At 26.0% G+C, this 61,583-nt stretch overlaps 3 protein-coding genes and 1 long non-coding RNA gene across 4 annotated transcripts; 2 read left to right on the top strand and 2 right to left on the bottom strand.

Moving 5' to 3' along the window:
- Nucleotides 1-9,862: 9,862 nt before the first annotated feature.
- On the top strand, nt 9,863-10,762 carry LOC145836645 (progestin and adipoQ receptor family member 3-like). Its single transcript, XM_082944431.1, has one exon. It carries the CDS (start codon nt 9,863-9,865, stop codon nt 10,760-10,762), a length of 900 nt encoding a protein of 299 aa, XP_082800557.1.
- A 537-nt stretch (nt 10,763-11,299) lies between these two features.
- On the bottom strand, nt 11,300-22,477 carry LOC145835554 (uncharacterized). Its single transcript, XM_082943201.1, has 16 exons — nt 22,311-22,477; nt 21,400-21,587; nt 19,411-19,530; nt 18,980-19,150; nt 17,353-17,911; nt 16,965-17,200; nt 16,511-16,757; nt 15,974-16,214; nt 15,485-15,627; nt 15,013-15,082; nt 14,492-14,775; nt 14,305-14,434; nt 13,686-13,853; nt 12,830-12,991; nt 12,233-12,463; nt 11,300-11,963 (listed from the first exon to the last, which is right to left on the bottom strand). The coding sequence occupies exons 1-16, from the start codon at nt 22,388-22,390 to the stop codon at nt 11,826-11,828; spliced, it is 3,168 nt and encodes a 1,055-aa protein (XP_082799327.1). The 5' UTR covers nt 22,391-22,477; the 3' UTR covers nt 11,300-11,825.
- A 962-nt stretch (nt 22,478-23,439) lies between these two features.
- LOC145837149 (uncharacterized) lies at nt 23,440-25,292 on the top strand. Its single transcript, XR_014369921.1, has 2 exons — nt 23,440-23,555; nt 25,015-25,292. It is a non-coding gene; the product is annotated as an uncharacterized LOC145837149 (long non-coding RNA).
- Nucleotides 25,293-28,656: 3,364 nt separating this feature from the next.
- On the bottom strand, nt 28,657-53,215 carry LOC145837283 (islet cell autoantigen 1-like). The gene is made up of 13 exons (XM_082945088.1): nt 53,142-53,215; nt 49,786-49,972; nt 48,236-48,308; nt 47,916-48,039; nt 46,249-46,447; nt 43,604-43,669; nt 37,153-37,311; nt 35,117-35,181; nt 34,984-35,048; nt 31,958-32,059; nt 30,944-31,174; nt 30,232-30,375; nt 28,657-29,633 (listed from the first exon to the last, which is right to left on the bottom strand). The coding sequence occupies exons 1-13, from the start codon at nt 53,150-53,152 to the stop codon at nt 29,515-29,517; spliced, it is 1,545 nt and encodes a 514-aa protein (XP_082801214.1). The 5' UTR covers nt 53,153-53,215; the 3' UTR covers nt 28,657-29,514.
- Between the last annotated feature and the right edge of the window lie 8,368 nt (nt 53,216-61,583).

Genomic DNA, 61,583 nt, shown 5'->3' on the forward strand with positions numbered 1-61,583 from the left:
TTTTTGCAATGATTAGTAGCCAGTATATATTTAGAACTAGCACTTCCTTAATTTCATGTAAGTAGTTTATGTTATGATTTGTTATTTAATTTTGTATTTTTACTTAGTTTAACTAATTTAGATTTAATATCTACAAATATTATACAGTTTTATAATAGTCGGATATAACATTACGTATTTTATCTATTATTCACCTTTAACCTATAAAAATATATAGCAATTATTTTTATTTTTAATAGACACATGTATTCACCTACTTTAGCTTCTACTCTTTCCTTACAGAATTCATTTGTTTACAGAGCTCCGTTGAAGTGTGTTAATCCGTTAATACACAGAACATGTTGTAACGATACGTTATTTAATTACAATTTTCTATTTTTTAATTGAAAACACTTTGTTGTTGGGCAAGCTATAAACAACAACAAATGAGATGTTGACAAGTTATAGTACAAGAAGTTTGAAATTGTTGCTATAACAACTGTCATCACTCAAAGAAATCACTATTGTGAGCTTGGGTCATTGTTAGAGACAGTAGTCTGAGTTCTGAGGAAAGAATTGGAGTGGAGTTGATTGTTGTCCAGTAGATCCACCTTTTCCTGTGTGCTAGTGACTAAACTTATTGACTTTTTTTATAACCAAGTTACTTAAATTGTCTTTAGACAAATTTAACGGTTTTCTTGATTTTTGTTAATATTGTTTAAAATTTTATAACAGTTTATAAAATTTTATTGATTTTTTCAAACCTGAGTTTTTTATTGTAATTTTAGTCTAATTTTAACTACTTTATTTATTTTAAATTTTTTATATTTTGTTACAAATTGGTTTACTTTTAAGTTTTTAGTATATAAATTTATCCCAACTGCTTTGTATTTTATATTATTAAATAGTTTTTGTTAAAGTAAATTTAAACTATGTCACGGGTCAGTCCAAATCTAGAGTGTCTTCCAGACACTATGATTCAAACTCGGGCAAAGAGTGCTCACATTCAGAGCCAAAGACCTCTTGGCCATGAGTCAACCATTAACCCCCCTACCCTTCTAAACAAACCCTTGAAAATTGCCGTGCCAACCTCCTCTGGTTTCAATGTGTTAGTGTGATAAAAAAAGAATACTGTATAGTTTCTTATTATGATGTTAGTTTTTATATATACAAAACATATTACAGGTGAATTATATATTTTATTTGAAAATTATTTAAGCTGTGCAAATTTTTTTTTAAATATTCAGTTAAATGTAACAAAAAACATTTCATTTATCTTAAATTTATTTTAGTACTTTCGTAGTAAGGCTCATCAGAAATTGTATCTATTGAAATTGAAATAAAATAATACTGTAGTTTAAAGTTTTAAAATATAAAATGACGTAATAATCGAATATTAGAAATTGACTAAATGCTTATGCTGTACATATTTGGTATACTAATAAAACTCGTTAGATTAAAAACAATCTAAAATAAACCAGCGATAAAATTTAAAACTACACTTTAGATTAAAATTTAACAAGAAACTGATTACTTTCGCCACAAAATGATTTGGCAAAACTCTTAGTAAAAACACTTGCACCAGTTTCAGACAAATTTTCAAAATACTTTGTTAAAGTTTTTTTTCAATTTATAGAAAAAATTAATCTAATTCCTCATTCCTAAGTAGCTATATGATTTCATATGATATCAAAACCTTGTTCACTAATATTCCAGTAGTGGAGGTTATTGAAATTTGCGTAAAGGTATTGTATCATTCAGATTTAAAACACTCTCAGATGCCGGAGTTCGTGTGCAAAGAAATGTTACACATGGCTGTTTTGTGTGTTGAGTTTAGTTTTGATGGTAAAATGTACAAACAGATAGATGGGGTTGCAATGGGTTAACCTTTAGGCCCTATCTTGGTTAATATTTTTGTTGTTTACCTAGAAAGTAAGCTGTTTTTGAAAAGTAGAAGCCCTCTTATTTATCTTCGATACGTAGATGACACTTTTGTCAAGTTTGAAAATAGACAAGAAAGTTCCAGTTTTATATATGACCTAAATAATCTTCAAAAAAACCTTAATTTTACAAAAGAAGAAGAACACAACAAATCACTAAACTTTTTAGATGTTTGTGTCCAACGATCAGTTGAGGGGAACTTTTAACAAAAATCCATCGTAAATTAAATTCGGAAGCATTATATGTTCCGTGTGCATCTTTTGGTCCAGTCAAGCAGAAGTTAGGAGTTTTAACGGGTATGGTGAAGCGTTTCACCAGACTTTGTTCTCCTTGCTTTCTTGAAGGCGAGTTGAAAACACTTCAAAATACTTTCCGTTACCTTGGTTATCCAGGTAACTTAGTTTTGAAAGTTATAACAAGAGCTAGAAATTCAACAGCTTTAAAAATGATTGACCCTCAGAAATTTCCAGTGTACTTAAAACTTCCTTACCTTGGAAATATTTTTGAGAGGTTTTCTAAGAAAATTTCTAAGGAAATAAACCAGGTTTTCAGCTCTGTTCATTTAAGAACAATTTTGTACACTGATCGACCTCTAAGTGAAATTTACAAAGATGCTTCTCCCACCCAAGAAAAAAAGTAACATCATCTATAAATTTAGTTGTAACTGTGGTAGTGACTACGTGGGAAAAACATCTCAAAGGTTTCATGTAAGAATCGATCAGCATGTTCCGAAAGTCTTGAAAAGCTGTTTTTTTTTTTTGATGGCCGTTCGGAGAAACCAATGAAAAATACTTCTCGGCGATTGGGCAACATTCGTTGGACAATCCTGAGTGTGCTAAAAATTATAAAAAGGAAAAATTTTCAGTTTTAGTGAGGGGAGAACTATTTTCAACTGCATATTCTGGAAGCCTTATATATTCAATCTTTTTGGCCCAAGTTTATGTAAGCAGAAAAAGTTCGTATACCAAACTAGACTTTTTAAATCATTATATTAAGTAATTTTAAAATATTTAGTTTCTTGTTAAATTTTAATCTAAAATGTAGTTTTAATTTTTATCGCTGGTTTATTTTAGATTGTTTTTAATCTAACGAGTTTTATTCGTATACCAAATGTATACAGCATAAGCATTTAGTTAATTTTTAACATTCGATTATTACGTCATTTTATATTTTAAAACTTTAAACTACAGTATGATTTTATTTCAATTTCTATTCATTCTAACTTTGTAAGATACAATTTCTGATGAGCCTTACTACGAAAGTATTAAAATAGATTTTTAAAAAATGAAATGTTTTTTGTTATATTTTAAAATAAGTTATGCGCCGGGAAAAAGCTTTTCAATTAAATGCCAAGTTATAACATTTTCTACTTAAAACAACAAATTGGTCATAAATTTTTAATAAATAATAAATGATAATTTAGAAAAGGTTGTTACTTTATTAAAATATCCATATTCTTCATTTTTAAAGAAAGTACGTCATAGTCATTGTAAAAAATAATGTGAAAAGTAAAACACCAAAAACAGCTTTTTATATTTTGTTTGTTTTGACGCGATCTACATCAAAATGAAGCTTCTGGCTTTGATTCTTTTCCACTTGCTCTTCCAAGCTTGCTGGGGGCAAATGCTGAGAGGCCGGCCGGCGGGACCGGGAGCTTTTCCGTTCGCGGTTCAAGTCCACATTCAGAATTGCGTCGGCGACAGCTGCTGGTGCGGCGGGAGCATCGTCGGGCTTCGCTGGGTGATCACTGCCTCCCACTGCTGGCGGGAGACGTTAATATTGCGCGGCAAACGCCGAGAGACGTGCACAGGGTGGAAATCGAACCGGAAAATGTGCAAGTCTACGCGTACCCGGGCTACGACAACAACCAGACCCTCGACGCCGCGCTGCTGTTTATCACCACTTCTTTCGATTTTAGCCCTCGCGTCAATGCAATCCAGTTCGGGTCGGCGAATGTTCTAAACTCAAGTCGGGAATGCACGGTCATGGGCTGGGGTAGCACCGAGGATGGGGACTCGAAGACCCAACGTTCGCAGTCGCCCGTTTTGCTTTACGGGAAGCTGAGCGGCGCGGTTGCGGCTAGCACGGTGATCTTCTTCAGACTGAAAAAGAGCGGCGACAGTCCGTACCTGATGCATGGAGACTCGGGCGGTCCGTTGGTTTGTCACGACAGTTCGGACGGAAAGCAAAAGTTACTCGGGTGGGCGACGGAAGGAAGAAAGAGTCAGAACTTGTTTTGGTACGCCAGGTTGGAATATTACAAGGAATGGATCGCGAAAAAGATGCTAGAGGTTGAGGAGCTGAATCCGTTGAGAAGGAGAAACGTCGGAAAGCTTTCGAGTGCCAGGGTCGGTATTTTGTAGTTCGGTTTTTGTGCAAGTGGACACTACAACTTGTAAAGAATAAGTTGATTAGAGTTTGAAGTAAACATTTTATTGAACCCTTGTTTTTTTTAGTGTAGTGTTTGTGGAACAAAATTTCAAATTATCACGGAGTTAGACAAAAGCTAATAATAAAGTATATCAGTGGTATAAATTATTTTATATCTTAATTATTGTAAATAAATTTAATTAAACCTGGACAAATTTAATATAATAGTTTTCTGTGCATATATTTTGATCAAACTAATTTGAAAACTTAAATGAAAAACTGGAAACTGTTCGTTTGAAATTTTGACAAAAATCCAAAGTGAACTAATATTTTTTTAGTTTAAATTTTTTAACTTTAAAACAGACAGAGGTCGGCAAATTGCAACCCGCGAAAGTAAAATTCGGCCCGCAAACGAAAATTTTGAAACAACATCAGATATTCTGATATAATTATATAGATTTAAAAAAATGTCACAATTATAATTGACTGGAGATTTCAAACTTACACTAGGTATTCTAGGGCAAAAAAAATTACACGTATAAAAGTAAAAAAATACCAGGTTTTAATTAAAAGTACAACTGCGGCCCGCAAATGACAAATTTATTTTAGGTTAATTAAAGAAATATTTATTACCTTGCGGATTCTAAAAAATAAAAAACTTTCTCATTGACTAAAATACATTTTTAAGGATTATAAGCAACTAGATTTAAACTAGATTTTTTATTAGATCTAAAATATTGCACTTTTAAAACAGTTTCTTGAAATTGAATTCTTTTCAATTTTGCCTACTAGTTTAATTTCTTTATTTAAACCCTTAAGAACTGTTCTTACAGTGAATTACTACAAATAAAATGAAAACACTAGTTGATTTATTCGTGCATAAACATTTTGTATACTTATTTTTAAGTGTTGAACACCGTAGTTGCCAGATCTCTATGGTCAGAAAAAGGTCACATAGTTACTCAAGTATAAAATTAAGCTATAACAAACCAAGGTTTATTTAGTATGCATTACTCTATATATATTTTCTTTAAAGCTAGCAACTCTTTTGAGCACTGTAGTTCATTAAGCCTAGCATTTATTTGTCTTAATAAAAAATGTTTTTAACTGTAAAAGTTTGTACATTTATTTTTTCATTGTTTAGTAGTTTAGTACTTCCAACTTTTTTTTTATAAATACAACAATTTATTTTATTGTATTATAATTTATTAATTTATTGAATAATTTATTTCGACTATGAAATTATTTTAAAATTCATTTCACAACACAACTTATTAAAAGCTAAAACGACCTTAATTTTTATACGCACAAATAACATTATAAAATTGTTCACAATGTTACTTTGATTAACCTTTAGATTTTTACTTTATATAACATTATTACATTCATTCAAAAAATTCTTCCTAGTAAAGTTAAGTTAAAGTGTTAGATAAATACAAAGATTCAAGATTTTTAAAAGTAAAGTATCTATAAAATGGTTAGTCCTAGCCACAAATTTTGTAATGTGTATTCTGAAAGTTTTTAGCTAAGCTGAGTCTTAATTTTAAACAGGTTTTTTTAATTAGAGTAGGGTTAGCAATAGGGTTTTTTAAATATCTAAATAGTTATAGTTTGTTGAACGACAAAAAAGTGCTCACAATGTTTTATCCTAGAACCTGGAGCACGAAGAACCTTTAGGTTATCGAGTCGCACACGACGGATACATTTTAACGTTTTCTCCAAGACAATAAACTAATTTTATTAAATAAAGTAAGTGTTTACTGTTTTTTTATAGCATTTAGTTGATACAATAAAATATAATACCAAAAACCAAAACCTTAAAAAATACAGATAGCACAAAACATTTTTAATAACTAACATTTTGTTTTTATTATCATCAGTATACTTTAGCTTATAATGTTTATACTTATGCTATAAAGATTGACAAAAATTTTCAACAAAATTGATGGTAGAATTTTAATTAGATCACTAAGCGTTTTCTCACAGAACAAAAAAAGGATTTTTTCTTAATTATTCTACACCAGTTATATGTTTAACAGGAAATATTTATTTCTGATTGTCTACACAATGAGGAAAGCGAATAAAAAAACACTGAAAAAAAATTAATATATAACTTTGAAGTTATAGGAGACATTTTCGATGATCGGGAATGCTTTATTGATAAGATATATTTCGTTTGAAGCAGCATAATAGATGAAGATAAACGCACAGCAGCTTGTAACTACTTTGATGTAAAAAACTACACATGGGGGAATTAGCAAGCATTAAAAAAGCAAGATCAAAAGCAGCTCGCACAGTATTTGAAGAATTTCGTGGATGTAATGGTCATGATTATGTATATTGTTTATTGAGTGATAAAAAAAGCACTCAAAAAGTTTGGTCTAAGGAACTGGTGTACAAAGGATGCTTTCGGTCATCGAGTCGTACACCACATGCATAAAAAATTTCTTACGAGCTACTAAACATAGTTTTTTTAATCATATTAATAGTTAGACCTTTACTCACAAAACAATCAATTAAACGAAATGAAAAAAAAAACTAAACAAAAATTAACTGAATTTTGTGTTTTAAATTGTACTTAAAAACTTGTCCAATAACATAACAACTAAAAAAAATATCTATAACTTTAAATTAACTTATAAGAGGAGATAAGCAATACTAATAACAAACATGTGAATAGGAGATAAGCAATACTAATAACAAACATGTGAATACTTGAATGATAGGTTATAAAATCTTTAGAGAAGGTAAAAATGTAGTACGCTGAAATAAATTTACATAAAGTTTTATCAGTATTTTGTGCTAAAAGTGTATTTTATTTATTTATTATTTAATAGTTTCACTTGAACAGTAAAAAGAACTTTACAATTGAATAGATAAACAAACTATTGTATAACTTTTTAATCATTTTTAAGAAGAGAATTTTACCAGAACTGAACTTAACTCGTATAAATGAAAGTATAAAAAAAAAAATTAACATTTATGAACTTAATAAGAAAAAATTAATAAATAAATTAACGACAATAATGAGAAATTATAATAACAACAACAAGTTTCCTTCTATTTTATAATATTCTTTTTTATATTTTGAATACTTGTCTAAGTTAAATTGTAACGATAGAAAGCAAACAATAAATGCAAACATTTTCTTTTTTTTGATTTCCTTATAAAATGATATTTTTAAACATAAGTTTACTAGAAACAGTTATCTTAGCTTACTATTTAAATCCTTAATTTTATGTTAAAATATATAGATATATATTTTTTTTTTTTAAATTGGAATGCAAAAAAAAAATAAGTTTGTAAGTATTCTGAACTTAATTCAAAACAGTTATCTTAAAAAATACTTTAAGAATAACCAGATAGAAAATGCTGCAATCTAGACTAAACTAAACAAATCGACTTTTGGACAAAAAATAAATTTTGGTATTATATGACAAATATTATTAACTTCTTAAGAAAAGTAAGTTGACGAGTAGCAATGATCACTAATGACCTTGATAATGACTATTAAATAGTTAATTTAGTTTCACCCTGGAACTTTCCAAATTTACTCATATTTTTTAAACATAACGAAGGCTTAGTCCATAACTTGCTTCCCTGGTAGGAAAGCGATTTATGACCTATTTTGCTGTTGGATCTAAATGAAAAAAATTGTTTTGTTTCTGAAGACCTCGTATGATAATTATTTGAATACTGTTGAGGCATATGACAAAATAGCTGATGAATGGTCATACTTGCCAAGTATGATAGAAAGTGTATATAGTCATAGTTTAAATGCTATAAAGAACAAACTGTTTGCGATAAAATCAGATAAAAAAAATTGAATTGTACGATTCTAAATCGAGTATATTTGTAGTTATAAACAAACACACAACGTTTAATTTTTTACAAATGTTCTTGGTCAACTCATGCAGTAGGTATCGGGGAAAATGTTTTTATTTTCTGGTTTGAATCATCTAAAGTTTTATGTTACAATGCAGACAAAAATCAACGGTTTGTTTCAAGTTAAATTTACATTATTTTTTAGTTTTTGTTAAAAACACTATCTATTCTTGTAAACAAAAATAAAATTTGGAACGCATATTAAGTAACAACTAGTTTGAGAACATTATAAAGTTCCTAAATAAAAAAATTAATGGTTGCAAAGGATTCTAAGTTCATAACATGTATACAATATTTTCATTTAAGAACGGTTTGCATAAATTAAACTATGCTATGGTAGAAACTGTCTCAAAAATATTCATAAAATACTTGTATCTAATATTTAGTTGGGACACCATATAAAAGGACATTTATCTTTTGTTGCATTACTTAATAATTAGGGAAATAAAGTATAGCTTTTAAACAAAATAGTTGTGTCAGTTTAAAACTTTAAAATATTTAATTAAATATATATGATTTCATAAAAATTTTTCTATGATTCAAATATTAAAAAAATCAACCAAAACTACATCTTTAAAAAAAATATACATTTGTTAGCAAACATGTCTTAGTCATTGATACAACGCATAGGTACATACTTATGAATAATAATTATTTTAAATGTGTACTAATAGAAGCTAAACTATTTAACAATTTTATTTTTCACTTTTAGCTACAGTCGGTAATTAAAAAGGAGGTACTTCATTTTTATTGTCAAATTTAGTTGCAGTTTTAAACTTTACGTATTTTTCGAAAAGTATAGAAAACAGAAAAAGTTGTACCAATAAAAATTAAACTAGTCCTTTTATTTGGATATAATAACATACAAAAAGTGGTAAAAAATTTTCATTTAGTTTTAATCATAATTAAAATACCTTTATGTGTTTTCGTTAAAAATCTCAAAGTTTTTAGTTATTAAAAGTAAATTTAAATTAAAATATATGTTTTTAACATTAATAAACTCTAAAGTTATATAAAATTAGCTTTTATTTCATACTTAAGCGGTATATTTTCAATGCTTAATAAATTGAGTGCTTAAGGAGACAGTTTTCGCTAAAACAATTTTATATTAGAAATTAAGCGAAATATTAAGAATGAAAAATTTAAACAACAAAAAAATGTTTTGATTTAGTAAGAAATGCAAGGCTTCTTTTTGATACGTTTCTTGTTTAGCTTATAATCACCTAATATTTTTAGAGTATTAACATTAGTTTATACTTAAACTCTACGCTGCATGACTTTTAATTTTTTATAAGTATTATTTAATTTAAAAACTAGAAAACATAAAAGCTAAACAGTTTTTTTTTAATCATGCTTAGTGTTTTTCATTAATATAGTTTCTAAGAGTATTGTAGAGCGATAATAAGACATTTACTATTTAGTTTACTCAGCTACCAGTATTCATTAAATTACAGCATTCGTTTGATGAAGAAAAAAGATTTTAATATATAACTTATTGCATTAGAATAACTTATTTAAATGCCATAGTTTATTAGAGTTTTGGTTTTCGTATTCATCTGAACTTAATCAGTAAAGTTTAAATTGTAACGATATGCTCAACATTATTTTTTTACAACAACAGATTTTGAAATAGTAAACCATTTCCAACACACAACTTTGAAGTTCATCAAATAAAAACAGTTGTTAAATGCCACAAGTAAAATCTCAAAATGGGAAAAGTTTTGAAAAAAGTCACGAGGCTGTACGAGTACGCAAAGTGAAAACAAAGAGACTCTACAAGTACAGTGAAGTTAAATGGTACCAGCAGTCCAACCCGCACATTCTCACCGGCTACTTGAGGGACCAGACCACATGCGAGTGCCTCTACAACTTTTCCCGTCCTTCAAACCAGCTCGTCAACATTTGGACGCACGTCATCGCAACAATCTACGTCATAATCGAAATGGCTGACGACGTCCTTTACGAAGTGCCTTTGAGAGGCGGGGACGATCTCGACCGGGTCGTTTTCGCCGCATTTTATTTATTTTTTGTCATTTGCCTACTGTCGTCGGTCGCGCACCACTCGTTCAACAGCCATCAGAGCGAAAAAGTTGCGGTAAAATGCTTTACGGTCGACTGGTCGAGCTGCTGCGTGGTTGGCTGCTTCTGCTACGCGCTCAACGCGTTCTGCTTGTTCAGGCGGCAGCCGTTCTGGCTCACCTTTTACATGACAGGTTTCGCAGTGGGGGGTTTTTCTTTCACACAATTTAACATGACCAGTTCTTCGACTGAAGACTTGACGCTGAGGCTCAAGCTGACGTTTCTAGTGGTGATTTTGTGCTCACTGCCTCTGGTACATTGCTTGTGTTTGGCAGATACGGAGCTGTCACAGCTGATAAAAAACAGTTACGCAAACAACTTGTTGTGGCAAGTTTTATCTTGCGTCATCTACATAGCTCACTTTCCTGAAAGGATCTGGCCGCTGAAGTTTGACTTTTGCGGAAACTCCCACAACTTATGGCATGTTCTGTGCGTTATGAGTATTTTACAGTGGAAGTACTCGGCTTTGGAGTTTTTAAGTTGCAATAACAAGTTTTACGGGATGTAATATTTTTTTGAACATACGTTGTAATATTATAAAAGTTCCATTCTAAAGAATCATACTGAATAAGTTGTTGTAAGCTGTTAGTTTTTGTGTGCTGTATACTGGTGTATCTATAATATGCAACAAGTAACTCAGTTATACCTGGTTTCATTACTTTTCATTGTACTTTTTTTCTACTTATACAATTTCTATTGTAAAACTCAATTCACATTCTTATCATTTTATCTACTTCATTTTTTATTATTTTGGTTCGAAGATAATAATATGTTGCAAAGGAAATTATTTTCTTATTTCATGGTCAAATAAATATTTTAAATAAAACTCTTTTTAAGCAATTACTATTTTTTAAAATAAAATTTTGAAAACCATATCGTCGCAAAAGATATAACTTTTACTTTTATAAATAGCTAAAAATAGATCTTGTTTATTTAAAAACCTAATAAAATATATTTGCAAACTTAATACTTAGTGTTTTTGTGTTATTAACAAGGCACAACTTGATAAACAGAAAAAAAAAATTTATTAAAGCTTTTTCAATTATACAGTTTATTCACTTGATTACAGTTGTTTTGACAAATTGAATAAGTTAGAAATGATATCTAGTTGATGATTGCTGTTGTATCTTGTAATAAAAAACAAAAGAAAAGTTGTTAAATTTTACTAACTTTATTTTAATTAAAAACTTTACAATCTATACAAGTTCATCTGTCGAAAAATTTCAATTTAAAACTTAAACAACTAAAATGCAGTGAAAAACATCTATTTTTATAGATAGAAATAATTTAAACTGTAGAAATAACTTTATTTAATAATTTTTGATAACTTTGTCACAGCTTTTTTGTATGTTATGGTAAAACTCAAACTTTTTGTTGTGAACAACCAAAATTTGTAAAAATATTTAAACAAGACCTGCAACTTTTAAATGCATAAAATATCGCTAAACGACAATTTTAAACATGTAATTTAAAAGTAGAGTTTATAAAAACTTGATGATGGTAAATTTTTTATTTTTTTCAAAAATAGTAAACAATAAAAAATCAAAGGTAAAAACACAGTTCTACTTTTGTCACGAGAACGTTAGATCAAGTTTGTCCCAAAATTCCTTCCAGTCTTTTTCGTTTTTAGTATTAGGTTGAGGCAGTCCTGTTATTGCTGATAAAATTGGCTGAAGTCTTTCCATTGTCGGCTTGTTTTCGGTGGCGCCCTAAACACAATTAAAAAATTTTCATATCAATCAGACTTATGAATCATATGAAAGCAAAAAAGTTTCAAAATATTTTTTTGTTGGTGTTTAGACAGCTTTTTACATAAGCTAACAACTTAAATAAACACTCAATACTTTCAAATACTTTATAGATAAAATTAACTCAGACAGTTGTTATAAATATAAGATTTTGAGTATTTCAAATAGTAATCTAAACAGATTTATTTCAATTTTTAAACAATTCAAGCAATCAACAAGCGAAGAGGAACCTTCAGCAGCACGGGTACGACAAATTTCATCCCCCTCCGCTGGTGCATCGTGGCCAGCGACATTTGAACTTGGTACTTGCACCACGCGCTCAAACCGTACTCACGTGACAGAAGACATATGACACGTGACGATGACGTCACCATGCGGACAAGGTTTGCCGTCATGGCGACTCCCGCTTCAGCGTCGCGCTCGTAGAAACAAATTCTTCTACCACGTTTTTCTTCTAGCTCCTGAAACGCATTAGTTTTGTCTTCAAATCATTAAAATAGAATCTGATTTAAGAATGTTTCACTAAAATTTTAAAAGAAAAACCTTCAAGTTTTTAATAAGAATTACATGTTTCTTAACTAAATAACTACAACTAAGAATACTTCGGTAAAGTCTGAAAAAAATAACTGTAGTTAAAGTCAAGCTTTTATTTAATTTTACTTATAAGAATTGGCCAACTTATTCTAAATCTAGCATGGACAATAATATTTTTAAAACAATAGGTATACTATATACCAAAATTATGTATAGTTTTTTGAATGTGTACTTGAAAAAATTAACAAAACCAAATCATTTCAAAAATTCACTTCTTGAAACAATTATATTACCTTTAAAAGCATATCCATGAAATCGAAGTCATTTTTGTGAAATGACACAAAAGCATCAAATTTGTAGTTAGTTGTGTTGATTTGTTCTTTCAACTTACTTTCATCAGACAAAATACTTTTAAATGCATTTATTATACTCTCACGTTCTTTTCTCAATCGACGCTATAATTTAAAAGTACTAAATAATTAAATTAAAACACTTAAAAAGTATGTTTAGCCAGTATTTATTTCGGGCATCATCAACAATGTTGAGATGTTTGGCGCCATCAATAATAAAAAACGAACTTCACCATACGACCAACAACAACTGCATCGAGACAACCTACGAGCGGAATCGTCCTTATTAGGACTCATCTTGCAGGCATAGTCGCGAGAAACCGCTGTTTAGATCTAACCTGGCGTGGCTTAAGTGCATACGCTTTTGGCAATCTAGACAGCAGTTTCTCGCAACTAAGCCTACCTGGTGAGTCCTAATTAGGACGAAACCGGTTGTCTCGGATGCTGTTGTTGTTGGTCGTGTGGTGAAGTTCATTATTTATTAAGGAAGGATATTTTAACGTATAATTAAAACTTTAAAGTTTATTAAGAAAGTATATATTGTCAAATCTTAACATAAACTAAAAACTTAAACTTGTTTAGACTTTATAACCTTTAATCGAAATTCTACCTTTTTGAAATAATAATAATTATTTTTTGTGCAAAGTTAAGGGTTAGAGCTGCTTATGAAACATCAAAAAAAAAATTTGCAACATTTTTTTAAAAGCTGATTTTTAAACAAAGTTTGAGTGACATTTAATTTTTCCACTTAAAATTTAATAATTTATCAAATACTTTAACAGTTTTCAGATGTACTTACCCTGTGTAGCATTTTGTTAGTCGTGTAACCAACAACTGCGGTAACAAAAACAACAGTGATTGTGATCGACAAAAGAACTTTCCAATTAAAAACGAAACATATTTCTTGTGAGGTTAAACTCAAAATAAGTTTTCCGGCCAAGTCTGGAGGACTGCTGCATCTTAAGTACTAAGTAAGAAAAAATAATATTATTAAAAATATTATAAATACTGTGTTCTCGCTTAACATGTCCCTCGCTAATTCGGTAAGTTTCAGTAGAAAAGTAAATTAGATTAATTTAGCTGAAATCAATATTTTCACTTTAAAATTTTAGTTACCGTAGTGAAAACAGTGCGTTAATTATATATCCAGGTTGATTTTACACTTTATCATATTTTTTTTCTTAATTTTTGGTCTGTTTTAGTTTTTTGTTTTTTTTTTTTTAATATAAATAAATTCATTCAAATTAAGTTTCACTATGCTTATATTAAATGCAACCAATAATATAAAAGAGGTAGATAATTTAAAAAAACAATGTTTTTTTTATTAGGCCAAAGGCAAATCTGGCCATAATTACAAAAAATATATTGCCAAAATCGCTGAATTAGCGAGGATGCACTGTAAAAGACTAGTTACTTACCTTAAATTCTTTCGTAAGATTATTGGTTAATGTCCAATGATAAAAGTCAGAATTTGTGCAGTCGCAAACAAATGGGTTTTCATTTAGTTTCGTGTTTGGTAAAACCCTAAACCAAGCGTACGGAATTCTCCTGAAAAAGTATATTTAACTAAGAACAGTTTTTATGCTAAAAAATTTACTCGCTTACTTTATCTTGTTATCTGACAAATCTATCGTTTTTATGTTTGGAAAAATATTTTTAATGTCTTTATTAGGCAGAGTTTCTATCTCATTTTTAGACAAATCTATTGTCTCAATTGTTTCAGGGAAGTTTTCGAAGTTGAACTCTTTTAACCCAGTTCCAGAAAGGTTTAGGGCAGTGAACTTGTAGTTTTTCAGAGTAATGTTGTTTAATATCTTAAAATTTATTTCTTGATTGCTCAGATCTAGTTTGTTCCAGTATTCAGTAGTTGGAAGTTTTAGTAATGAATCCTAAAAACAAATAAGTTATATAAAAAAGTTTGTACACAGTCATCTGATTAAAAATATTATTAACACCAATACTACTATTATATAGTTGTTATTGTTACAACTTTTAACTAAAGTTGTTAACATACTCATTATAGTTTACCATAAACAAAAATGTAGATAAATACATCTTGATTGATTAAATTGTCACTAAGAATTTTAATGGGTAGAAAAGAATTTTGTTATTCTACTTAAACTTACTGACGAATTGCATTTAATTATAGCTTCGTATTTTGTCCAGCTACATCCTATAGGTATGCAAGTAAAATTACTGTAAAATTTATATTTATAAACGATCATATAAAAAAATAACATATTTACATTTACATATTTTACATATACAAATAACATATTTACATTTAATTATTAAAAAATTTAAAATAATATATTTTGTCCGTAATTCATAAAGTTGGGCTTTAACGTTAGTATTTTTTGATTTTTTTAATAACGCTTCAAACTTAGTTGTATATTAAACTAGTTCTTGTTGTTTTTTTTGTGCATTTACTTACAAAAGTTTTAAAGGAATGTAATGTATAAGTACAAGGTATTTTTAGTGCAGATATTTTAGTTTACAAGTATATATTTAATGCGTTTGAAAATATAAATACCTTAAATTTGTATCTTTCAAAGTTAAAAAATGATTATTTGAAGCTTTTTAATCAAAATAATTTACCGTAAATTTAAGTCTCCACCTAACAAGCTTTTTGTTGTGTGTTTGTCATTACAAAAAACAGGAAATAAACTCGCAGTTACTTTTTTCAACGTTCGATGCTGATTAAACCATTCAAAAAGTGATAATGTGTCACAGCCACAAGTCTTAAAATACACTTCATTAATAAAGTTGTTATTGATACAATAATAAGGCATGATAAACACTAAAAAGAAATTGTTAAAGTTCTGTAACCTTGCAACCTATTTTTTTAAAAGAAGAACGTTTTAAATTCTATAATTGTCACCATATTAAGATTAAAGCTTTAAAATGTGAATCAGTATTTTAAACTTTTGCTTATTCTTTAAATAAACTTTTGTGAAGCATTTTGAAGTCTTTAAGTAAATTTAAAGTTTAATTTAGCTAAGATTAATGTACGTTTTTAGTTTTATAAAAAAACTTTTAAATTAAACTATAAAAAAAAATTAGTATTGAATAACTACTTAAACTAACAAGCTTTAAATTCTGCAGATCGATTATTTTCAGTGCAGTAAAGTACTGAAAATGAAAATCGTAAATGTGCTTGACCGGGTTGCCACTCAAGTAAAGTTCTTGCAGATTAACAAGCTGTTTAAAGTTGATGACATTTCTACTTGTTATCCTACTGATGTTGTTGTTCCTTATTTTGAATATTCTAGTTGATTTCGGCAGATCGTGCGGTATTTCGCTTAAGTTGTTGTCGTCAAAGTTTATTCTGGAAATTTCAAAAAAAAATTTTTAATTTTTCATTCAAAACACTAACAATTTAGAATTTAATAAAACAACGTTTAAATTCTTCAGTCGGTGACTTCGACTTAATCGATAAAGTTTTAATAAAGTCTTTAAAAAAGGTTCTAATCTTAGTTTTATTCTATTATTAAGCGTAAATTAATTAGAGTCTAAAATTTAAATTTGCTAATTTCAAAGCAAACTGGTTAACTTACTATGAAATAGTTTTTCTTTAAGTCAGTGAAACGTTTGTTATAAAGTTTGAACAAAAATAAAACTAACAAAAAAGGTCTAATGTTTAGAGTATACAAATGTACTGGAATCTCATCAACATGTTGACCGTTATTTATTTCAACAACACTAAGTTGCTCTGGAGGATATTTTTCTAAATATTTTAGTTCTTCACTAAAGTCACGGTTTAAGTTTAAGTTTTCGCATTTCAGTTGTACTTTTGTATAATTGCAGTTGAAGCTTTGAAAAACTATGTTAATATTCACGTGAACTTTGGTGTTTGTTAATGTTTCGTTATCTGTTATATTTTATTGATAATCACGGTGCTCACAACAATTTAAAAAAACTTTTGTACACTTTTAAGTGGAAATGTTGTCAAAATATTTATACAACAAATAATCTACTACTTTTTCGTTCAATAGTAATTTAAATAAAATTAAACTTTGAAGCATAATGTTGTTTTAGTAGTTATCTATTACATAAAGTTTATCTAAAATCAACAAACTTAGATTGTTACCCTTGCATTTTACTTTATAATTTTCAAGCGAGTCTATATGCCTGTTGACATTTTCCACAAACTGGAAATACTTTTCCGTGCAAACGAACTGATTGTTGAAAAATGTGAACATCAGAGCGTTCTTGCAGCAGTTGAAGTCTTTTCTTTCGACAAATTTTATCAAGTTGTTGTCGTAGTAGACTCTTTCCAGAGTTTCCGGAAGCTGTTTCACCATGAACTTCAAACTAAATAATTTGAAAGTGTTTTTTTATGGTCTACTTTATTTATGTTACAACCATTTAGTTATTTAGGAAAATTGATAATTAAATTTTACATTATCACCATCTAAGTTCATTAAACTAAGCTTATACATTTTTGCATCTACCTTAAAACTCACCGATTGTTGCTTAGATCAAGAACTTTTAGTTTTTTGTTTCCATCGAACACTATGTACACCACATATTCAATTTTGTTGTTGAAAAAATTTGCCACTTCCACGTTGTAGGGAAGGCTGAAAGAGAGGTGCTCCAGCATGTTGTTGTCCAAATATAGTTGCGTCAGTTTTCCCATCTCAGTAGTGTTAAAAGAGTCAGCTTTTATGTCTTTTATCACGTTATAACTCAACACAAGTTTTTCTAGCTTTTTTGGAAGGTCCATTGGAACTTCAGTTAAAAAGTTGTGCCTAAAGTTGACGACCTGAAGGTTTTGCAAGCGGCTAAGATCCGCGGTACTTACTACGCCACAACTCTGAAGGCAAAAATATCTCAACTGTGACGGGAGGTCATTTGCAGACACGTGACTCATGTTTACTGAGTTATTTACAACGGATAAAACTTCAATTGAACGTGGAGCTATTTCAAGAACTGATTTGGATGCGTTTCTAAAGTTTGAATTTTCTACGTAGAGCAGTTTTAAGTTGTCTGGCCAGGAAGTAGAAACATCGTCTTCGTTATTATCTTTAAATGTATGCTATTATACATATAGCACACTAATACGCAATCAAATAATAATAATAAAACCGGCTCATTTATTTCTAGTCAAAATCGATTAAATTTACAAAAACAAAACGGAGCAAAAAAAGTTAAACATACAATTATCAATTAGATTAAAGCTAACTAGTTTATGAAAACTATTTTAAACTTTTGTTTTTTACTAATAAACAATGAACTTTACCGCAAGATCAACAACAACAGCATCCGAGACAATCCTACGACCGGTTTCGTCCTTATTAGGACTCATCAGGCAGGAATAGTCGCGAGAAACCGCTATTGTGATCTTAAACAAGCGGGCTTAAGTACGAAGTACTTTGTTCAGTACTTCTTACTTAAGCCCGCTTGTTTAAGATCACAATAGCGGTTTCTCGCGACTATTCCTGCCTGATGAGTCCTAATAAGGACGAAACCGGTCGTAGGATTGTCTCGGATGCTGTTGTTGTTGATCTTGCGGTAAAGTTCATTGTTTATTATCGATGGCATAAAACATCTCAACTTCGTTGATGATGGCCGAAATAAATACTGGGTTTTTTACTAAAAAATGCATGAAGTTTAAGTAAAACCTACCAGAACATAATTTTAAAACATTTAAAACAAAATATTCGAAGATATAGTTTGTATAAAATTAAATAAACACAATAATATAAACTCTTAAAGATTTATTAAACTTGTTTTAAAAAATAAATTAAAAGTATTTAAACTCTACGAACTTCTTATTTATAAAAAATATTAAAAAAAAAATTTTTTAACTAAGTAATTGTTAGCAAAAATTTCAACTTTCTTTAAATTTTTTTAATGTTTTTTAGCTCTTGATAGGCGGAAGTTATGCAGCTATTTGAAAACTTTACTAAATAAGAATAAATGCAATCTCTATTTTTAATCTTCAGTGGAAAAGTTTGTATTGTTATTCTGCTGTTTTAGATGATTAATACTAGAGAAAAAGTCTAAAAACATTACAAAATTTTTAAATTCCTTGATAATAATGTTGAACATTTGTAAAGTTATTAACAAAAATATTTGACAAAATTCAACCTAAAAGACCATTTTTTATTATAAGGTGTGCAACATTTGAGGGAAATTTGTGCAGAACTTTTTTCAAATTAGTTGCTTTTCTTACTATTATCGTCTTCAACGATATTGAGCTCTTTGATTCGTCAATTAAACGTATGTTTTCATCTTCTACTATTAGTTTCGTACAAAGACCTGTAATTTTATAGTCTCTCAGCTCTCTTTTAAAACCTTGTTGTCTAAAAAGATCTAAATCGTCTAATTATTGTTTCTGAAAATATTTTTTGTTTTTACAGCTTTTTTGTAGTATACTTTAAAAACCAAAAAAAAAGAATTATTCTTTATGTCAGTTTAACAAAATTGTAAAAATTGTTTTTTAATACATTCAGTATCTTGTGTTTTAGTTGCGTGAAGTAAAGATATTTAAAAAATATTTAATTATTTAAATAACTAACTAGGAAGCAAACTGAGGTTTATTTTTGTAATGTTCGAGTTTTTTACAATCACAGTGTTGATCCATTTCATTGCTTTCAATGGTTTAGAAGTTTTATCTGACAGATTAAAAGTTTTTGCACCTGTTTGAAAACTTTGTTATATGAGTTCTTTGAGCAAAATAAATACTATTTTATTAAGTTTTTTACTTAACAGTTTATTTTTATCTATGACTATATGTAAAAGTAAGACGTTTAGTTAAATTTTAATATAATGTTTATTGAACGAAAAAAAAACGCTCAAATATTTGGTCCAAGGACCTGGTGTACGAAAAAACCTTTTGGTTATCGAGTCATACACCAGGATATAGTTTAAAGTCATATAAGTATTAATTTATATGACTTATAGTATATGACTTAGTGTCATTATAAGTAAAAACTTAAAGTTTTTTATTACTTAAGATCTGAAACTTTTATTTAGTAACGGGTCAGGTATAACAGAGAATAAAAAAAGTGTATAAAGATAAAAAATACTTGCAAGCAAAGTTGGTGTAAAATAATTACTAAATAACTACTACCATTTACTTTCAACAAAATAAAATTTTATACTTTCAGACATTTTTTTGAAGTAGTTAATTTGTATTGCAACAATTTGCTTAGCTAAATAATACGCCGAAACCTAGTAGTTTCTGCTTGAAACTGACCGACGGACAGTAGTATAATCCAATTTTTTTTTAATGCTATTTTTCTAATATCATTAAATAACTAACATATTTTTTTATTCCAAAAACTTAAAAAATAAGTTCTTAATTTTTTTGGTTTAAGTTTAGAACTTTTAATAGCTAATAGCTTGCTTCCTTTCTTTGTATAATTTGTTTTATAAGTTTAATAAATTTTCACTCAAAAAATTCCTGTTAGTGTTAATTTATTGTCCAGGGGTCTTCATGGTGTGTACCTAGGCACAGTAGTAAGCGTAGAAGTTGTTCTACTGTTCGCAGTAAGTTTAGTACGGTAATAAAAAAAATTAATGAAGTGAATTTTGTCTTTTTTTCATTACAAAAAGACAATTGTAACAAACGTTAAAGATCTTAGCACATTATTTATATAATAAGACACTCAAAAAATTCAAAAAAAACAGTTGTTTACAAAAACATTTTTATTTTTTAAAATCGAGAGTGCACGTAGTTTATTTTTTCAGTTAAATACTGTGCACAGCTTTTGAAAAGTCTCAAGACCACTGCTATATTCCTTTGAAAGGTTTTTCAAAGTGGGAAAAATTGCTTTTTGGGGGCTTTTTTGGCTATCAGAGGATAATAACTAGTAAGGGGGCATAAAAGTACACATGTAATTAGCTAGTAAAGGGGCTATTTGTATTTGTAATAATAAAAGCTTTTTTTTTTAAGTGAGCAATTAGGTGATTTTTTTTACTTACATTAGATATTCTAAGTTTCAAATTAAAATTAAAAAAGGTCTAATGTACATTTTTTTATGTACGTGGAATTGGAGCTTGTGCTAGATACTAAAAGTAAATAAAAAAAATTACAACTGTGGATCGAGAGTTTTTTAATATTTGAACATTAAAGAGTATTTTAGTATTTGAAAATGTTTTTTTATCACTAAATTTCTAGTATACACGTTAGTACATTAGTTACAGCTTTACAGAAACTTGTTTAATGACTAAGTATTTGTTTATCAAAAAAGTATTCTTATATTGTTGATAAAACAGTTGTTGTAGCTATGATACAAATAAGCTCTTTTTTTAGTTTTGTTTCAGATGTAACAAAACCTTTTTATATTATTATCAAAATTCTAAATCACTTTTTCAATTAAAACTATCTTAACAGTAAAATATTTAAAAATAGAATTTGTTGAATTTCAAGTAGTTTGAAAAACTTTAACCAATTTAAATACCAGTTTTTACATAAAAATAGAAATTTACAGGTTCGTAATTTTTTAGAGCACAAAACTTTAGACCGCTTTAAAAATCTTTTTAAAACTTTAAAAACTATTAACTTTTTAGTATCAATGTCGCATTGTAACTAAAATCGAAGTTTATCAGTTTCTGATTTCCTTCACATGTGACCTCAATTTCTCCCGCCTTCGCCTGTTCACGTAAAGCTTCATCTATGACGTCATAAACGTAGTACCTGTTGTACGTGCCGTGCGTGTTTGCTTCATATTTATTTTGCACCAGCTCAAATCTGTTCAAAAGGAACTGTTTTACTTATGCACAAGTAAACTTAAATTTAGAAATAAATCTTATTTTTAATGTAAGAATAAAATACAAGCACACTATACTTCTTATAAGTTGGTGGATTTCAATTACAGATTTAAGGCTTAAAAACTCTTGGTATAACTTTTTTAAATGATATACCTAAGTTTTTAGAATAAAATCGTTTTAAAAATATATATATATATTGTTTATTGAACGACAAAAAAATACGCTCAAAAGATTTAGTCCAAGGACCTGGTGTACACAAAACCTTTCAGTTATCGAGTCATACACCAAAACAGTTTAACCTCATGCCCAGGACAACTAAAACGTTAAAGTACAACTAATAATATAGTATAACTAATACATTAGAGAAGATAAATTGACAAAATAAATTGGTTTTATAAGTACTGAATCAAAAGATAAGTAAATTCTAAAATATTATTAAGTATACTATTATTTAAGAGAATTACTAATAAAATGATTTTATAAAATCATCTTATTAATTTGTAATAATTGTTTACAAGTCATTTGTCCTAAAGCAATATATTAATGCATAAAATTGTTTTAACAGTTATAAACTTCTAAAAAGATTGTAAACTTTTATTTATTATTGAACAAAATACTGCTTATTAAATATTTATTTAATTAATCTACATACTACAAGTAAAACCAATTTTTTAAACTTATAAGAATATTAAAGTTAACAAACTTGCACTTTTCTTTATTGGCTGTACTTTTTGTATTTATTTGTCCGACAAAAATTATAAAAATTAAACTCAAACAAAGCATAAAAACTTTTCAGCCTTTTTTAATTAAACAGAAAACCTATCATAGTACAAACTAAAACAGTGGTGTTTGCTAAAAATTAACTTTACAACTTTTAAACATAAGGAAACAAAATTGCGTTTAAACATTTGCACTGATATGTACGAAAAATTAAGAGAAATACACTCGAGAGAAAAAAAGATTAACTACCTTTTTTTTGAATTTTTCTTTGTTATTTCAATTAATGCTGCAAAAATGTTTTAAAATCATTTGTTGAGAATTGTTTGAAGTAAAAAATGTTTTTTTTTAACTACAACAAAAGAAACAACTTTAGTAGTAAAACTGTAAGAAAAAATTGTTCTAGGTTTCATATATTTATAAATGAACTTCAGTACACATTATTAAAGTTCAAACCTAGAATATATTTTTTTTACCTTTTGATTAATTATACAGCTTATTATTCGTAAAAACTTCTAATTTACTTTATGATTTTTTTTTATTAGACTTTTATTTAGACGGGTAGTGCGTACTTTTTGACGACATAGTATAATATGAAATTTAGTTGTTTGTTTTCTTTCTTACAACTAGCCACCAAATAGTTAAGCCAAATAAAGAAGTCTTTTTATTTTAAATAACATTTAATACATAATTTTAATCGGCAAATTTTTTTAATAGATTTTAAAATGATTTATTTTTTCTATAAAAAGTTCCTACATAATTAATACATACATTACAGCTAAGATTTCTATTAAACATTTAATTTAGAAAGTAATACTTTTATTATAATTTTCCATTAGTTAAAAAATGTTTAATTTTTTTTTTTTTTTGAAAGAAAAACGTTTCAGAACTGTTTTTGTAAGAAAGTTTATATCAATAGAAACATTTATACTATAAGTGCACAATGATAAGATGCTCATTATTTATTTTTAACTTTAGTTTTTTGTTGCTGTTGTTTCTTTTTATATGTTTATTTTGACTTTAACTAGTTGTTAACTAGTTTGTTGTAACTAGTTTTTGTGGTTAACTAGTTTTATATTATGTCACATTAAAATTAGCCTTTCTTTTGCAGATATTCTGAAAGTTTTTGAATAAAAAAAAGTTTAGAAATTTTAGAAAAAGTTAGAGAAATTTATAAAAAAGGATTGAAAGCGTCAGAAAATGACTCTATGGAACAAGTCTAAGGATAAAGGTAAAGTTGCACCACCAAAGCCAACTGTTTACGTATTTGAAATTAATAATTACATAATGATTATGTGTACTATGTATATTTTAAAGGTACAAGGAAATACGAAATAGAGTTTTAATATGTGAGTTGAGCATAAACTACATACATAAATAAATACTTATTTATAAATACATTAATTAAAAAAATACAAAAGACTTCTAATATTCTTTCAATAAACATGTTTTGTTTTTATGATGAAAGTTTTTGTTTTTAGGAATTGAATTCTTGAAGTATTTTTTTTGCTTTCATTTATAAATTTTGATGGCTTTTTACATGTTTGTATTAGGTTTAATGTCGCTAATTGAAGACCAAAATTTCCTAGGTACGCACTGCCGGTTGTGTATGCACTTTTGTGTTGTGTTCAAAGTGTGTACCTAGTTAAAATTTTACTGTAATTGATATGTGTCTCGTTAACCGAAATGTCTTTCTAAACACCAGGTCCTTTGATCGAAATATTTGAGCTTTGATTTTTTATCGTGTTCAATTAACTAATTAAACAAATTTATTAGCCATTTAATTAAGAAATCAAAATAAAAACTATAGCAATTGATTACACATTAGATATTACGTTTTAATATTTTTGATGTTTTTATAATGTCCTTTAAAAATTTGCTTTAAGAATTAAACTTAATTTACTTTATGTTCAAGTTTCTTTCGTTAATTTGATTGATTATTTCAAATGTTTTAGTTATATTTATTAAAATCATAGAAAATAGAAAAATCATTATAAGTAATTAATGACTCTAGCATAAAGCTTTAGTAGTAAAAATAAATGATAAAGAAAGATACATTCTAATTATATAAAATTCTAATTAAAAATTTAAAATTGTCACTATATTAATAAAAACGTCAGTATTTAGTGAGCTATTAGAATCAAAACTAAAAAAATTAAACAGTTTTGTCTAATACTTTTATGATTATTTTATAAGAAAAGACTAGGGAAATCTGTCATAATATAATCTAATTTTAATTGCTATATAATTGAAATTAATAAAAGTTTGCTTCACAAAAATTTAATATCTAGAAGCAACTAAGTATAGTAAAAACTTATTATTAGTATTTAATAAATTTGAAATAAAATTGTACTTTCTACTTCTAAAATAATAAATAATCATAGTTTGTCACTTGTTTAGATTTTTAAAAATTAAAACTTTAAGCAACTTAGTAAAAAGCTTCCTTTTAAAATAGGCTTTTTTTTAAGTTCGAATTCTATATGATATCACGATAAAACTTTATTTTTAGTTATGTTTTTTAAGTGGTTGTTAGGATTGCAACAGCGAAATTTAAAACTTTCTTAACCTTTAAACTCAACATTGATTATTTTAAAATTAAGCAAAAAAGAACGATCAAGTCTATCAACGTGTGTAAAGGTTCTAATTAAACATTGTTTTAAGTGAACTTTTAAAGATTTCCGCATTTTTAGGGGGTGCACTGGAAACCAGTCAAAACACGCCCATGTTACTAATACACTGACTAGCTTATATCAACAAAAAACTGGATACCAAAAGTTATTTACACGGTTATTGTCGTGCTTTAAATTCAAAATACTAGTATTTTGTATTTATTTTTATACCTTTGTATGTATTTATTTAATTTTGCCACAACATTTAGTTGGTTAAAGTCTTATTTTACATTTTGTTTATTATTACACCACGAGACGATATTCGTGAATTTTTTTTTAATAAACTTTTGAATTGAATTGTTGACGAGTCGATTTTTTTCTTTTTAAACGTCTAGAGTTTCTTAAAAATCACACTAAACATTTTTAAGTTTCTTATAAAATGACTCAAGATTTGAGCAAACCACCAGGTACAAACGGATGCAAAATCTTGTAAAATGTACAAAAATTTTAAAGAAAAATCAAAAGATAAATGTTTAAGTCGCACATTACTTGATGATGTTTTTCTTAACTGGATCAGAAAAGTCATTACGATTGATTCATTTATAATCATTTTACTTTTTTGTTTTCATAACACACCAATACTTGTTTTGTATTTTTTCGTACTCTTTATGACTTTATCTAAAATATAATTTTCTTAACTCATAATTTGTATACTTCATTCTACGTTTCGTAATAACGGCGGAAAATTAAAGCTAATTTTTTCTGGCCTTATATATTTTTTTACATAAAAAAAAACATTTACGTAACAAGTAAATTGAAAAAGTATTTTTTAAATAAAAATATAGTAAATATTAAATGTCAATACGCTGTTGTGCTAATCAAATTATTTATTTTGTTATCATTTTGAAATGGTAAAATACTAAAAAACTCTTTTTACGAGAAAGCCAAAAATATAGAAGCCCGCAAAGATATATGCATGGTTGCCACAGATCAAGCTGAGAAAAAATTCCTGACTTTTCCTGACTTTTAACTAAAATTTTCCTGACTTTTCTAAATCTAAACTCTTAAGTTAAACTTATTTTAAAATACATAATCAAACACTTGAAACTATATAAATCTTCCAATCTTATTTCTATACAGGTTAAAACAACAGTTTTTTTTTTGATGAATTCAATCATCTAACTTCCATTACATCACTTCAACCATCTGTGTATGATTAATGTATTTGCAATAAACAGCTCTATCAGCAAAATACTTGCATTTTCTAACTTGATACAGTTCTAGTTTGTATGCACACATATAATATTTAACTCTTCTTCTGGATGTAATAGTTTCTCATTTCATACTGTTTTCAAGCAGAGCCTTGTTAATACTTAATCTAGTTCGACCTCAGCCTGGTCATTGAGCAACACAAATAATGGTTGCAACAACTTTCCAAGAGAAGATTTGGCAGGAAACTTTAATGTTTCAAAATAGAAATGGTACAAGCAATCTTCCTTATGCTTGAAGCTCTTGAACTTTAATGCATTTATTGGACAATTTACCAAAGTTCTAAATTGTTCAATGCTAGTATCACCTTCAAAGTTGGAGCACATTTTTTACTATGTTTAGGAGTGCACAATGCTGGCAAAACGCTTAACAACAATTTTGACTCCTAATTTTTCAAGGCTATGCGGATTTAGGCATGACATATTTTGTATAAATGTACTTCCAATAGCCATTCTGCTCTGGAGATTTTCAACCGTTTTTTATAACTAACAATCTAAATTTTTTGTTGAAATTTACGACCTTTTGTTCTTTAACTAGGTCTTTTTTCCTCAAATTTGCAAGCAAATTGGTTGCAGCACAACCAAGATCAAGGGTAGGTTTTAGGGAAGCTTGATCATTTAATTCAACCTTGAATAACTGGTTAAGCTGAGGTTCGTAACTGTCACGTCTTTCATAATAATGCACAGCAATTCAATTACCAAGAACGAAATATTCTCATGCATAAAAGCAACAAGAGGCTGGGTACTCTGGTACAATGTCAAAAAAGGCTGCATAAGAGATATCACATAACTAAAGAAATGCAAGAAAATTTTGTGTATATATCACAGTTTCACTATGGAAGTGTTCTTGTCATAGATTATCAGTACTAAAGAGCATAAAAAAACTGCTTGTTCAAGTAGGGTAGCTGTTCAATATGTAAAAAGAAAATTTTTGCAGTTTTACAAAGGATATTTTATTAATTTATACCAGATGAAGGTATTGGAAACTAAATAATTTTGTAAATTTCTAGGAAAACTTTACAATTTTAGTCTGACCTAAAAGATTTTTAATTCATTTTTTACTATTTGAAGGCTTTGGAAAATAAGGAGTTTTGTAAATTAATCTGACAAAATCTGACCTTTTTTTTTTTTAATTTAATCAAATTTCCTGACTTTTTTTAAAAACTCCTATTTTTTCCTGAATTTTGTCTTTTTTTTTTAGTTTTTCTTGACTTTTCCTGATTTCCTGACCGTGTGGCAACCCTGTATATGTCTGGTAAATCAATCTGGTATAGTTGCTCAAGATTATGTTCAAAAACTAATTTTTTCAATCAATGAACCAGCTTTTTTTAATCAAGTTTCATTTAATTATTACGTGAAAATTAATTACGTAAAATAAACAAATAACAAAATATATTGGTAGTGTAACAAAACAGCAACTGTTTAGGTTTAATCTATTTGTATCCGGCCGGATCTCAACTTAAATAAATATTCTGGATTAGTTTTTACTGATTTCAAAAGTATTGGTCATTAATAAATCTGAGTTTAATTATCCAGTTTAGCTTAACTAATACATATAATTAAATTTTATCTAAACTAATGAAATTTAAGAATACTTCGTTTAGAAAATTAGCTAGTACCTTCTAAGTTTGTATTAAAAATTTCAGTTAGAACATTTGTAAAAGAAAAATTATCCATAACATTATTTCTAAAAATTAACCTTTTAATCTAAACTAGGACAGGGAGTTTTTTTCTAGTCAACGGGCCAGATTAATTAAAAAAATATTGCGGGCTAGACTTGTCGAAAAAAGTCTTGGCGGGCGTAATAAATTTGATAAGTTTTTCTCAACAAACTACAAAACTCTTTTTAAGTCAAATTAAAATGAAATGATCGTTTAATAAGCACTAATGTGTAATAAAATTAAAGTACACTTAATTTTATATTTTAGAAAACTTATATCGGTCCGTAAATTGCCCGATCCTAATATAAACTGTAATCTTTTCTAACCTCTTTATATCGAATTCATGATTTTATATTACCTAGAATAGAAACTGAATTTTTTTTGTGAAATTTTTGAAAAAACTTCGCAATTATTTCTATCTTTCAAACTCAATTTAAAATATTTTAGTAAATAAAATATTTTAACAATCTATAAGTTTTTATAATCTCAAAAAAACTCGTAATTTGGGAAAAAATCAGAGATATTAAAAATCATTGCAAAAAATTAATTTATAATTAAAGTTTTTGAATTTAAAACTAAATAGATAAGGTTCTGAAAAAAGTATTAATTTAGTTTTGATAAATTTTGTTCAAAAATAATACATTTGATATAAAATTTAGTACACATATAAAACTTTTATAAAACATTGTTTTGTAAGTTTTATATAATTTGTTACGTTTAAATATATTTATTTTTTTTATTAACATTGCATCAAACAGGTTTATTGATTTACAACAAAAATAATGCACATTAAATACGTATAGAATCCGTGTAAAAAATATACACACTAACAAACTTTTGATAGTATGTTGTGATCATAAAACTATGAACAGAAAACAGTTACAAACTTTTGAACAAAAATGCATGCATAACAGAACATTTAAAATGCTTCTAGACTTTTACAATCTAATAATGGAATGTACATACTTACTGCTTCATTCATAAACAAAAAATAGTTTTTAAGTAATGTTTTCTGTGCGAATAGAAGATTTATTATTTGAACATCAAACTATTTAGTTTTAAGTAACTTAAATTACTGCATTTATAAAATTACACTACATTAGGAATACTACAATGAATTTTCAAGTAAAAAAAGTATAAGCAGTTCTTTAATACCTACAGTAATATTGCATTAAGTTAAAATTAATTAAACAAAATTGTGCAAGGTTAAAAAGTTTAAAAGGTGGTTAAGAGTACTGTTTGTGCAAAGCAAACTATAAGTTCGAAAAATAAAGTCCTTATACTTAAATAGAGGAGTTCAAAAAGCGCTTTTAAGATAAGAACTTTAACTTAAACACACATTCTGTAAAAACGTTAAACTACAAAAACATAAACTTACTCGTTTATTAAACTCAGATTCAAATAGAAAATAAATTCGTACATAAAAAAGCATACCTTTCAAGACAGTTTCAAATAAAAGAGTACCAAATATTTTATTTAATAAATTAGAATAATTAAAAGTATTTTGATTATAATTTATAAAGAAAGAACATTTGTTGATAAATTTAAGAAACACAATTTTAACCAAAAACTCAAGTATTCACAAATATTTACACACAAACTATTAAGAAAATGTATTTTAAACTTTTCATCACCATAAGAAATGAGTAGATTTAACAAGCACCATTATCCTTGTTTTCATCTTCATTCTTCATATCAAGTTGATCCGGGTTCTGAAGGGGGTCCAGCTCTGCGAACAAATCGTACCAAGATGACTTGTTCGCTGACGATTCTAGAACAAAATTGAATACTTTTTTACTACAAAACCAAAGTAAACTAAATGGCGAAACCATACTTTATCAAAAAGTAAAATAAATGTTTTGAAGAAAAGATAGGTTTAACAACAGTAAAATGAAGAACATTAATTAACCTAGCCTATATAAAAATACTTAATAAATGAGTTTACAGACAGTGTAACAGAAATTGTTGGTTAAAATTTATCTTAGGTATCAGTTCAAGTCTAAAAATAAAACTGGAAAGTGTTTAAAGATTTGAACAAATTGAAATGTTAACAGTAACATTTTTCATATAAGTTGTAATGGTCTGAGAAACTTAACTATTATTTAGCCACAAGTTTGTTATCAATTGTTAATTTGTTTTGCAGCATAGCTCTTATAAAAAAAAATTATTTAAATCTACCGATTCTAAAACTTATAAATAGGAAAAACTAAGCAAGTAAAAGCTTAAATAACACAGAAATATAACGTACTTAGATTTTTAGGTAAGAAAGGAAGAAAAACAAAACTGAGATTATTCCAAACTCGCAATTTTTAAAAAAATTGTAACTGCAGTTGTTAAACAAAGAAGATTTAACGTTTTTCACAACTAACTGTTTTTGTTAGATTTCATAGAGCTTGGTTCCATTGAACCAGTAATGTTAGTGCTGTCATTATAACTAGGTGGCAGCATTCCATTAAGCATTTGTTGTTGGTCTCTAAGCGGCGACATGTTCATCAAAATGTCCTGGTTGTTACCTATATAAGTATATTGTAGTTTTTTAAACTTAAGTTTAATAATTAAACAAAGAACTTATTCATTTTAATAAGATTATGATTGTTAAAAAAATACTAAGAACTCTTGTTAGAAGATTCCAAATACGGGACGTTAATTAGTACAATAACAAAAGTTATGTGACTTGCTTCCAATCTTGGTTTATGAATTTAATACTTTTTTTGAAAATAAAAACATATAGTATCATAAATACTTATACAGTCTGCACAAGCTAAACCACAACTAGCTAAACAAAGTATTTATCAATTTGAATAGACCATGGTTGTTTAGTAACACTTTTAACAACCGTCTTAGAAATATATTTTTAAATTTTCAAAAACAAACAAAATTTTACTGCCTAAAACTAGTACATACAACAACAAAAACGAATATTGTGTACAATTATTTTCATCATACTGACTTTCTTGAAATAAAACAGCTTACATACATTTACAATTAAAAAGTATAAATACTATTCAGTTTGCTTTCACTTAAGATTGTGTAAAGTAATATATTCAACAGTTTTTAGTCTAACTAATATGTTTTAATAACCTGTAGCTACTACACCGGATTGAGCTTCCACGTCATGTCTGTTGAAATCCATGAGGTCAAGCAACTGAGAAGGCATATAACCCTCTTTAGTAGGCGCTTCACCTTCACCGCATGTTGCTTGCTCAACTGCCGACTCATCACCCATCAAATTCACCTCACCTGACCCATCACCTGCCTTGTCATCTTTCATTTCACCAAAAACTGCATCCCACTGCTTGTCGAAGTCTCCACCTTAATTGTTATCAATTTTTGCAAAAAATTATAAATTTTCAAACTGACTATGCTTTATTTTGTTTTGGATTTAGACGATATTAGAAATAAGCTACTCGTTTATCAAACTTATTTAGCTGAAATTTCTGACTTAAATAAGTACAAATTGGATTCGTCTTATTTTTAGTCATATCTAACACCAAAAAACTTAATAGTTAATAGTTTATTATAAAAACTTGATAAAACCGTTAAGAATAATTGTACCAAGTAACAAAACTATCTACTTAAGTTTATAAATCTATACTTTATAAGCTCATTGATATTGTTTAGAATATAAAACTTTCAGAAGCAGTAAAAAGCGAAAAACAAATAAACGCACATATGTTAAATTTAAACAGAGTGTCACTTTTATACAACAAACGATTTAAGGCCGCAGTTTATTTTTTACAGCTAACAAAAACCCTTGATTTTCACCCCAATTGCAAAAAAATAAACCCTAAAGAATTTAACAATTATCCAGTCTTGCACAAGAGTCAAAAAAATCTAACATAACATTTAGATTTTAAGCATTAATACTTTATTTTAAAATCAGATTCGAAAATTTGAAAAAAAAAACTTTTTATACTTGTATAATGTAAAAATTAATTTTTAATAAAAGTAATAAAACTCTAAATAATAAGGATGTAAATCAGTTTAGATATAAAATTAGTTATGAAATTTAACGATTGTTACCGTAATTTAAACTTATAAGTTAAAACGAATTAAACTAATTCCGTATAAATCTGTTTTTGTCACGAAACTTACCAAAGTTATCATTACTAGTGTCCATTAAACCGTCAAATACATTAGTGGCATCAGTAGCTCCTCCTTCTAAAGCAGCTTTATCAATAACTTCATCTTCATCATCTATTTATAAACATTTTTCACTACAACACACAAAATATTTAGAAATATTACAATAACAAAGGTTACAATAAAATATTACAATAACAATTTAACAATTCTTTATATTTAAAAATAAGTAGACAAATTTTCTGTAGTGTGTGTGTTTTACTTAATAATTTTTTAAGCAATAACACTAACAAAAAACTTTAAAGGTTTAAATTTTTAACTTTTTAAAATGTAATTAGAATAAGTATAGGTAAGTTTTTTGAAAAGTATTTTACAAAATGAAAATGACTATAAACTAAAAAATGTAAGAAAATAAATAAAGGAGTGCATTTATTTAAGTAATCATTAGAAATAAACCAAAAGTTAATTTTGGTAGGACTGAAGAAACAACAAATGTTATCTTTATATTCAAGTAAAATTACAATTAAAAGGAAAATGTAGTACACCTACGCCATAAACTTTATTAAACGTGTTTTAAATGTTGGCATTTGATGATTGTTTTACTCAGGATTAGCAAAAAAATGTATTTAAACTCAAATTGAAATGCAATAAAATATGTTGGCTATTTAAAACAAAATTACTTAAAAAACTTTATAACGAAAATTGCTAATCATGAAACTAATCACAGTTTCGTTATTTAATTTGTTTCAAATAAAAAAATTAAAAGATAAACAAAATAAGACAAACAAAAAGCTATAAAATATATGTCAGTCTATACCCGAAACGTCAAAATCTATCAAGAAATTTCCAAACTTCTTATCAGTTTCTGGTAAAAACACTGGTTACCTTATTTATTACCAACGAATAGTAACGCAGGTCAAAACAACTTTGGTACTTTTTTAGCTTCTAAGTTAAAACTGTTCATTTTTAATAGAAGTTATTACAAGTTAATAGAAGATGTATATTCCTAAAAAGCTTTTTTACTAATAAATATTTATGTCAATTCAAATTTTTTAACTTCATTAAGGGCATAGGGGGGGGGGGGGGGGGGTAAACACCCTTTTTTGGTTTTTGATCTTATTTTATATAGTTTTTACTAAGCTACAAGATGCTTTTTACAGATTTAAAAAATTCAAAATAATTTTTGAGATATAGCCGGTCAAAGTCGGAGCCAACAATAGGTTCCTTATGGGAGGCGCAAACTAAAACAGCAAAAATAGACTATTTTACTAAAAATCTATCTTCTCCTACGTTTTTTGAGATAACTACCTCAAACTTTTAGGAAATGTTCCTTGATATATTTAGAAAATTCTGTCGGAAGGAATTTTGAAAAAAATGAAAAATAAAAATTTTATATAAAAAATAAACGAAAAAAAAACAGTTTTTTTTTGTTTTTTTGTTATAAATTTTTTATTTTTTTATTTTTTAAAATTCTGTTCTGACAGAATTTTCTAAATACTGCAAGGAACATTTTCTGAAAATTTGAGTTAGTTATCTCAAAAAACGTAGGAGGAGATAGATTTTTAGTGATTTCTAGTTATTTGCTGTTTTAGTTTGCGCCTCCCATAAGGATCCTATTGTTGCCTCCGACTTTGACCGGCTATATCTCAAAAAATATTTTGAACTTTTTAAATCTGTAAAAAGCATATTGTAGCTTAGTAAAAACTATATAAAATAAGATCAAAAACCAAAAAAGGGTGTTTACCCCCCCCCCCCCCCCCCTATGCCCTTAACTAAACAATGTTTCAATCGTTTGAACTAAATCAAACGAGATCATCAGTTGAATAGAATATGTACTTGTTTTATATAAACATGCAAGAAGACATTTAATAATTTGAATTGATCATTCTACTTATCATTAAGTCGAGAACTTTTATTGTGACCTATAAAGTAAAAAGTGCGCATAAATATTTTTATAGCAAAGATAAAAAAACAGACGTAATTCCTTAGCTACATGACTTCTATGATAAAAACACGAACTATCTTATAGAATGAAAAATCGTAAACCAAGTGCATCATTATAAACATGTTAGATAGTTCTACATCTTGTTACTTTCCAAACACTTCAAAATTACTAAAGAATACTAACATGGCAACTTTACTCTAACTTTTTATTAACTTATATAGCATAGTTTTACTACTTAAACTAGTTTTGATGTTAAACATTTTTTTAATGTACTAAGGATATTTTTTAGAAGGTAGGTGACTAATTTTATCAGAACTCTATTTTGATTTATAAGAAGTTGACCTTAGATGTAAACTTCAAGTCTATGTTAAATTTTGATAAAAATTCTCTTTTCCGTCCTATTATTGATTTTAGTGCAAAATTTTTTGTAACCGAACTTAAAACATTATTATTAATTATACAACTATCTATATTATTATTCTCAATTTATCAATATTCCAAATAATTTGTTTATTAGATGCTTTAAGTATAAAAAGTAACTATGTATTTACACTCTTTTTGAAATTTCAAAAACTGTATGGCGAAATGCACGTCTAAAATTTATCAAGTTATTATTTTGAATTATTTACTAAGCTTTAAAAGTTAAAAAACTAGTATATATCAAAGACAACCTTTTTAACACGATAATGTATTTCTGAAACATAAAAATTGTACTAAATTAGTCACCTACCTATGTTTAGGCAACTAGATAAGTTTTTAACGAATTAATGAAAACTTTAAAAAGTTCTAGTACTACCAAATCAAAATAATTGTAAAATATCTATTGATACAATAAAATAGTAAAGATCAAAAAAGTATGTATCAAATTTTTATTGCATCCAGCTTTAATTTTTAAGTTAAATCTATGTATGGACTTTGAATTTTGATTTACAAGTTAATAAAAAATGGTAAAACTTTATTTAAATTATCAGTTTATGATTTTAGAGACTTAATTTTGTTTAAATACTGTTTAGCATCGATGTTAAATACTATAGCTTAAACAAAAAAGTAGTTATAGTTTTTAATTAAAAAAAAAAATTTAGTTCTTCCATACCTTTATTTTGTAAATTTAACTCATCTAGCCTTTGACTGTCAACTTTTTCGTCTAAGCAAATAAGCCTGTTAGAAAATTAAAGTTCATTTCAAATTATAAAACAAAAGTATAAATCTAAAGATCAAATACAAACTTATCATCAGAATTTTCATTGTTATTTTCTGCTTCTTCGTTGTTATCTTTCAGTGGATTTAAGTCCTGAAACAAAAAACATAACTTTAGTAAATAATAAACGCCTTCTACATATACTACAGAATAGTTCAACTAGTCTTACTAGACCTTAAACACGTTTTTTAAATCTTTATTTTCTTTAAAATACTCTAATGTTTAAAAGATTTTTGTTCAATATTTAGAGTATTTAGAAAAAAAATCTAAAAGTTTTTAAAAGTTGCATAATACTATTTCATTTAATTTTATATGTCATTTAACAAAAAGTATAAAAATTATATCAGTTTTAAAATAATAAGTGTTGAATTTTTTTATATAATAACTTTTAAAGTTTAAAATGATTTCAAACACTTATACAAGCCATATTCGCTTAAACTTTATATTTTTTAACTTCGAAGATTATATAAATATTCTTTAAAATTTGGCACAAAAATCTTTAAAAAATATTTTATAAGTAGAGAAAAACTACTAAATAGTAAAAATTAATACAAATTAAGATGAACTACTACATAACAAGTACACTTATTAATCATAGTTTATTGATTATTAATTACAAATGATTTGTATCTCATACACCAATAAAAAACGTTCTTAAAAAATTCATAAATATCTTTCTTTTCATTTAAAAAACTATCTCCCTTAACTAGATTTAGAGACAGGGTTGCCACTCTTTGAGCCAAAAAATCTTCCCTGAGTGACCAAAAATTTCCCTGAGTAACCTTAAATTTCCCTGAGTTTCCATGAGTACTTTTCAAATCTTAAAAAAAAAATTTCTCTTCTAACACAAATTATAAATACCTCATTCTCATTTTTCTTCTTTAATTATAAAAGGAAGGTTGTATGTGTATGCTTCTGCATTAAATTTATGAAAAAAACTGTTTTCAAAAACTCAATCTTAAAAGGTTTAAACCATTTAAAAATTAAAAACTAAATTTTTGCACAACTTTGTGTAAACTTGTTAGTTAACTTTCTACATAAAAGAATAAAGTTTAATTTGTTTGACATTTTAAATGACAAAATTTAATTATACTATAATAATAATTTCACATGAAGAACTCACTTAAATGCATACATAATAATTTCATTATGACTTGTATGTCTTTCCAAGCAACTGTTCTGAATGCAGTAAATAAAACTTAAAAGCTTAACATTATTGTAAAAAAACCTGCAAAAAGAAAGTTTAAAGAAATAGCTAAAGAAATATCTCATATCAAAGTACAACTTAATACCTAACAACTGATACAAAATAATCTAAAATTAAAATTTTTTTATGTCTTTTAGATGTTCATACACAATCTATTTTAAATAACTGAAAACATAATTTTGATTTTAAAATAATTTCACATTACCTAATAAAAAATTCTTAATACTGTTTTTTTAAGTATGCAATTTCTAAATTTTCTGAATAGTTAACAACAACTTTCATTTCTCTAAACTGTTTGATTTTACTTAAGTAAATATAAATTTAAAATTTGAAAAAACTATAATGTTAATACTAAGAATATTGAACAACTAGCCGCAAGGCTAAAAAAATTCAAAATAACCACTTAAATAATAAAAATTACTACTTTTGAACAAAATATTGAAACTGGATTAACTAAACCTCATTTTAGATCTAGAAAAAAAATTCCCTGAGATTTTCAAAAACTTCCCTGAAATTTAGAGAAAAAATCAAAACTTCCCTGAGTTTCCCTGAGTTAAAAGAAAAATGCCAAAATTCCCTGAGTTTCCCTGAGATTCCCTGAGTTTCCCTGAGATTTTCTACAGTTTGAAAATTCCCTGAGATTCCCTGAATTCCCTGAGTTCCCTGAGTGTGTGGCAACCCTGTAGAGATAAACTTATTTACTATATGTGTAATAATGCATTTTGAAATTCGATTTAGATTTATTATAAAACGCAATAGATATTAAAAAAATAGTTTTTAAAAAAACAGCATTTACAAAACGATTCTAAAAATTTTTATAGACATATTTTTAACTAAAATTCAATCCTAACACATACTTTGAGAAGTTTGAACTCGTAATGCTTGTGATCTTTAATACTTTCCAGCACACCACCAAGAACCTGTGTTGAAGTTTTCCAGTAGACGGTCAAGTCCTTTTGATACGGAACCAACACGTTTGAAAACAAATTTGTTCTGGAAGCACACAACAAGTCCACCTAATTTTTATTTTGTTATTAATCGTAACTATGACAAAAAAAAACTGCTAAATGCTTTAGTATTTTGTTTAAAAACATTTAAACACACAGAAAAAAATATTACACCTCCAAAAATTTGAACTAACTTATTTCTAGAAAAGAAAATTTTGATATAGAGTTTAAAGGTTCATTGAAATATCATAATTTTTAAACATCTACCAGATATTTAGGATGAGGTCGGAACCGGATCTTATCTTTAAATTAGGATCCGGCCGGATCCGTATCTATTTTTTAAATTAAGATCCGGCCGGATTCAGAACTGTTTATTAATTTAAGATTCGGATCCTAAAAATGTTTTAAGCAGTTTCAAAAGAGAAAAAACTTATAAAACTCTATTATTATGTTACCTTTAACTAGTAAAAATTGTTTAACTAGACATTACATTACTTAGTTTTTTAATGCTTAAGTAGGCATTAGTGTCATGAGTTATCTTAAACATTTAACAAATTAAAAAAGCATCAAGAGTTATACTGAGTATACTAAGTTTTTGGCCGCCATTCTTGTTTAATATAAGAATTATCATAAAAAAATATAATATATGTATTTATATAGAACAAAGTTTTTAAAATATTAGGCTACACTAACTTTGGCAGCAGTTGTTCAGCAAAATTTTAAAACTTTTCACAGAAATATTTTATACTACGATATACTATTTTTTATCTAAACAAGGGCTAAAAAGATTTTTTTTTGTAAAACTAAAAATTAAAAATTAAAATTTAAAAAATAAGAAAATTGTTGAACAATTGCTGCCTCTCAAAGATATAGTAACCAAATATTAAATGAGCTGTATTTGTAGAGTTTTTACAGTATTTAATATGTTTAAATCAGAATAAAATAGTTAAATTAAAAATGTAAAGACTTTTAGCAAATTGAAATACATTAAAATTCAAAAATATATTTTATATATTAAAAATTTTACTTTAAATTAAAAATACAACTAAATTATACAGTCAGAAGAAGAATATAATACGCAAGAAACATAATTTAACATTTATACTATTTTAACAATTTTTACTCTAATGCAGAGTTCCCTAACTTTTTTTCAAAAGGCCCCCTTTAAAGAAATTAAAAAAGCTGTGGCCCCCTCCTACAGAATTACTCAAAAAACTACCATTTAAAACACCTAAGACCTTTTTTTTTTGCTCTTCATCATCAACACCAGAATATCTAGTGTAAGTTTCAAATATTGAGCTCATGGCCCCCTTGTAGCCCCTTTACTGCTCATGGCCCCCAAGGGGGCCATTTGGATCACTTTTAGAAGCCCTGCTCTAATAGATGTATGTATGTTTACTACAAATCATTGAATTAACTAAACTTTAATTAGTCTATTTCGCTGGACTAATCTTGTATATGTCAAATATTCAAAACACAATAACATAAGTATATAAAACTGAAAGAAGCTGATCGCGGAAAACAAAGTCTTTCCAAACTAACTTGATCCAGATCTTTTTTTAAATTAGGATCCGAATCTTAGATCCAGTAGATCAATGCTAGTTATACAGTAAAGTTGTTACCGATGAGTGATATAAGATAGAGAATAACACTTAAAAACTTCTTTTGCCGTAATACACAAAATAGTAAATAACAAATTGAAAACACGATCAAAATTCATGGTTGCCACTGATCAAGCTGAGAAAAATTTCCTGACTTTTTCCTGACTTTTCTAAATCAAACTCTTAAATTAAACTTATTCTAAAATACATAATCTAACAATTTAAACTATATAAAGCTTTCAATCTAATTTTATTATAGGTTAAAAACAACAGTTTTTTGCTGAATTCTATCATCAAACTTCCAGTACATCACTTAAACCATCTGTGTATGATTGATGTTTGTAATAAACAGCTCTATCAGCAAAATACTTGTATTATTACCTTATAAACACAGCTTTTCTGAAAAAAGACACAATTTTTTAGCATTTCCTAGCATAAATGTATCTAGATAAACAAACGACATATAAGGAACTTTTATAATTAAAACCTTGAATTAATAACAAATTTTCACAAATAAAATCTTAAAACAATAACAAATTTTTACAGTTGAAACCTTAAAACAATAAAGAACACATTTTTTTAGAATTTCCTACCATAAATGTATCTGAATAAACGAAACGACATATAAGGAACTTTTACAATTAAAATCTTAAATCAATAAGGAACTTTCACAACTCAGACCTTAAAACAATAAGGAACTTTTACAGTTAAAACATTAAAACAATAAAGAACTTAATCAAATACTGTTTTTTTAAATGTATGTACTAAATAGATTTATGCAAGTTGTATATTTTATTCGCGACCGGTTTCGGTGGCAAAAGATTGCGACCTTTTCAAGCAAAAATAAAATATGAAACTGCATATAACAATGTTAGTTAATTATACTGTTGTTTAAAAACTTATTCATGCGTGAAGAATATAAACAAAAACAAAAATGTTGAATATTCGAAAATTCAAGCATATTAGAGTATATTTAGGTAAAATTTGTACTAGTTTAAAAAAAAAAAACGGATTGAATTAATATTAATATAATGAGTCAAATAAAAAAAACTGAATTCAGAGCTTTTTTTTTTTAATAATAATAAAAAAAAAATATTTATACCTTGAAATTTATCTAAATGAAAATAAGAATTGTCTAAAATTGTGGTTTTAAGCCAAGAGTCAACAAAACATTAATAAAACTCAAAGTCGCTGAAGATTTCAAAATCTAATTTGTGTTAAGTTAACATAACAGTCATAATTTAAACGGATGTAAGAACTATCTAAAAAAAATTCTAAAAATTTATCTATGTTGAATTAAGAACTGTCTAAAAAAAAAAAAACTTTTTTTCAATTTAAGCCAAATGTCAACAAAAACTCAATGAAAAAATCAAGGAAAATAACCTATTTTTTACTTTAATTATGATTTGGTTTAAGTTTTGTCTGCTTTCCATGTATATACAAATGTATGTACTGAAATATCTTTTCTCCGATTTTTTATTAGCACTTCAACCTCTTCATCTAACGAAGATATGGTTTCCTTCATCTGGTCTGCATTCCGCCTTATTTTCTTGGCAGTTAAAATTATTTGCCTCATTTTATTTAAATCGCTCTCATCTGCTGCTTCTAAACTTGTTGAAGAGAATCTTTTCTCTAAATCAAGCCACAACTTGTGGGCTTCATTTCTTTTCTTTTGGCACTCATTTATTTTTACCTCCAATTTAGCTGCCTCTGATTCCTCCTCATCCTCCATCTCTTCCTGCCTTTGTTCTTTTAAAAATGCTTGATATCTGATTTTAAAAAAATCTATATTAAAAGTATACTTAAGCGAATTTTAATTATAAAATTTTACTCTAACACTAAAACGTAACACTCTATAAAATACAACATACCTTGACCTTGCGGTGGCTACCGACATCTGCATATTTTTTGAGGCGTTTACTTGATATGGTTTCTAGTTTGTAAGCATACATGTAATCTTTAATTCTTCTTCTCACATTAACTTGTTACACATTACACATTAACTTGTTACATAAAATACTAAACTAACTGCTTAGTTATAAAGAACTCAATTATTTACTTAAACAAAAAACACTTTGATTCTAAAATTATGCTAGATAAACTTTTGTGTATACATCACAGTTTCACTATGGAAGTGTCCTTGTTACAGATCATCAATACTAAAAAGCTTACAAAATCTGCTTGTTCAAGTAGGGTACTTGTTCAATATGTTAATAGAAAATTTTTGCAGTTTTATAAAGGATATTTTACTAATTTATACCAGATGAAGACATTGGAAATAAAATTAAATACTTTTGTAAATTTCTAAGAAAATTTTGGAATTTTTTTCTGACTTTAAAGGACTTTTAATTAATTTTTACCATTTGAAGGCTTTGGAAAACAAGGAATTTTGTAAATTTAAACTGACAAAATCTGACTATTTTTAAATTTTATCAAATTTCCTGACTTTTCCTGACTTTTTTTTGAAACCCCCCATTTTTTCCTGACTTTTGCTGATTTCCTGACTTTTCCTGACCGAGTGGCAACCCTGAAAATTATAAGATACTATAAAGTCTATAAATGTATAGTAAAAGTTTATAACTTATAAATTTGATCGTTTTAATTTGTTATCTACTATTTAGATACTATAAAGTCTAGAAATATATAGTAAAAGCTTATAACTTCGAACTGTTATAAATTAAGGAAAAACCATCACTTTTTTTCTAACTTGATTTTATAAACTAGTTATTTAAAAGGTATATATATTTATCGTTAAGATACACTAATAATAAAAAATTGAAAGTTTTATTTGAAAGTATTTTAAAATCAGATTTAATTCTACATTTCAAAACTTTATCAGGTTTTTTTTAAATTTTCTTTAACTCAGAAGTTAATACTGATTATCAAAATGTAAAAATTAAGTTTACACTTTATAAATAACAGTGAACTAAAATTTTTCATGAGACTAGAACAAACTATAAATTATAAAACTATCTTTTTTTTTATTTCATCGCACATTAAACAACTTGTTTAACTACAGTTTTTTAGAAAGCTATGTTTGTAGAAATTTAATAACAAATCAAATACTATATATATTACTACACTATTTAATTAAATATAGTTATTACAATATCAAGGTTTAAACTGTATATACAGTAACCTCTCGCTTATTTACGCACATTGTGTCCACAGAAAAAGTGCGTAAAGATATGAGAGATCGTAAAGATACGAGAGGTACCAAATATGATTACTATAATGGCTGTTTTTTGATTATGCTTCTAGGGCATAAGGGGGGGGGGGTAAACACCCTTTTTTGGTTTTTGATCTTATTTTATACTAAGCTACAAGATGCTTTTTACAGATTTAGAAATTTCAAAACATTATAGGATAAATTAGGATCCTTATGGGAGGCGCAAACTAATACGGCTAATAACTAGAAATCACTAAAAATCTATCTCCTCCTACGTTTTTTGAGATAACTGCCTCAAATTTTTAGGAAATGTTTCTTGCAGTATTTAGAAAATTCTGTCAGAAGGAATTTTGAAAAAATAAAAAAATAAAAATTTTATAACAAAAAAACAAAAAAAAAACTGTATTTTTGATTATTTTTTATATAAAATTTTTATTTTTAATTTTTTTCAAAATTCCTTCTGACAGAATTTTCTAAATATATCAAGGAACATTTCCTAAAAACTTGAGGCAGTTATCTCAAAAAACGTGGGAGAAGATAGATTTTTAGTAAAATAGTCTATTTTTGCTGTTTTAGTTTGCGCCTCCCATAAGGAACCTATTGTTGGCTCCGACTTTGACCGGCTGTATCTCAAAAAATTATTTTGAACTTTTTAAATCTGTAAAAAGCATCTTGTAGCTTAGTAAAAACTATATAAAATAAGATCAAAAACCAAAAAAGGGTGTTTACCCCCCCCCCCTATGCCCTTAAAAGCATACTGGGGACTTTTCAACTTAGAACAATTTTTTTATTTTGTTTATATATATAAAAACAAAAGATAAAACTATACATGTATTAAAAAAAAAAACGAATTTAAATTTATATAAAATGTTAAAACTTGTAGAAAAATTTTACTAATTTTAATAATAAGTAGATTTTATTTTTTTCTTTATTCAAATGGAAATTAGTGATATTTTTACTAAAAAAAACAATTGAGATTTGTGTTAAGTGTAAGCTCTATATTTATTAAGTATCACTGCTACTTTTTGCAAAGAAGTTTTATTAGATTTCTTTTTTAGCTGTTTATTCATATATAGGGCAAGAGTGCTGTATTATTTATTTGTATTTCATTACTTAATTATACTTTCATTATTTAATACCGTCATATTTCTTTTAGAATTTTAACTTAATCTCTTATCGTTAACAAAATTGCTGATATACTAGTAACTAAATATTTTTCAATTAGTCAAGGAACATAAGTTTACAAAGTCTACATATATAGAAAGGTTAGTTAGCATTTAAAAACATACTTTTAACTAAAAATATACAATAAATCTAATTTGTGAACTATAAAAAAATATATTTTTTAAGTTTTTAGAATTGTAAAATGCGTAACTAAACGAGAGTGCGTAACTTCACGAGTGCGTAAAGATGCGAGAGGTTACTGTAATGTAAAAAAATAACTCTACACCTAAAACAGCAAGTTATAATAAATTTTATAATAGTATTTAAAAACAAGTTCTTTAAAGTATTTTTATTGCTGTTAATTAAAAAATACATTATTAAAAAAACAAAGATAATTAAGTAAAACTTTTTAACAAAATAAGCGAACCTTTTGACATACAGCCCACTTTAATTGGTCGTATTTCTTTTTGTTCAATCTAACTTCTGTTTGAACCTATTTACACAATATAGATTGGTTATATAAACATAATTTGTACACATTTTTTTTATTATACAGCATTAATTAGGGCTATACTTATTAATACTAAAAAAAGTGTTGGTTAGATTATTTTAATAACCTCGTATGATCTTAAACCATTGTTCCTACTTTTTAAAAACACTTCTCTGAAAAAAAAAACATTTTTATAACTTAAACAAATATATATACGATTATTACCAAGAATCTAATTTCATAATAAAAACATTACAAAAAGTATAGTTTTTTTTTTTGTTTTTTACAAAAAAACATACTTTAAAAAAAAACATACTTTTTAATTATTTCTAAATTAAAAAATAAAATAAAACATACTTTTTAAAATTTAAAGTTGTAACAAAATTGTATTAAAAGCATATAAAAGTCAAAATAGTAGGAAGTTGATGAAGTTATATAAAATAACATAACAAAAAAGTAACAGAAAGCAACATTTAGAAAAATAAAAAGAAAGAAAAACTTAATTTAATTCAATTGATATTTAAATATTTTATTTTTAATAATCAGTATTCAATTTTTCGACTTTAAAAAAGATTATTCATTTGTTGTCAATTTCATAACACTAATAGCTTTTTCTGTGTTATACATGATTAGTTCTTTTTTATATTATTTAAAAAGTACTCTTCGAACAAAACTTAGCATTCATAGAATATAAGGATGTCAAATATATTGATTTTTTGAAATATAAAATCAAATCAATTAAAAGTTTAAATTTCTGAATAGTTATACATTTAAAACAAGTAATAAAACAAGGTTTTATGTATAATAAAATATCTACAAATTGATAAAAAACCTACGTTTATAATCAGCTATCTTTTTTAATAAAAAAAAATATTTATATTCAGTATGTTTTTCAGATACTTATTGCATTCAAATAAAAACGAATACATAAGTAAACATTTTAAATAAGTCTTGTTTCATATTTACTTATATGAAAAAGTATAGAGACGTACTGGTTTCTTACCACTTTGAACACCAGTGTAGGCTTCTCTGGCTGTGTCATATATATAATGACGATCCTATTACAAAGGCTTCACTATACAGGTTGCTCAAGACTACAATATCAAGACGTCTGTTAGCTTGTTCTATAGATTATAGATGTACTAATTGATGAGTGGGAAAAGCTGACAGATAATCAAAAACTTTGCGATCTTCTCTCATCAGAAGAGAAAACTAAGTGAAAAAGAGAAAGAATTCTTAAGCAAATCTATGAGTACGAAGGAACCACAATAAAAATAATTCAATTATTTAAATTCATTGTTGTGTATGCAAACCCAGTGAGCAAGCCAGGTATGGCCGGTATTAACTGCAAACGAGTCAATATCAGGGTTGCCACAGATCAAGCTGAAAAAAATTATATGACTTTTCCTGACTTTTTCCTGACACAAATTCTTAGTATCAACCAATTCAAAAATACATAACCAAAGACTTAAAAGATTTCAACTTTTTTTAAAAACTCAACTAGACCCTTAGAATAAGATTAATTGCAAAAGCAAAATTTTTTTGAAAATAGCTTTAGCAAATACAGTTTTTAGATATGATTAACTTTCTTATTTAGATATGTTTATATCAAATTTCCTGATTTTTCCTGAATTTTTTCAAAACCCCAAATTTATCTAACTTTTGTCCTTTTTTTCGTCCTTCCTGATTTTTTTTTCCCGACTTTCCTGACTTTGTGGCAACCCTATATTATTATCACTAGCTCATATCTTTTCAGACTGAAATAAGATATATGTCTTTGTTGTTTTATATTCAAAGTACAAAATATTTTTTCAATTTTCTTAGTTTAAATTAATTTATTACAACTCATTAAAGTTGTATGACTACTTTTTTTTATAGCTTTTCATACATTTTGAGCAAAAATAAAAATATATACAAAACTGAAACAGAATTTAATAAAAAGAGAAAACAGCAAGTTTTATAACATCTAAAAAAACATTTACTACTCAAAAACATTTAAACTATACTATTGAAAATACAACTAATTTTGAACAAAAAATCAAAACAACAAGTTACAATACAAATATCTTTGAACTTAAGAAGTAAATTTAAATCATTATCGAATATTAGTTGGTTGTACTTACTATTATCACTAAATACTTCAATTTCATTTTTGTAAACAGATTTAGTAAATACAAATAAAATTATTAAATCATATATTTTTAAGTTCAACAGTCTTATCCTCAATATACTGTATTAAACCAAATGGTATATCATAAAAAATAATAGTCCTATAATACCAATTTAAAATTGTTAAAATATCAATATCTAAAAATCATAACTAAAGTTTGAACTAAGACAAAAAAAATTGAATAGTAGGTTTAAAAAGTTTATAGACTTTAAATGTTTTTACAGGGTCTTTTTTTAGAATAACCTAGTAAAAACATTGATTAGATATATTATTTTAGAAACTTTATACTTCGGTACTTTTTTTGACGCCTTACTTAATATTAACATCACCAATAACTCTAAATATAACATTACTACAGCCTAAGTTACAGTAAAAAAAAATAATTTTTAAAAAACATTAACACAAAACAAACCTTGCGAAATTTCTCTAGCTTTTTGTGGTCTTCAGGGTCAAGCTTCTTGGCGTTTTCTTGCATCCACCTGAGCGATGCCCTGTACTTGATGCGAAAATCTTCCATGTTTTTAATGGTCAACATGCAGTCGGCAACAGCGCGGCACGTGAAAGTTTCAACGTTGTGGTGCAAGCGAGATAGAGAGTTTCTTATGTCCAATCTGCAAGGATAATTTGTTATGAAAACTACTGGCAAATATTTTAAAAGTGAAGTTTTTTCAAGTCGTCTATGAGCAAGTAAAAAAAAGCAATATTTTTTTATCTACTATAAATATTACTTTTAATTCAATATGCTCAAGGAGTTTAACTGTTTCAAGACTTTTTTCAGTATAAATCTATCCTAATAGTTTATAAATAAACAAAAAAATACATAAAATCAGTTTTGTGAAAATATGGCAAGTTTAAAACATATATCTAAATAAAGTTAAAACTCTAAAGCAATCCAAAAAATTAAGAATATAAAAACAAAGAACACATGATGTTTAGTGTTTGTATTAAAAATATCATCGTACTAAAGATCGTATTGAGAATAAAACTTTAAAATTTATAATGTGGAAATAAAACATGAATATTAAACACATGAAATGATAGGTTTAGTCTCTTAAACTTGAATTCGAATACTCTATTTTTAGTTAAGATTTTTTAAATTTCCAAAACATATTAAAGGTTATTAAAATGAAAAAGACGAGGTAGGTGAATTATTGTGTGTGAGTTTGACAGGGTGGCCACTGGTTTTTGAGAAATTTCTTCCAGATTTTTGAAAGTACATACACGCTTTTGGGTCTATTTTAAGTTTAAAGTTAAGTTTAAGGTTTAAAACTGTGTTAAGTAGCATAACAACATTACAATGATACTGTAAAGCTACTTTAAAAGTGTTTTTTATTAGTTAATCTAATGATAGATTTCCTGTGTCAAATCAAAATTATACTACTTAATATGTTAAGTTATAATTGTTTAAATTCTAGGCTTTTCAAGGATTCCAGGTTTTGTAGCCACCCTGGTTTGAATGAAAAAGATATTGATATGAATAAGATTTGAAAAATATTCAAATAAAAAACTTTAAAAGTATACTAATACAGTTTACACTTACAAGCAGTTCAATTTTGTAATCACTGTTTACCAGTCTGCACGTTTTAATTGACGAATGAATGAGCACAAAACATTTTTTTTTCAATTTCTTTATTTAAACAACTTTTTTTTCAAGTACATAGCTTATTCAAAAAATTTAGCAACACACATTTCATTACTCTTTATTTATTTTTAAGTACTTTCAAGTAAGACTTATCAAAACAGTATTTTAGTAAATTAAAGTGAAATTAAAATTTATTGAAATTTTAATTTTAACAAATTTATAAAAAATAAGTTACGTAATAATCAAGTGTTTTTAAATCTAATAATTTTAAACAGTAAACAGTAATTTTTCTCGAGGATTAACATTCACTTAGTTTTTGAACTTTAATTTTATAATTTTATTTATAAAGTTTTTTTTAAGTCAATCGAATGACTAGTTTATTTCAATACAATGTATCTACTACTTTCCATACTGTATAACTAGTCTTTTTTTTATTGTTTAGCTACATTTTTTATCATTATTAAAGTTAATATAGTGAAAATTGAATTTATTCTCACCTTTGTTGTGAGTTCATGCACTGTGCTTTTCCCATGGCACACATCAACTTGCCAGCTGGGGTCTTGTCCATTGTGCCCTGCTCTTTGAGAAACCTTCCCATCGAACTTTCGTCACGTGACAAGTCTGAATGTTTGAAGATAATTGTAATTTTTTTCTCCTGTGTAGAAAGCTTAAAAACCAACTACAATACTTATAAGATATATCATTAATTCTTCATTAAAGTGGTGTGTAAACAAATATGTAAACTTTATTACAATTAAATCTAAGTTGCTCAAAACAAACTTCTGTTTTGTGCAGGATATCATTTAAATAAACTTACTGCATATACAGTTTTGGTATTTTTCTATCAACTTGACAAGATCATTGCAAGTCTTCTGCACACAATTGAACAGCTGTTGAAAAAAGTTCTTTAAAGTCTGTTTTTTACTTATCGAACATACAGTAATCTTGAAATTTTTTAACATAAAATGAATTCTTTTTTTAAATACTAGGGTAATTGATAACTCAAAAAGTTAATTAATAGATAACGTTAAAAAAAAAGTATTTGAAAATAATGTACATCTAAATAAATAAGTGTTTAAAAAATCAATTATTTTGGTGAATATCTAGTGATATCAAATATACTTTCTAAATATCAAATAAGAATCAAATATATTTTCTCAACAAAAATAATCAGCTCTGTAATACTTTTTTTTTACTTTTTTAGATTTTAAAAAATATTTGACACATAAATAATTTGTGATAATTTTTTTAAGCTATGTATTTACAGCAAAGTATAAAATTTGAAACAATTACCAAATTATAGTTTATATATTCATATTCTAAACACTTAACATAATCTATTAATTAACTATAAAACTGTTTTTACTTTGAGTACAACTTTATTTCTTTATTTACATTATGATAATGTCTTGCTTATTGTAAAATAATAATTATTTTAAATAAACTTTCAAGTTCAATAAACTAAAGTTGAGAAATTTTAATTTTCAATACTAATCATTATTACGTTCTAAGAGAGTAAAGTACTTTACTTTAAACTTGATCCATTTTTGCAAATTCTTAAGTCAGCTGTCATCTGCTTTTTACTCTATAAAAAAAAATCAAAAAAATGTTTGAATTATAAGGGACCAAATTGGATAGTTCAATAGATTACTTATAGAAGAATCAAACTAAAACAGCACAAAATGACTTAATCATTATAATTTATCCATCCAATAATTTATAGTAATCATTTAAAACTATTTAAATTTAAAAAAGACCCACTATGGCTTTATTTCTATACTTACTTGTTTCTATTTGAACAAAAAATGGTAAAAAAATAAATAATGGCTCTATGAAATTACAAAATTAATACTCTGCAGAACATGAACTTAACCAAACATGAATACTTGTAAACTTCAAAGATGATAAAAACTTTTTAATTTAGCAAAATTAAGAAAGTTTAAAATTGCATAATTCAAAAAACTTCAAATCACTCCAAAATAAAACTAAAAATATATTTTTTTTTTTAAATCTATCTAATTTTTTTTTTAATTGTCAAAACAAAAACTACATGTTTAAATCTGGTTGACTAACTTACAAAAATGCTTTATCAAGTTTTAAAGTAATGTTCTACATTATTTGCTTTCAAATTGCACTAAATTACTACTACTAACTTAATTTTAGTCCTCATTTTTATTTGATATATTGTATAGTATCATTATACTTGTAGATATGTGTAGAAATTAAATAAAAAATAAAAATGTTTTTATACAATTACTAGAAAATGCAAAGTAAAAATAGAAAGAAAAAAAAATCTATTTTCTATTGTAATAATTAAATTACAATTTGTTGAAATGCTTTTTTATAAAAATACAAATTAAAACTAACATCAAGTTTAGCATCAATATCTGAATCACTTTCTATCACGCATTCTTCATCTTTTTTGCCAAGTTTTTTTCTTAGAACCTGTTTTGCATTCCAAAAGTCACGCTGCAGTTTGTTTACTGTTGACAAATTTGCTTCATATATATTCCTATCATAACTTTGTCCAGAGTATCCACCGCTATTCTGTTCACTGTAAGATAATCAAATCAGTTAACAGATTAATTATCATTATTAAAAAATTACTTCTTAATATTCAAATAACTTTTAAATAACAAGTTGTTTTCATAAAAATTCAAAGTGTGCACAGGAAATTTAATTTTGGTGCAAATAAACTTTGTTACAGTAAATGTATTTTAAATATACAGTTATTTTAACTGCTTCATTTTAAAAACTAAATGAAAAAGTTCTTAAATACTATAATTATAAATTTTGTTTTCAAATCAATAAAACAGCATCATTGTAATTTTTTTAATGAAAAATACTTATTTAACAACATTGTATACACAGTACTTATTTGAATGATATACTTTGCAGGGTTTAGATATATTTAACTACCTTCAATTAATAAAAATTATTGCTGCTCAGTTTAATATTTTTAAATGGACTGAGGAAAAACTTTTTAAAACTATAGAACTTTATATTAAAAATTAAAGTAATCTATGTATTTTTAAGATTTGAGAAGAGTTCGAGTTAAAACGCTTACTAAGGTTTAGGTCAATCTGTTCAGTTCTTATTATGTAACGACAATCTAGTTATCCAAAACTAAACTCTAATTAAACTTCAATAAGAAGTCTATAAATAATCTGATAAAGTTTTAATCCTGTTCTAAAATTTAGACTTAAACATAAGACATAAAAGTAGTTTCATTTTTTTATTCGACCCTAATTTATTAACAATGAAGGAAAGATTTTCTAAAAATTTTCCCTTAAACTTGGTTAAACTTAGAAGAAGCTGAGTTTTTAGTCATTTATTCTACAATTAATGAGACAAGATTTATATAAAAATTCTTAAATCTTCCAGGACACAGTGAATTTTCTATTTCTGATTTTTCTAGGGCATCAATAATTAGAAAAAATCTAAAGATAGTTATGAGAATCTAAAAATTTATTGCATATTACATAAGTTGAAAACACCTTCAGATTACGAGTGTGAAGTTAGCTTGACCTCGTTTTTCAAGAACTTTTAAAAAATGTCCAAACTTCAAACCTAATCATTTTCCTTATCTTAATAGCAAAATAAAAACTTTTTTCCAGAGAATGGCTCTTTGTCTTTAATTTAAAAAAATTATTGGATTGGGGTTTGACTTTTAGTGTGGGGCCGCTTAGAAAATAATAAGTTTTTTTTATGAACTTTTTTATTTTATGAGCTTGAGTAGAAAAAAAAAATTCTATTTTTTTTATTATTGTTTTTTTTCTAACTGTCAATATTTTGTACAATTTGGCCTTAATTAGGTTTTTTTATGAATTTTTTTTATTTTATGAGCTTTAAAAGGTAAAATATAAATCATAAAAAAAAATAATTAAGGCCAAATTGTACAAAATATTGACAGTTAGTAAAAATAAAAGTACAGTCGTTAAGTCACATATTATTGAGAAGATTTAAAAAAAAATAAAATTTTATTTTACTCTACTCATAAAATAAAAAAAAATCATAAAAAATTTGTTTTTTTCTAACTGGCCCCACACTATCAGTCAAACCCCAATACAATATAAAAAAATTAATTAAATATAAAGAACCGTTCTCTAGAATAAAAATAAAAGTTTTTATTTAGCTATTAGATAACGAAAATAATTAGGTCCAAAGTTTGGACATTTTTTTTTAAATTCTTGAAAAACAAGGTCAAGCTTGTCAAAAATTTTACACTCGTCTTCAGGTTTACAATTCGTCCTCAGTAAACTTTCAATAAGCTAATAGAACTAAATATGTATATGCAACCAAGTAAAGAGTAGTGAAAAAATATATAATGATGTTGTAATTCAAAACTAATTTGTAAAGGCTAGAAGATTTTTAGTACATTATAATGATAGTTTTGTATGTAAAAGTAAATTTAAATGAAATGAAAACAAAAGCAAAAACTTTTCCGATATAAACTAATTAAAAACTATCTTAGTAAAGAATTGTTTGACGTAAATTATTGTTAATAAATAGTTACTTTTATCAAATAAATAGTTGCTGTTATGTTAATAAGATAAAATAAATAAAAAAAGAGTTGCCAAAGGCTTTTGTAAATTTCTTCCAGGTTTTCTGATTTTCTTTCACTTATTTAAAAAACAAGTTTTTTTGTCCATTTTTAGTATACAATTTAACATCCGTTAAAAAACTATATTAAAAATATAAACAACATTGAAAAGATACTGTAGAGCTTTAAATGTGTTTTTTAATTTAAAAAATTAAAGATACAAAAACATGTTTATTCTAATGATAGATTTTTCATATCTAATCAAAACTGCATACTTTTTATGAAACATAATGTAAAATTCCAATTTTTTCCAAATTTTTTAGTGATTTTTGTTCTAAATTCCAGTTTTCTCCAAATTTATTCAAATTCATAGATTACAGGTATTTGGCAACCATGTAAAAAAAGTCATTTATAACTTGTATATGAATTTTTTTACAAAATTATAAGTATCCAAAAAATTAATAAATTTAATTATTTTGTTCTAAAAATTTAACCTATATAAATATATACTTTAAAAATCTTTAAAAATCAAGTTCTAAAATTTTTTTTAAATGTGGACCTTGGAATTTCCTATTTCTATGGCCATGACAGTACATTTGGCAAATACCTTGTTGTTCTTATATTTAACTAACAACTTAAACAGCAATTTTTTGTGCTGAAGTCTACGACAGATCAATGTTAAAATTGCCAGTTTTAATCCTGAATGAGCATTTGAATTGTTTTCATTTGATTTAAAATCTCTAGATTAGGGGCAAACTGTGGCCAGCTGGCAATATTCAAAACTTTGTTTAGTTTATATACTCACAACTGCATTTTCAATAAAATATTTTGAAACTTCAGTGTATTCTTAAAAGATAATCTATCCTTAATTTTTTTAGTTCAAAAAAAATTGTTTTAATATGATTTTTGCATACTAAAATTGTTTGTTTTCGACCTACTGACCCCTGCTCTAGAATTTTATAGTAGGTATCTGATCTTTTTTTTTATTTTAAATATTTTTGATAATTGAATAACAATGTTTTTTTTTATTAACTTTTTATAACTTGAAGTACTCGGATAATTTCACTTGTTTGTGCTTAATCTTTTAGGGCTTTATTTAGTTTATCTCAATTTTATGAAAAAAAAAACTATAATGTATGTTATATTCTTTTAATCGTAGGTAAGTATAATAGTAACTTACTATCTGTACATTGTTATCTATTGTCACTAGTTGAATTAGTTTTTAACTTATAAACTGCATATTGTGGACTGCACATATATTCTAAATTATTTTTAAATGTTGTTTAACTCCCTCAGTTTCAAACTTTTATTCACACAATAAAGGTCTTATCTTAAGCCTTTTTCCTAGTTCTTGTTTAAATTAATTTGTATAATGCTTAAAAACTCTAGTTATAACTTGTTGTTTTCAATATGTTTTTTATTATTGAAAATATTCTTGATTAAGAAATAAAAAAAGAAAACATAATAAAACTGTTATCTCGCTATGTCAATACTTGTTACGTTTACAGATAAAACTGTCAGCTCATTAATTTAGTAATTGTTTTAATTATTTTATAAAGTTCATTTACGGTTAAATTTAAAAATAAAACTTTATATCAACTACAATATACATTAATTTTAATTTGAAAGTAGTAAATTCGACTAAATAAAAAATATTTCTTATTTTGTTATGAACTAAAGGAAAGTATACTTTAAGGTAAGTCTGAGCTGAAAAAGGCTTAAAAAAATTAAGTCAGCAAACTTTTTTTTTGTTTTTTTAGACCCTTATCCCTAAACCACCTTACCCAAACCTTTTTGAAGATAATTAAAAACAAAGTTTATATAACTAAAAATAAAAATAACGTTAAAAAACTTAATTCTAATTTATTCTGCTTTTTCTTATCCTAGCGCCATGAAGTTAGTTTTTTTTTAATATAAAATTATTTTTTAAGCTTTAACACTTCTTTTTTTTTTCATTAAACCTAGGTTAGGAAAATGAATTGGTTTAAGATCAAAACAACTATATAGCAATATATTAAATAGCTAGATCTGAGCTTCTTATTTAGGCAAGCCTGAATGTTCTTGTTAAGTTTAACTGTTCTCCTTTCTCTCAAGTAGATATTTTTTGGCTGAACATAAAATTGATTTTAAAAAAATATACATTATTTAAAATAAAAAATTTGATCATCGGTATATCATCTATAAGTACTTGACCTCATTTTTAAAATCTTTACTTTGTATTTTTTCTAGAAAATATTTAAAGTATATAAATAACTATTTCTAGACTTGAAAATAGTCAAACAAAAGCTTTAGAACATAGCTTGCTTTAGCTTTTATTGTTACATGACATCCTAATTAATTATAAATTTTAAGCTCTATTTTTAACTAGATGAACAAATTTACGGTAACTAGGTTTCAAAAAAGGATTTTTTTACGGTTATTATAAGAACTGGTTAAACTGTTTGCAAATTATTTTATAAAATTTGAAAACTTTTGTATAGATTGAACAAAAAAATAAATTTTCAATATTTTGTTACAATTCTGACTAATATTGTAGCTAAGTTTTAAATCTATTTTAATTATTTATTTTGATTTCATATCTACTCAGGTTAATAAACATTTGAATAGATACCTGAGCAGAAAATTTTTATTATGATGTACCTCCTAATGATTTTATACCTTTTTGGTTTGACACAAATTTAACTAGGCTAGATAAATCTTATATTTAAATTTTTTTTAATATAAACCTATTATTAATAAATTTATTGTTTAAAACAAACAGAACCATAACCAAATAACATTTTTATTGCTTATGCGGCTGAAAATTGTTATAAAAACTTCTATAAGTTAGTTGACACTAAACCTAACACCTCTTAAAATTTTATACAACTTTAGCGATAAACATTAATCATAGGGTTGTAGTTAATATAAGTTTTAGTTTTTAAACAGAATTGTAAAATGGTTTGTTAAACTATTTATTTTCTGTCATTTCGAAATTTTATTCAATGCATTTTTTTAAATTTTTTATGTCGTTGTAAATCCGATACAAATTAAAAAAAAGTAATTTTTTTTCTAACTGTTCAAAATTTAGTTTTAATTGTTTGCTAACAAAAGATCCTAGTGAAGTAACTTCACTGGAATATAAATAAATAAAAACAAATTATACAGTAATCTTTATTTATTCTACCAACATATGTTTCTGTGTATTAACGAATCAACAAACTTCAACTGGGTTCTGTAAAAAAATAATCACTGTAATGAGAGAATAGAAGCATAGAATAAAGTAGGTGTATACATGTTTTTATTAAAATAAGATGTTTTCTACAGATAATACTTATTAATAGGTAAAATACTTAATATTAAATCCGACTGTGAAAAAACTATATAATATTTGTGATTATTAAGTCTAAAATAAGTAAAGTAAGCTAAATTACACAACAAAACAACAAATTATAATATAAACAAACAACTCACGTTAACGGGAAAGATAACTGATTCAAAATTTATTGTCGTTAACTAATGAAAAATACATTCATTGCAAATAATAATTAGGTCACAATGTAAACGAGGTTATTTAAACTATTTAATTTGTATTGCAAAGAACATTAATTTTGTTTTTATGTAATCTATTTTGAACAAAAATAAAACATTAACCATTAGTTAGTGAATCAATAAAATTTAATAAAACTTAACGACGGTGAAGGCAATAAAAGTCACAGAAACTCGATGTAACATGTATATTATATATTGAATGTTTGTAATGATTGAATCAAAGTTATATAGAATTAGGAAGCAGATTTAGTTCAAATGTAAAAATAAAAAATAAAAAAAATAAATTTTTGTGTTTTGGTTTTTCTTAAAGTTTAATTTTTTCATTTTTGATTTTTACATTTGAACTAAATCTGCTTCCTAATTCTATATAACTTTGATTCAATCATTACAAACATTCAATATATAATATACATGTTACATCGAGTTTCTGTGACTTTTATTGCCTTCACCGTAGTTAAGTTTTATTAAATTTTATTGATTCACTAACTAATGGTTAATGTTTTATTTTTGTTCAAAATAGATTACATAAAAACTAAATTAATGTTCTTTGCAATACAAATTAAATAGTTTAAATAACCTCGTTTACATTGTGACCTAATTATTATTTGCAATGAATGTATTTTTCATTAGTTAACAACAATAAAATTTGAATAAATTACTTTCCCATTAACGTGAGTTGTTTGTTTATATTATGATTTGTTGTGTAATTTAGCTTACTTTACTTATTTTAGACTTAACAATCACAAATATTATATAGTTTTATAACAGTCGGATATAATATTAAGTATTTTACTTATTATTAACTATTATCTGTAGTAATTATTTTATTTTAATAAAAAACATGTATACACCTACTTTATTCTATGCTTCTATTCTCTCATTACAGTAATTTTTTTTTTACAGAATCAAGTTGAAGTGTGTTGATTCGTTAACACACAGAAACATATGTTGGTAGAATAAAGGAAGATTACTGTATAATTTGTTTTTATTTTAATTTTTTGTTTCTTCAGATGTATTTGGTTTGGTTTTTAAGCAGCTTATGCTCATAGAAAATTAAAGATTACTTTACTTTAAAATTTTAAACTAAGAATTTCTTTTTACTAGTAATTTTGAGAAGTGTTAGTAACAACGTATATTAAAAACAACTGTAGTTAAGTTATACTAAGTTAGATTGATTTAGTATTTAGGAAAATAGATTAAGACTTTACTTATTATATTTTAAGTTTTGTGAAAACTAAAACTGTTTTAACATTTAAGTTTCTAAAAAAGTAAATGAACATGTATGCAATAATTTTACAGAGAAGCCAATTAAACTAAGTTTTTTTTTTTCACATTTTAAAAATATATTACCAAACATACGTGTTCTGTAAGAAACCAGCTAAAAAAATGAATCCAACATAAAAAATTTTTCAAACGAAACTAAATTAAATCAAGTGAGTATAAAAGCTAAAGTTTGCGATTTTAAGAATTTAGTTAACTTTATCATCAGTATTTCAAATTTATTACATTCAAAATTAACAATTAGTTTACATAACTGTTTTTACCTTGTTTTTTAGTGTAGTAAAAAAAATATTTAGTAAAAATAAATAGTATTTTAGTACTGAAACCTTGGTTAAGATGTAAAAAAAAAAGAGTCAAATTTACTATTGAGTTATTGTTTTTTTTTTATATAACATTATAATTTATACTAAAAAGCTTTTACAGAATAAGTTACTAATAATCTTTTAAATATATTTTAAGTCTTTTTATTTATTTCTAGTAAACTATGTTGTAAACTTTGGTATCAATTTAAAAAAAGATTTGCTATAAGTTTCAATGTTTATACTTTTTTTTCATGATATTGACTTAAACTTTAAAGAATATTGCCAAATATACTGTCCTGGACAAGACGAAAAGGTTTCCAATTGGTGTGCGACTTAATAATCGGAAATTTCTTTTGTTCACCATATTTAAAACGAAGTTTTTTGAGCGGTTTTTTTTTCTAATAAACATTATAGAACAAAATTTTAGCTCAGTACATACTACAAAAAATAAGTTTGTCAGTAAAATATATTCTATAGCTTCAATAGAAAGATTTCAATGAATATTTGTTTTATATCTTTATAAATTTTACATCTTTTCATGACATTAATGGCTTTAAATGAAACTAGCCGTTTTGTAAAATAATATGGCTTCTTAAGTTTGCACTTCCCGTTGAGTTCGCACTTTTTGGTTTTGTTCAAATGGAAGTTGACTGTATTTGCTAAATGATCATTTCAGTGCAATTTTGTTTTTTAAGAGTTCTATAAATTGCTATAGCATTTATTTTTTCAAAGTTGTATTCCGTTAGATACTTCATTTGATAAACGTGGCCCGCCGAATATAAAAGTCGTACATTACTAGAATTTATTAAATAAAAAATAAAAACAAAATTGCTTAAATTTATTTACAAATATCCTTAAAGTTCAGTCCATTAATTTTCAAATAAACATAATATAATAATATAGGCTAACTCATAGCTTTTTTGAAAATATCAACATTGGCCCGCTTACCTTTTAATCAAGCTTTTCTTTTTCTGATAACTTAAAAAGCCTTTGTGTTTTTAAACCAACAAAAAATACTTTGTGTTTAATAGCTTAAAAACTATTGTAAATATTTTGACTAATCGCTTTAAAAACAAACAACATCAGAATAAATTAATTAGTCTGTAAAGACCAGTTTTATTAATGGTTTGTTCACCTATACATGTCTAAATCTTAGGTTTTTGTTTCTCTGATTTTTTTTTATAGTTTTTATTTAGTTTAATTAAAATTAAACTAAGCTCGTTTATTACTTAAATAGTGTCTAATTTCTAATAAGTTTTGTTGAAACTCTATTTAAGTTAAATTTTAATTCAAATTTAGATATATTTCAATTAGTTTTTGGTTTTTATTTAGGTTTAATATGTTTTCTTTAACCTATTTCATTTTTAGTTTCGAAATATGAATCGTACAAAATCTTAATCTCTAGAAAAATGCTGTGCAAAAGGTGACACTGCGTGCATAACTTTTGTCGCAAAAGAATGTCACGTAGTGATATTTTGACAAAAATGACAAAATTAAAAAAAAATCTTGAACTAAGTTTATAAACTACAATTTCTACATGAAATTAAGTAAATAAAACAAGAAGCAAATAACAATACAAAGAACGTATAGGGGCTATTCAAAAACATTAAACGTAATTCTAGATCGTATGTTAGGATCTAATTGATAGTTAATTTTTGGCTTAAATTTTTTAGTCATAATTGTCTCAACTGATAATAAAATACTTTATATTTTACTTAATTTAATTGCATTAAAACAGTAAAAGAAATTGTCGTATTTTTTACATAATGTACATTGTTCAATATAATAAAATACTTCACTACTTGTAGGCTTAGTGTGTTCTTTAATTCTGACAAACAGTTGTCGCTTCGATTTTCCAATATACTGGGTATCCAGATCTCATGCAGATTCAGACCTATTAACAAGGCAACTTCTGTAAAACTTTTTGATTTCAATGAGAAACAGTTTTTAACTTTTGTTTTTCTGAAAGCCACTTCAATTTCAATCAGATGTTTTTATTATACTTCTACTGAATTTTTCTGAAACGTTTTTAATGCAATGTACTATTTAGTACTGTTTTTCTGATTTGGTTTAGATTTAATTCCAAATTTTTCTAATTTCTAAATTTCATAAACTAAAAACTTAGTTGGATAACCTTTTCATTAAAAATATATTTCATTATATTTATTTTCACTGCAGTTCTTTTCCTTTTTTGATGAGTAAGCATTTTATCAAGTTTTTCTTACATGATTGCGGGGTAAAAGAGTTAAAATTTATTAAATTATTATTTCTAGGTGCTTATGTTTTTGTTTAGTTTTAACTTAGTTACTAATAAACCTGATTTTTTTCTTTACTAGTTTAGTTATTGGGTTCTTTTCAAACAAATATATTTGCAACTTTAATTCATTAATTTTTATAATACTAATGTATACTGTATCATAAACTTCACTTGTAATTTTTTTAACGCTACTACGTTTTCCTCTGTTTAGTATTAACAAAAATCTTTAAATTTTTTTTAAGTAGTTAAATTTCAAATATTATATTAATTCATATAAAAAAGTGTACAAAAATATATTTTACATAAACAGTTCTTTCGGTAAGGCGATATACCTTTTATTTTATACTTGTCCTTGAGAAAGATGTTAAAACTTAAAAGGTATTCAAGTAGTGTACAACTCGATAACCGAAAGGTTCTTTGTACACCAGATTCTAGGACTAAATATTTCGAGCTATTTATTTGTCGTTCAATAAACAATATTAACCAGCTATATTGCTTTAATCAATTGGATATATATTTTGAACAAAATAAACTAAAACTCTAATCTATCATTTAAAGTTCATTAGATGCATTATTTACCAATAAAGTTTATAGAAATCGCTAACTAATCTTTAATCAGTGTTTAAATTTTTAACTTGAAAAAATCGTAAGGCTTTAGAAAAAATTAATAATTTAATTCAAGTATACATATTAAAAACATAAAATGTGAGCTTAAATAATTATAAACAAAGACAACTTTAATTTTAACTAGTCACTAAACTTAAATCAGCTAAATTAAAAATGTCCGCGAAGAAACAAAAATGATTTATTTTGATATTTAATTGCTTTATATTGTAACAAAAAAAAATATTTCTGCGTCTGCAGAGACAGAAACAAACTACATTCCTATCAATTTAGTTCAGCTCTTTTGCTGAATAAGCGGAATGATTTGGAATTTAATATAAGAAGTGTTTTGCTTCCTTTAAGCAAAGTGTGCAACAACGTTGCCAGAATGCTAATGATTTGCTATACCAACTGACCATGAATGCTTTATAATCGTTTTTTTTTTATTGAAAATGGCATGCCCGAGTAATTTCTAAAATTTTGTTAAGTTGAAAAATGGTATGTCTGGCCTGCAAATGTCAGGCTTTTGTCTCAGCTTTTAAAAATTTTAAGCTTATCTGGTGCCTGATTTATTACAAACAAGCTTAAGTGATAGTTATATAGTTCAGTTACTTACTCATATTAGGAATAATTTTTGTCTTTAGGTTTGAAGTTTATTTTAGTTCTATGGTTTGCCATCAACTTGTTTAATTAATTAGCGCTTAATCCTAAAAAACTCTAAATTGTAATAAGTTCTGATTTGGATTTTAATGAATGACGTTTTCTTTTCTGCAAATAGCTCCTTCAAAGTTTATGTTTTTTAATACTGCAGCTGCAAGAAGAATAAGGTTTGTTGTCGTTTGTTTCCATTAGTACAGGGGTCGGCAGGCAGTTGGTGCTCGCGGGCCAAAATTCAAGTTCCCAAAATCTTCGCGGGCCGCAGTTTTAGTGACGTTTGATTTTTTGGTTTTAGTTTTAGTCACTCTACAGAAAATTTTACTTTTAAATACTCTACTATTTATAAATAACATTTAGCTACACATAGGTTAAATTTAAATAATAAGTATTTATTGGAACAAATTTACATTGACTAACGTACTTAAGTCATAATAAAATACTAACTTTCTTAAAAACTTAATAAGCTAAACTTAATGTTTTTTATTTTACTTACAACCTAACTATCTTTAATAACCGAGCTTGAAAAATATGTTTTGGACACTTTTATACATTTTTTATACTATGAACAATTTTTCATATTTTAAAAATATTTACATTTGAAAATAAATTTTTGCTTCTAAAATTTTTCGTTTTCAGTTTTTAAAAAATTAGTAGTTAGTTAATTAAATAAAACTAATACTTTTTGTATTATAGAAAAGCTAAAGCAACTTTATTAAGATAATTAATGGTCAAATACTTAAATAAAATACATTATTAGTAATTAATAAGTTTTTTACATGTTTGCCACTTTAAAAGCAAAAAATGTCTGAGTTATATTAAACCAGCTTAAACTTATTAAAGTAACAAAAGTTAAAAATTTGCTGTAAACAAGGTTAAATACCTAACTAAAATATCATCATTAAAAAAATACACAATATTTAAGAAGACAAGGAAAAAAACAATTAGTGAGCTACACTACAGACATAAAAATATTCTAAGATTTCGAAGATTT

The sequence above is a fragment of the Thalia democratica genome, chromosome 5 (assembly GCF_965202585.1).
Source record: "Thalia democratica chromosome 5, ktThaDemo2.hap1.1, whole genome shotgun sequence".
Taxonomy (NCBI): domain Eukaryota; kingdom Metazoa; phylum Chordata; class Thaliacea; order Salpida; family Salpidae; genus Thalia; species Thalia democratica.

Bases quoted from the DNA above. Each gene is read 5' to 3' on its own strand.
- LOC145836645 (XM_082944431.1), top strand. From the start codon at position 9,863: ATGCCACAAGTAAAATCTCAAAATGGGAAAAGTTTTGAAAAAAGTCAC.
- LOC145835554 (XM_082943201.1), bottom strand. From the start codon at position 22,390: ATGCTTTGTTTGAGTTTAATTTTTATAATTTTTGTCGGACAAATAAAT. The intron at 19,151-19,410 runs GTTAGTTATTTA...ATAAAATTACAG, and splicing joins AAACCTCAGTTTGCTTCCTA to GTCTTTGTACGAAACTAATA. The intron at 11,964-12,232 runs GTTCCTCTTCGC...AATTGTGTTTAG, and splicing joins TCGTACCCGTGCTGCTGAAG to GGCGCCACCGAAAACAAGCC.
- LOC145837283 (XM_082945088.1), bottom strand. The intron at 43,670-46,248 runs GTTTGTTTTGTG...TTGTGTAAATAG, and splicing joins AGCTAGAGAAATTTCGCAAG to GTTCAAACAGAAGTTAGATT. The intron at 30,376-30,943 runs GTTATTAAAACA...ATACTTATATAG, and splicing joins ATCCGGTGTAGTAGCTACAG to GTAACAACCAGGACATTTTG.